General features: G+C 47.2%; 2 protein-coding genes across 2 annotated transcripts; both read right to left on the reverse strand.

The window, feature by feature from the left end:
- Window positions 1-5,787: 5,787 nt before the first annotated feature.
- ARHGAP30 (Rho GTPase activating protein 30) lies at window positions 5,788-38,680 on the reverse strand. The gene is made up of 12 exons (XM_075261808.1): window positions 38,458-38,680; window positions 22,493-22,595; window positions 22,262-22,406; window positions 20,145-20,227; window positions 18,574-18,681; window positions 17,815-17,942; window positions 17,242-17,407; window positions 16,343-16,443; window positions 15,894-15,971; window positions 14,526-15,044; window positions 12,287-12,456; window positions 5,788-8,131 (listed from the first exon to the last, which is right to left on the reverse strand). The coding sequence occupies exons 1-12, from the start codon at window positions 38,561-38,563 to the stop codon at window positions 5,834-5,836; spliced, it is 4,005 nt and encodes a 1,334-aa protein (XP_075117909.1). The 5' UTR covers window positions 38,564-38,680; the 3' UTR covers window positions 5,788-5,833.
- A 1,167-nt stretch (window positions 38,681-39,847) lies between these two features.
- Window positions 39,848-60,515, reverse strand: NECTIN4 (nectin cell adhesion molecule 4). Its single transcript, XM_075261807.1, has 9 exons — window positions 60,470-60,515; window positions 60,051-60,404; window positions 59,365-59,655; window positions 59,162-59,273; window positions 55,618-55,769; window positions 44,847-44,994; window positions 41,049-41,130; window positions 40,778-40,849; window positions 39,848-40,398 (listed from the first exon to the last, which is right to left on the reverse strand). The coding sequence occupies exons 1-9, from the start codon at window positions 60,513-60,515 to the stop codon at window positions 40,099-40,101; spliced, it is 1,557 nt and encodes a 518-aa protein (XP_075117908.1). The 3' UTR covers window positions 39,848-40,098.
- Window positions 60,516-61,706: the final 1,191 nt, after the last annotated feature.

Raw genomic sequence — 61,706 nt, forward strand, 5'->3', positions numbered from 1 at the left:
CCCCCCTCCATCTCTGTCCCCAGTTTCATGCCGTTCTCTCCCCACCCCCTTCATCTTCCCCAGTGTCATGCCGTTCCCCCCCTCCCCTTCATTTGCCCCGCAGTTTCATGGGCCCCCTTCATTATGTTCCATCTTAATATTTAATACAAAACAAACACACTCACCTTCCATCGCTCCCACGACGCTCCTCTCTCCGCTCTCTCACTCCATTCACATAGTTGTAGGCACATTGACGTCATCACATCGCGCCTACACACGAAAGCCGGGCCGCAGCGTTAAAGCAGGAGCTGAGCTCACAGCTCCTGCTTTAATCGCCTATATCGGGACAGTCAAGTGCTGGGGCGGGCAAGTGCCGGGGGGCCCCCAGAGGCTCTGTGAGCCCCGACACTTGCCCGACTATGCCGTGCGCTGGCGCCGGCCCTGCCTGGTAGGTCATGGCGCCATCTGTGGTGTGACTTCATTGTGTTGTGACCTCCTCTAATGCGACATCACCACCTGTACCTGGTAGGTCATGGCGCCATCTGTGGTGTGACGTTATTGTGTTGTGACCTCCTCTAATACGATGTCACCACCTGTACCTGGTAGGTCATGGCGCCATCTGTGGTGTGACGTCATTGTGTTGTGACCTCCTCTAATACGATGTCACCACCTGTACCTGGTAGGTCATGGCGCCATCTGTGGTGTGACGTTATTGTGTTGTGACCTCCTCTAATACGATGTCACCACCTGTACCTGGTAGGTCATGGCGCCATCTGTGGTGTGACGTCATTGTGTTGTGACCTCCTCTAATACGATGTCACCACCTGTACCTGGTAGGTCATGGCGCCATCTGTGGTGTGACGTCATTGTGTTGTGACCTCCTCTAATACGACGTCACCACCTATACCTGGTAGGTCATGGCGCCATCTGTGGTGTGACGTTATTGTGTTGTGACCTCCTCTAATACAACGTCACCACCTGTACCTGGTAGGTCATGGCGCCATCTGTGGTGTGACGTCATTGTGTTGTGACCTCCTCTAATACGACATCACCACCTGTACCTGGTAGGTCATGGCGCCATCTGTGCTGTGACGTCATTGTGTTGTGACCTCCTCTAATACGATGTCACCACCTGTACCTGGTAGGTCATGGCGCCATCTGTGGTGTGACGTCATTGTGTTGTGACCTCCTCTAATACGATGTCACCACCTGTACCTTGTAGGTCATGGCGCCATCTGTGGTGTGACGTCATTGTGTTGTGACCTCCTCTAATACGATGTCACCACCTGTACCTGGTAGGTCATGGCGCCATCTGTGGTGTGACGTCATTGTGTTGTGACCTCCTCTAATACGACTTCACCACCTGTACCTGGTAGGTCATGGCGCCATCTGTGGTGTGACGTCATTGTGTTGTGACCTCCTCTAATACGATGTCACCACCTGTACCTGGTAGGTCATGGCGCCATCTGTGGTGTGACGTCATTGTGGTGTGACCTCCTCTAATACGATGTCACCACCTGTACCTGGTAGGTCATGGCGCCATCTGTGGTGTGACGTCATTGTGTTGTGACCTCCTCTAATACGATGTCACCACCTGTACCTTGTAGGTCATGGCGCCATCTGTGGTGTGACGTCATTGTGTTGTGACCTCCTCTAATACGATGTCACCACCTGTACCTGGTAGGTCATGGCGCCATCTGTGGTGTGACGTCATTGTGTTGTGACCTCCTCTAATACGACTTCACCACCTGTACCTGGTAGGTCATGGCGCCATCTGTGGTGTGACGTCATTGTGTTGTGACCTCCTCTAATACAATGTCACCACTTGTACCTGGTAGGTCATGGCGCCATCTGTGGTGTGACTTCATTGTGTTTTGACCTCCTCTAATACGACATCACCACCTGTACCTGGTAGGTCATGGCGCCATCTGTGGTGTGACGTCATTGTGTTGTGACCTCCTCTAATACGATGTCACCACCTGTACCTGGTAGGTCATGGCGCCATCTGTGGTGTGACGTCATTGTGTTGTGACCTCCTCTAATACGACATCACCACCTGTACCTGGTAGGTCATGGCGCCATCTGTGGTGTGACGTCATTGTGTTGTGACCTCCTCTAATACGATGTCACCACCTGTACCTGGTAGGTCATGGCGCCATCTGTGGTGTGACGTCATTGTGTTGTGACCTCCTCTAATACGATGTCACCACCTGTACCTGGTAGGTCATGGCGCCATCTGTGGTGTGACGTTATTGTGTTGTGACCTCCTCTAATACGACATCACCACCTGTACCTGGTAGGTCATGGCGCCATCTGTGGTGTGACGTCATTGTGTTGTGACCTCCTCTAATATAACATCACCACCTGTACCTGGTAGGTCATGGCGCCATCTGTGGTGTGACGTCATTGTGTTGTGACCTCCTCTAATACGATGTCACCACCTGTACCTGGTAGGTCATGGCGCCATCTGTGGTGTGACGTCATTGTGTTGGGACCTCCTCTAATACGATGTCACCACCTGTACCTGGTAGGTCATGGCGCCATCTGTGGTGTGACGTTATTGTGTTGTGACCTCCTCTAATACGACATCACCACCTGTACCTGGTAGGTCATGGCGCCATCTGTGGTGTGACGTCATTGTGTTGTGACCTCCTCTAATATAACATCACCACCTGTACCTGGTAGGTCATGGCGCCATCTGTGGTGTGACGTCATTGTGTTGTGACCTCCTCTAATACGATGTCACCACCTGTACCTGGTAGGTCATGGCGCCATCTGTGGTGTGACGTCATTGTGTTGTGACCTCCTCTAATACGATGTCACCACCTGTACCTGGTAGGTCATGGCGCCATCTGTGGTGTGACGTCATTGTGTTGTGACCTCCTCTAATACGATGTCACCACCTGTACCTGGTAGGTCATGGCGCCATCTGTGGTGTGACGTCATTGTGTTGTGACCTCCTCTAATACGACATCACCACCTGTACCTGGTAGGTCATGGCGCCATCTGTGGTGTGACGTCATTGTGTTGTGACCTCCTCTAATACGACATCACCACCTGTACCTGGTAGGTCATGGCGCCATCTGTGGTGTGACGTCATTGTGTTGTGTCCTCCTCTAATACGATGTCACCACTTGTACCTGGTAGGTCATGGCGCCATCTGTGGTGTGACGTTATTGTGTTGTGACCTCCTCTAATACGACATCACCACCTGTACCTGGTAGGTCATGGCGCCATCTGTGGTGTGACGTCATTGTGTTGTGACCTCCTCTAATACGATGTCACCACCTGTACCTGGTAGGTCATGGCGCCATCTGTGGTGTGACATCATTGTGTTGTGACCTCCTCTAATACAACGTCACCACCTGTACCTGGTAGGTCATGGCGCCATCTGTGGTGTGACGTCATTGTGTTGTGACCTCCTCTAATACGATGTCACCACCTGTACCTGGTAGGTCATGGCGCCATCTGTGGTGTGACGTCATTGTGTTGTGACCTCCTCTAATATAACATCACCACCTGTACCTGGTAGGTCATGGCGCCATCTGTGGTGTGACGTCATTGTGTTGTGACCTCCTCTAATACGATGTCACCACCTGTACCTGGTAGGTCATGGCGCCATCTGTGGTGTGACATCATTGTGTTGTGACCTCCTCTAATACAACGTCACCACCTGTACCTGGTAGGTCATGGCGCCATCTGTGGTGTGACATCATTGTGTTGTGACCTCCTCTAATATAACATCACCACCTGTACCTGGTAGGTCATGGCGCCATCTGTGGTGTGACGTCATTGTGTTGTGACCTCCTCTAATACGACATCACCACCTGTACCTGGTAGGTCATGGCGCCATCTGTGGTGTGACTTCATTGTGTTGTGACCTCCTCTAATATAACATCACCACCTGTACCTGGTAGGTCATGGCGCCATCTGTGGTGTGACGTCATTGTGTTGTGACCTCCTCTAATACGACATCACCACCTGTACCTGGTAGGTCATGGCGCCATCTGTGGTGTGACATCATTGTGTTGTGACCTCCTCTAATACAACGTCACCACCTGTACCTGGTAGGTCATGGCGCCATCTGTGGTGTGACATCATTGTGTTGTGATCTCCTCTAATACGATGTCACCACCTGTACCTGGTAGGTCATGGCGCCATCTGTGGTGTGACGTCATTGTGTTGTGACCTCCTCTAATACAACGTCACCACCTGTACCTGGTAGGTCATGGCGCCATCTGTGGTGTGACGTCATTGTGTTGTGACCTCCTCTAATACGATGTCACCACCTGTACCTGGTAGGTCATGGCGCCATCTGTGGTGTGACTTCATTGTGTTGTGACCTACTCTAATACGACATCACCACCTGTACCTGGTAGGTCATGGCGCCATCTGTGGTGTGACATCATTGTGTTGTGACCTACTCTAATACGACATCACCACCTGTACCTGGTAGGTCATGGCGCCATCTGTGGTGTGACGTCATTGTGTTGTGACCTCCTCTAATATGACATCACCACCTGTACCTGGTAGGTCATGGCGCCATCTGTGGTGTGACGTCATTGTTTTGTGACTTCCTCTAATACGATGTCACCACCTGTACCTGGTAGGTCATGGCGCCATCTGTGGTGTGACGTCATTGTGTTGTGACCTCCTCTAATACAATGTCACCACCTGTACCTGATAGGTCATGGCGCCATCTGTGGTGTGACGTCATTGTGTTGTGACCTCCTCTAATACGACATCACCACCTGTACCTGGTAGGTCATGGCGCCATCTGTGGTGTGACGTCATTGTGTTGTGACCTCCTCTAATACAACGTCACCACCTGTACCTGGTAGGTCATGGCGCCATCTGTGGTGTGACGTCATTGTGTTGTGACTTCCTCTAATACGACGTCACCACCTGTACCTGGTAGGTCATGGCGCCATCTGTGGTGTGACGTCATTGTGTTGTGTCCTCCTCTAATACGATGTCACCACTTGTACCTGATAGGTCATGGCGCCATCTGTGGTGTGACGTCATTGTGTTGTGACCTCCTCTAATACAACGTCACCACCTGTACCTGGTAGGTCATGGCGCCATCTGTGGTGTGACGTCATTGTGTTGTGACCTCCTCTAATACGACATCACCACCTGTACCTGGTAGGTCATGGCGCCATCTGTGGTGTGACGTTATTGTGTTGTGACCTCCTCTAATACGATGTCACCACCTGTACCTGGTAGGTCATGGCGCCATCTGTGGTGTGACGTCATTGTGTTGTGACCTCCTCTAATACGATGTCACCACCTGTACCTGGTAGGTCATGGCGCCATCTGTGGTGTGACGTTATTGTGTTGTGACCTCCTCTAATACGATGTCACCACCTGTACCTGGTAGGTCATGGCGCCATCTGTGGTGTGACGTCATTGTGTTGTGACCTCCTCTAATACAACGTCACCACCTGTACCTGGTAGGTCATGGCGCCATCTGTGGTGTGACGTCATTGTGTTGTGACCTCCTCTAATACGACATCACCACCTGTACCTGGTAGGTCATGGCGCCATCTGTGGTGTGACGTCATTGTGTTGTGACCTCCTCTAATATGACATCACCACCTGTACCTGGTAGGTCATGGCGCCATCTGTGGTGTGACGTCATTGTGTTGTGACCTCCTCTAATACGACATCACCACCTGTACCTGGTAGGTCATGGCGCCATCTGTGGTATAACAGTAACATTGTCTCACATTATGATTTGCCGTTACCTTTTATAAAACACTATATAACACTGTTGCTCCTATGAAATACATCCGTAATACATGTGGAGGGGGAGTGGGGGGCTTCTGTAAGTGAGGTCGGTGGAGGGGGCGTCCTAAAGCAGTGAGCGTCGCTGTTGATGACACTTGCTCTGGTCATGCCCCATAGACGGTTGGCCTAGCCGTGGCATGCTCAGTCTGTTCCTGTTCGGCACTTCTTTTGAGTAAGCGTCGGATTCGTGACCGATTGTGGATTGAAGACCATGTAGGGAGTCTTTCTGTAAAACATTGGGTCCATGCAGTTCTCTGTCTCCACACGATAGAGACATACAGCTGAAAGGTCGGTGTGTTCTATTACTGGCTGATTGTACTGTGAACCTCGGAGCATGGGCAGTGATGTCCGCCTTCGGTGTGTCCAGAACATCATAGAAATCTCCGATACAGTATGTCTGCATACGTCTAACTGGGGTTTGAGACTGTCGTTCCTTGGCCAGGGCCATAGCTGTATCAAAGGAAATACTGGTGGCGTTCTTCCAGCTGGTTCGTCTCTTTGGTGCGCCGTCAGTAGATGTCTCCGTCGTCTCCATTTGGCTGCTGGACTCTGATTTCGGTGGCTTTATGTCCTTGCTTGCAGACAATGAGCAGCTGCCATGTAACTTGTTCTTTAGAGATGGAGGCAGTTTGGCGAACTGTGGTTTTGGTGGCACAACAGGTACAGATTTGGCTTGTTGGATTTTATTGGTTGTGGACATCAGCTTCATGCCTACACTTCCACCAAGGTGCGTCCTGCCAGGCACAATGATATCCAACTCAACAGGAGTCTGTGAGACTTGTGCAGGCCTCAGCTCTGTCACGTAGGCTTCCTTGCCCTCATTGAGATCCATTTGATGGGCTTCTTCCTGTAGTGAATCCTTTGACTTTTCCTCCAGGATTCTCGTGTTTATCTGGTCACATAGTTGATCATCTCCTGTAGGTTCTTCAGCTGGTAAGCAGAGACACGAATCAGGTTCTTCATTGGAGGAGCATTCAAGATCTTCTGCAGGTTGTCCTTTGGTGAAGTTCTTCTGCTGCCACCCTGAAGGAGGAATCGGCCCAGTGACGTTCTCTCTTCTGGAGAGACAGTTCTCTGATTTGTCACCCACGTCATGTGGATCAGCAATTTGTACATTTGAGTCTTCCTCCTCTTTACAATTGTCATTCTCCAGCGTGGCCCCAGACAGCAGAATGTGAAGATGTTGGACATGAGTCATTGGTTGTTGGGATGTTTCTTCATCCTGCCTGTGACATCTGTGATGTTTCTCTACTGTACAGTCCACTTGTTCCCCAGATGGTTCACGCACAGGAGATACAGAACCATCTCCTGATTCTTTACATTTTACAGTTTCAAACTCATCTTCTTGGTTAACTTCTTCACGTGGTGTTTCTTCAGAAGCTGTCATGGCAGATCTGTTCTCTGCGTTGGGAAGGCCCATGTTCTGTTCTTCTCTGGTTTTTAGATCTACTATGGTTGCGTCCTTTTGTAGATCATTGTAAGGATCACTTGGCCCGATATGTTCTGCCGCTTCTCCATGTCCTGGATCTACTATGGATGTTTCCTCCTGTAGATCATTGTAAGTATCACTTGGCTCGATATGTTCTGCCGCTTCTCCAGGATCTGGATCTACTATGGTTGAGTCCTTTTGTAGATCATTGTCAGGATCACTTGGCCTGATATGTTCTGCCGCTTCTCCAGGATCTGGATCTACTATGGTTGAGTTCTTTTGTAGATCATTGTCAGGATCACTTGGCCTGATATGTTCTGCTGCTTCTCCAGGATCTGGATCTACTATGGTTGAGTCCTTTTGAAGATCATTGTCAGTATCAATTGGCCTGATATGTTCTGCTGCTTCTCCAGGATCTGGATCTACTATGGTGGCGTTCTTTTGTAGATCATTGTGAGGAACATATGGCTCAATATGTTCGGCCTTTTCTCTGCTGGCCACATACACTTTTGTACCTCCGTCATCTGTGCTGCATTGTTGACCATCCACCTCTGTATCGTAGATCTCATTACATGGTATTTCTGAAGATGTCAGTGACTGTGGACCTTCCTGGACATTGGACACACCATAAATCCTGAGATGATTCTCCTCCAGAGTCCCTTCACTCATGACTGTATCTGTGGGCAGATTCTCCTGTAATATGTCTAGCTGCTCCTCTGAAGATGGATCCTGGTTCTCCAGAGTCTTCTCTAGAGCCCGTCGTATCGGACTGAGGTCATCATGAGCACTGAGATAAATGTCTTCTAGACTCTCCTGCATCTCCCTCCAATGTCCAACCTCATCCACAAAACCAGTAGGCATGAAATACATCTGCTCGGCCTCATCCTCATTGCACGGGTAATCTGGTGGAGGTTCCACGGAAAACTCCTCCATCTGAAATACAACAACAAATAGAAGATCGTGACCCAAGATGTGGTTTTTGTAGTGCAGTCATATGGATTGTAATTTGTATAGAATGGTCACCAGGTGACTGATATTATATTATCTTACACGTGGACAAAATTATAGGCCCCCTCGTTTAATGACAGAAAACCCCACAACGGTCCCAGAAATATCCGGAATCTGACACAAGTACGAAATAAAACTTCTGTGAAAATGAAGAAATGAAGGTCAGACTTTGCATTTTGCTCCTGACACGGCCTGGACAGAGATGACGGTTCCCGTAATATTTTGTTCCACCTTTTGGGGCAGTCGCTGCGATCAGACAATTCCTGTAACTGTCCATGAGACTTCTGCTCCTCTCAGCAGAGATTTTGGGCCCCTCCTCTGCTCCAGTTGTCTCGGGGGTGAAGGGGCCTTCTCCAGACGACATGTTTCAGCTCCTTCCAAAGGTGCTCCATCAGATTTAAGTGCAGACCCATCATTTCTATCCAGGCCAAGGTCAATTATTTCTGTGACCATTGTGGGGTTTCCTTTCATTAAATGAAGGGACCAACAATTTTGTCCACGTGTGTGTATAGAGATTGCGCCTCAGCAGGTAATAAGAGGAGAAGACTTGGTCTGACCACAAGATGTCAGCACGTCACTGCACTCCCAAGGTGGAGGAAGCTCTGTACTTATTGTATCTCCAGGACTAAGCCAAGCTTCCCCCAATATCAGATGAGGAGGAAAAGATGACAGAGAGATAGCAGAGCTGACTGTGTGACCGGACTGCATGAAGATCTGGTGGAAGCCTCATCTGCACCATAATTGTATGGATCATGTTCTCCACTTGTTTACCTGTCTATACCTTGTCACCTGGCTATACTTTATCACCTGGCTATACCTTCTCACCTAGTCACCTGGCTATACCTTGTCACCTGGCTATACCTCGTCACCTGGTCACCTGGCTATACCTGGTCACCTGGCTATACCTTGTCACCTGGCTATACCTTCTCTCCTAGTCACCTGGCTATACCTTGTCACCTGGCTATACCTTGTCACCTGGCTATACCTTCTCTCCTAGTCACCTGGCTATACCTTGTCACCTGACTATACCTCGTCACCTGGCTATACCTTGTCACCTGGCTATGCCTTGTCACCTGGTCACCTGGCTATACCTCGTCACCTGGCTATACCTTGTCACCTGGCTATACCTGGTCACCTGGCTATAACTTGTCACCTGGCTATACCTTGTCACCTGGTCACCTGGCTATAGCTTGTCACCTGGCTATACCTCGTCACCTGGTCACCTGGCTATACCTTGTCACCTGGCTATACCTTGTCACCTGGTCACCTGGCTATAGCTTGTCACCTGGTCACCTGGCTATACCTTGTCACCTGGCTATACCTGGTCACCTGGCTATAGCTTGTCACCTCGTCACCTGGCTATGCCTGGTCAACTGGCTATACCTTGTCACCTGGCTATAACTTGTCACCTGGTCAACTGGCTATACCTTGTCACCTGGCTATAACTTGTCACCTGGTCAACTGGCTATACCTTGTCACCTGGCTATAACTTGTCACCTGGTCACCTGGCTATACCTTGTCACCTGGCTATACCTTGTCACCTGGCTATACCTTGTCACCTAGCTATACCTTATCACCTGGTCACCTGGCTATACCTTGTCACCTGGCTATACCTTGTCACCTGGTCACCTGGCTATACCTTGTCACCTGGTCACATGGCTATACTTGGACACCTGGCTATATCTTGTCACCTGGTCACCTGGCTATACCTTGTCACCTAGCTATACCTGGTCACCTGGCTATACCTTGTCACCTGGTCACATGGCTATACCTGGACACCTGGCTATATCTGGTCACCTGGCTATACCTTGTCACCTAGCTATACCTTGTCACCTGGTCACCTGGCTATACTTCGTCACCTGGCTATACCTTGTCACCTGGCTATACCTTCTCACCTAGTCACCTAGCTATACCTTGTCACCTGGTCACCTGGCTATACCTTCTCACCTAGTCACCTGGCTATATCTTGTCACCTAGCTATAACTTGTCACCTTTCACCTGGCTATACTTCGTCACCTGGCTATACCTGGTCACCTGGCTATACCTTCTAACCTAGTCACCTGGCTATACCTTGTCACCTGGCTATACCTTGTCACCTGGCTATACCTTCTCACCTTGTCATTTGGCTATACCTTGTCACCTGGCTATACCTTCTCTCCTAGTCACCTGGCTATACCTTGTCACCTGGCTATACCTTGTCACCTGGTCACCTGGCTATACCTTGTCACCTGGTCACCTGGCTATACCTTGTCACCTGGCTATACCTCGTCACCTGGTCACCTGGCTATACCTCGTCACCTGACTATACCTTGTCACCTGGCTATGCCTTGTCACCTGGTCACCTGGCTATACCTCGTCACCTGGCTATACCTTGTCACCTGGATATACCTCGTCACCTGGCTATACCTTGTCACCTGGTCACCTGGCTATACCTCGTCACCTGGCTATACCTCGTCACATGGCTATACCTCGTCACCTGGCTATACCTTGTCACCTGGCTATACCTGGTCACCTGGCTATAGCTTGTCACCTGGCTATACCTTGTCACCTGGTCACCTGGCTATAGCTTGTCACCTGGTCACCTGGCTATACCTTGTCACCTGGCTATACCTGGTCACCTGGCTATAGCTTGTCACCTCGTCACCTGGCTATGCCTGGTCAACTGGCTATACCTTGTCACCTGGCTATAACTTGTCACCTGGTCACCTGGCTATACCTTGTCACCTAGCTATACCTTGTCACCTGGTCACCTGGCTATACTTCGTCACCTGGCTATACCTTCTCACCTAGTCACCTGGCTATACCTTGTCACCTTGTCACCTGGCTATACCTTGTCACCTAGCTATACCTTGTCACCTGGTCACCTGGCTATACCTTGTCACCTGGCTATACCTTGTCACCTGGTCACCTGGCTATACCTTGTCACCTGGTCACATGGCTATACTTGGACACCTGGCTATATCTTGTCACCTGGTCACCTGGCTATACCTTGTCACCTAGCTATACCTGGTCACCTGGCTATACCTTGTCACCTGGTCACATGGCTATACCTGGACACCTGGCTATATCTGGTCACCTGGCTGTACCTTGTCACCTAGCTATACCTTGTCACCTGGTCACCTGGCTATACTTCGTCACCTGGCTATACCTTGTCACCTGGCTATACCTTCTCACCTAGTCACCTGGCTATACCTTGTCACCTGGTCACCTGGCTATACCTTCTCACCTAGTCACCTGGCTATATCTTGTCACCTAGCTATAACTTGTCACCTTTCACCTGGCTATACTTCGTCACCTGGCTATACCTGGTCACCTGGCTATACCTTCTAACCTAGTCACCTGGCTATACCTTGTCACCTGGCTATACCTTGTCACCTGGCTATACCTTCTCACCTTGTCACTTGGCTATACCTTGTCACCTGGCTATACCTTCTCACCTAGTCACCTGGCTATACCTTGTCACCTGGCTATACCTGGACACCTGGCTATACCTTCTAACCTAGTCACCTGGCTATACCTTCTCACCTTGTCACTTGGCTATACCTTGTCACCTGGCTATACCTTCTCACCTAGTCACCTGGCTATACCTTGTCACCTGGCTATACCTTCTCACCTAGTCACCTGGCTATACCTGGTCACCTGGCTATACTTTGTCACCTGGCTATACCTTGTCACCTGGTCACCTGGCTATGCCTTGTCACCTGGTCACCTGGCTATACCTTCTCACCTAGTCACCTGGCTATATCTTGTCACCTGGCTATACCTTCTCACCTAGTCACCTGGCTATACCTGGTCACCTGGCTATACTTTGTCACCTGGCTATACCTTGTCACCTGGTCACCTGGCTATACCTTGTCACCTGGTCACCTGGCTATACTTTGTCACCTAGCTATACCTTGTCACCTGGCTATACCTGGTCACCTGATTTCTCTGTGTGGTCACCCCGTTACATTGCAGTTGTCTTGCTCCACTCAAACAGGAGCAGGCCACCATGTTCAGGTCAGGATTATGCAGAGACTGCATCTCCTGGACTGTCGCTATTATTTTGCATACAGGTCGGTGGAGGGTCGGAGGACTTGCCTTGTTCTCAGCGTGTAGGCCAAACTCCAGCATCTCACTGTCGACTGTGTTTTCTGGGATCTTCTCACTGCTGGTGTCCTGGATGTCCAGAAAGGAGAAGGTGTCTTGGACCTCTAATGAGATGCGGACATTGTCGGTTCCTGGATCCTCCGCTATGGTGCCTTCTATTCCTGAAATGACAGATGTGACATTTCAAGAACCTGCTGAATATTTGTCACTAGGAGTGGCCTTCTGATCAGAAAAGGCTTCTGGGGATGAGTCCTGATGGAACCAATGACTTGGTGGCTTCTTGATGGCGACTCTTCTAAACCACTAACCATTTACATAACTACAAAGGGACAAAGCGCGCGAATATTGGAGTGGTCATTAGACACAAGTAGCAAGAAGCCCCCCATCATGTGACCCTGTAATGTCATCCACATCTACATGAGAGGACCTGGAGGCGGCACCTCTATTCCATGGATCATGGGGACCAAGGCGGTGGAGTCTTAGCCCAAACCACCGACTCTGACACCTCTATTGTTGTACAGGCCAACTTTAAATCATTGATAAATGGCTGAAACAATGGCCAGGAGGAAATCCGGTGATCGATCCCTATAAATAGGTAACGGACTAATCATCTAATTCTATACTCCTAAATAATCCCGATAATAATGAAGCCTGTTATTTTTGGGAATTGGAGTTGGTGTCTTTAGCCAATACCCCTGGTGTCCACCTCTGACCCCTTAGCCCTGATGGGACCCCTGCGTTGCTTGGCTTGGGTCACACCAGTACCATCCCTATTGGTGCTTATTGAGTGGGATTTTCTGGATTTGATTGATGGGGTCTTTCTCGGATGGCCGCCCCTAAGAGTCCAGTAATGTAATAGATGTTTGTAAAGCCTTTCCCTCTGTATTTCTGTCCCATGATGCATCATTCTCACCTATTGCCCCCTGATTGTGTACGGTTGGACCATCAGTTTCCCACATACGTCAGTCCACCCCTCACCTTTCTGTAATAATGTTATGTCCATGTGACAACCCTGAAGATCTGACACTTTGATATCATGTAAAGTTGTCGGTCGCCGCTTGTATAACCGGGTAAATTTGTTGTGCCCTAAAAAAATCACTCAACACCCATTAATGCCTAAACCTCTGGCAACAACATTGCCCCTCCTCCATGATGACATCACAGAGCTGGTAGAGGTTAGAGATCTTGCGCTCCACCTTCCATTTGAGGATACTCCACAGAGGCTCAATAGGGTTTAGGTCTGGGGACCCTCCGTGTCTTTAGCAGGGCAGTGGTGGTCTAGAAGGTGTGTTTGGGATGGAATATTGTGACCCAGAAGGGAGGGGATCCCGCTTCGCTGTTGTATGTGACAGTATGTAGGTATTCATGGTTCCCTGTACAATGACACTCCCACCACCATGATTGACCATAGGCAGGACACACTTGTCTTTGTGCTCCTCACCTTGTTGCCCCCATACATGATTGACACCATCTGACCCCAATGTTTTTCTTGTTCTCCTCAGACCACAGGACCAGTAATCCATGATCTTAGTCTTCTTGTCTTTAGCAAACTGTGGACTTTCTTGTGCTCCTGGGATGACATCCATGCAGACGAGTGTGCGGTATGGTATGGTCGGAGCACTGACAGATTGACCCCCCGCACCCCTTTAACCTTGGCTCATACCTCTGATATGATGCTGAGCAGGAGCCCTCCACTTCTTTGGTGGACCATGGCGAGGCCTGTTACACTGCCACTGTCTTAGCCACCATGCTGCAACTCCGTTTCAGGGTGTTGCCAATCTTATAGCCTAGACCATCATTATTTTCTTTTGTTCTTTGCCATGGGGTGCCATGTTGAGAGAGTGTGAGGGCGATGACACCAAATTTAAGACATCTGCTCCCCATTCACACCTGAGACCTTGTAACACTAACTAGTCACATGACACTGGGGAGGGAATATGGCTAATTGGGCCCAATCTGTCCATTGTCACTTATGGGTGCGCTGAAGTTTGTTACCAGGGTGTTGGGTGATATTACGTTCCTATACAAGCTGGACACTGACTACTGGACATTGGGTGAGATCTGCAGGGTTGTCGCATGAAAATATGGAATGATGTCATTACACAAATGTGAGGGGTGGACTGACGTCTGAGACAATCCTAGACAATTAGTAGACAATTCCTGACTGGTCTGCAGTCTGTAACCCCACGAAGCTGTCATTGGCCTTTCCATATGTTAGGGCGATATTTACCTGCATTGCTGTGGTTGTCGCTTTCTTTGTCCACCACCTGGTTTGCTGTAACTTTGTCGGTATCGTCAGACTCTGCAGACAGATTTCCTTCTATTGAGAAGAGCTTGTCGGAGCCTTTGTGTGTCGGTAAAATACTCAGCCCTGGACATTCCATCCCTCTGGTCAAACGAGATAAATTGGATGTAATATGGAAGGGCAGAGTAACAGAAAAGGGTCCAGAGATGTGGACTCCCACACACTTCTCCGCCCGACTTTGGTTCGATTTGGGTGAGCGTCCTGGTGGATTCCCTATTATTGAAGACCTTGCAGGTTTTGGTGTTGTGGGCTCTGACTTGGCCTGGTGTTCTTCTTCTTCATACTCGGCATCATTTGTGTCCAGCGAACGCGGCTGTTCTTCAGGATCTGTGAATATAAACTCCCCATGCTCTTCTTTGGATGGAGACCCAAGACTTTCCCTTCGAAGAGAGAGTTGGTTTCTGGGAGATCGTAGTACCAAGCCGTTGTGCTCCAAATCACTGTCTGTGGAAGAAAGAGAACAATGGTTTCGGTGTTACGTGTAGGAAGTGCAGATGAAAAGCAAACTCCTCAATGGAAGAAAAAGATATTTAGAGATGACCACAAGTCCTGGACAGAAGAGTAGACCTTGGTGGCTCCAACACTGCCCTCACAGTGGTAAAGCTACAGCAGACGCAGGGGCCGTCCTCTCATGGCACTTTTTTGTTGAAGTTCGGCCATATTGGACATAATGTCTTCCACCACCGCATCTACTCCTCTTTACATTTGTTCTAGATGGACATTTTTAGATCCTGCCACCACTAAGTAGATCTCTGAGCTATATACTCTTCTCAGTAGGAGTGGAGTAAGCTTCTGAGCTCCACAGATGGTGGCTGCAGATAAGTAGAAGTTTATTTTGCAGTTATCAAAAGTGGCCTCCGAAATCAGCTCAAAAATTTGGATTTCAAATGACCTTATAAGAAAAAGAGCAAATTCACTTTAGGAGGTGTCCACAAGGAACGTACATAGAGTGGGTGAGCCTTTGGTGGGGTCACTGGTAGCTATCATGTTGTGTTGTGCAGTACCACGTCTCGACCACATGCCAAGACTAAAACTTGTAATGGAAATTCATCAGCAGAGTCATCGTGTTTGGACACACATCTAAGGTCTCGCCGCTCGCTAGCTACCTCCAGATGGAGAAGCCAGTTGGACTTGTGAGAGGCAGTGGAATGGACCTACACCTACTAAGCCGTTTACACCATCTTTTAGCTGTCTCTGAATGGTTTGTATCAGCCAAGGTGCTACAAAACCTGGGATCCCTCAATGTTCCTGCACATCTCCCATATTAACAATGTGAAACCTTCTTCATCTCACCGTGTGATGCCTGAGTGACTGAGCTTAGAGAGTCCATGCTCTTGGCTGGACGAAGACTCATTTTCATTGACTTTCCATCTGCAAAAGAAATATTGATGTAAAGATAAGATTCTGCCTAAGCTTAAGCTCCTGAGAAGACACACACAGACCCGCGGAGGAGTCATGGGACATCAAACATGACTCCTTCAGGACAGAGACATGGACACTGACAGTCCCATTGTTTTGTGACTTTTTCTGTGTTTACTTCAATGGAGACCTCAGTAAAAGTTCAGGTTTTTGTAGTAAATGATGAATTCTCACATATTGGTCATCTGGGAAGGTCACGGACAATTTCTCATGGAGTGATCAATGGAAGAATATTTATACTATACAAGAGAGGAGATGGGGTGAGAAGGTCCAGGCTTGATCTGTGATTTGACCCTGTTGAGGAACGGACCCTTATCTCTTACCTTTGTCATCGTGTTTTTGAGACTTGCGCTTGGATTCTTGATTGGTCTTTCCAAGGTTGAAGATTGATTTCCATTTCTTGCCTTTCAAAGAGCCTTTTCTCCTGTGGGAAACACCACCGTTATAAGGTTTTCCTCCATCTTGTGTTCATACATGGCTTAATAGTGTGACGTTCCTACATCTGGTTCTCCTCAATAGGTGCCACACAAAATTCTAAAGTACCACATGGGTTATTAAAGGGATCCTATCATTTAAAGACTTTTTTTTTCTAGTTGACATGATGGAATAGCCATAAGAAAGGCTATTCTTCTCCTACCTTTATCAGTCGCCTCCGGCCCGTCGTTCGGTAGAAATACCGGTTTTTACCGGTATGCAAATGAGTTTTTACCGGTATGCACAGGCTAGCTGGCGGCCATTTTTGTTGGAGCCTGCTTATGCGCGCATGCACAGTACGCTCCTGTTCTCCATAGAACTACAGGAGTGTACTGCGCATGCGTGCGTGAGCGGCCTCCAATAAAACAAACGCCGGCCTGCTTGTGCACTTGGCTCTTGCCTCCGTCCTGATGGCAGAGCTGACTGCGCAGGTGCCAGAGTGTGACCCCAGCTGGAAGAAGACGGCAGACGAGGCGGTTGCTGTTTAAGATGGAGGCGTCGCTGGAGAGAGCTCTCTGGTAGCATTGGGGACGCCCCCAGTGCTGTCTGAGCGCTGGGGCCCGCCCCCAGTGCTGTGAGTGAACTCATGTGCATACCAGTATTTCTACCGAACGGCAGGCCGGACGCGACTGATAAAGGTAGGAGACGAATAGCCTTTCTTAAGGCTATTCCATTGTGTCAACTAGAAAGTGTTTCAATGATAGGATCCCTTTAATTTAAGTGGTCAGTGTGGTCGGATAGGACTTACTTGTGGTCTGAGAACTCGATGATGGTGTGGTAAGGGCGAATCTGTGGTGGACCATCGCCATGGTTCAGCATGTTTGGTAGGTTGTAGGACAATGAGCGGTAATAGTCCTCGGGGACGCAGGTTGGCCAGTTCATTGGGGCAGAAGTGCCGCCTTCATTCTCTTTTCCTAGTGGTATAACACAAAGTGAACATGAGAAGAACAACTTTACATCTTCAATAGTTTGGCCTTATTATTACCATGTAAAGAACACAGGGTTAGTAATCGTAATGTATACGGAGATGCAACGGTGGAGCAATATGATGCAATCACGTGACCATTGCGTGACCCATGTAATGGGACCGGTCAGTTAACCCTTTCATAATTAGGAATAACTCTTATTCATGGCAATGTATGGCCACCATACAGAATATAGACTTCTACGTGAAGACTACGGGCTATCTTGGGGCTAGCTCTGAGATTTTTGGAGGAATGTTATTGGAGTGTGGCCTTGCCATTCTCATTCGAAGCTTAAGTATAAGGCCTTTGCAGCTTGTTCACAATCTTCTGTGTATGGAAATTTGGTGAACGCTTACCACAATTTTTCCAGTCTCCAAACAGCTGCTCCACATGGGTCAGGATGAATTCCACCACAATGGACTGGACTCTGACTTCCATGAATGCGGCCGTGCCATTAAACCCCGTAGATTCAATGTCTTTGGATCTGTAGAAGAAGCCGTTAGGGGAGATCACTTAGAGTTGTGGGTTATAGGAATAACAGATAGAATACAGTGCAGGACTTCTCTGGGAGCTATCGGACCATATATAGGGGTCTCCAGTGTTATCTCTATAGTGATTGCAGGACTTCTCTGGGAGCTATCGGACCATATATATAAGGTCTTCAGTGTTATCTCTATAGTGATTGCAGGACTTCTCTGGGAGCTATCGGGAGCTATATGACATATGATGTCATATACACTATATAAGGGGACATTACAGTAATGGTGGAGATATTGACTCCTTCATCCTCAGTCTAAACTTTATCCAACGTCACATAGAAGAAGAAACACATGAAGTGTCCACAGAGGTGACTGAATATGGACTTGTCTGGAGAAGACCATGATGACTACCAGCCTGAGGCCAGATGGTTCGGAGTGCTACCATGTTAGAGCTATACTACTAATGGTAATGATGGGGTCTTGTCATTGGTTTAGGATTAGAAGGGTATATTTACATGTCAGAAGATATTCCATGGCTATAGGTGTCAGACCTCCTCTCTATATCCCGCATATGATATATAAGTGATAGTCAGGGCTGGGGAAGGAGAATGAGCGTGAACAAACACTGTAACCTACCTCAGCAGATTAGGGGCCCACACGATGGCCAGGTTCCTCGCGTGCATATTGGTTTGTGAGCTGTACGAGGCCATTCTGACCAAGTGTCTCATGAGATATTCCAAGGTTCTAGAAGGACACAAGCAGAAAGTCAGTTCATTCCTCCTGAATAGTCCTACATGATACTGCTAAACAATGAATCTTCCCTCGTTTCCTAAATTGAAAACTTGGTTCCCACCTTAGCCCACACAGTCTGGCTGGAGATGTGAAGCGGTGAGGTCATGTTACTCAGATGGTGGGGATCGGCCAATCATTTAGGTAACCAGAACATTGGTGCACATGGTTCTTACGTGTCTCATTGACACTAATGATCCAGGAGATATCTGCTAGTCCTTAGATATAGACAAGGCTGCAGCCATTAAAGGGATTTTCCAGGCAAAAAAATATTATTATTTTTTTAAAAAGGTGTGTTTGTGCTATTAATGGGTTAATAAGTGCGCCCATATACCTTTCGCAGTGATTGGAGTGATTTCTGAGGGTCTGTGGGAGCTCCGGGCATCCCCTGCATTTGTTTACTGGTGGAACTTCCTGCTGTACACCTTCCACACTAGTTCCCTCTCACTCAGCCCCTTCCTCTCTTACTCCATTACACTCCCCTCCCTGTCTCTCTAACTAGGCAATCCAGCTCACTACTAGCCCCTCCCCCTGGCTAAGCTATCCAGCTCACTACTAGCCCCTCCTCCTGTCTCACTAGCGAAGCTATCCTGTGCAGTACTAATCCCTCCACCTAGCTAAGCTATTCTGCCTACTACTAACCCCTCTCTTTGATAAGCTATCCTACCCATTACTAGCCCCTCCTCCTAGCTAAGCTATCCCACCCACCTCTAGCCCCTCCCCCTTGCTAAGCTATCCTACCCACTACTAGCTCCTCCCCTAGCTAAACTATCCCACCCACTACTTGCCCCTCCCACTAACTAAGCTATCCCGCCCACTACTAGCCCCTCCCACTAACTAAGCTATCCTGCCCACTACTAGCCCCTCCCCTAGCTATGCTATCCTGCCCACTACTAGCCCCTCCCGTAGCTAAGCTATCCTGCCCACTACTAGCCCCTCCCCTAGCTAAGCTATCCTGCCCACTACTAGCCCCTCCCCCTTGCTAAGCTACCCTACCCACTACTTGCCCCTCCCACTAACTAAGCTATCCCGCCCACTACTAGCCCCTCCTCTAGCTAAGCTATCCCGCCCACTACTAGCCCCTCCTCTAGCTAAGCTATCCCGCCCACTACTAGCCCCTCCCCTAGCTAAGCTATCCCGCCCACTACTAGCCCCTCGCTTAGCTAAGCTATGCCGCCAGCTACTAGCTCCTCCCGTAGCTAAGCTATCCTATCGACTACTAGCTCCTCCCCGAGCTAAGCTATGCCGCCACCTACTAGCTCCTCCCCTAGCTAAGCTATCCCACCCACTACTAGCAGAGAAGTAGAGAGGAGGAGCTGTGCCAGGCCACATGTAAGGCTGGTGAGTATTAATGGGGATTTGTGGGGGGGGAGGGGGGGAGTATTGGTGACGTTCCGTTTCAGGAGCAGAGTTTCTACCTGTAATGTGGAGGTGGAAGCTCTGCCAGGACGCCTCGAATCTTTATTAGTCTCTGCTCCTCCAGTTGTATGGCCACAGCATCCTGAAGAAGACAAAATTCAAACAAATTTCAGGAACACAATTTTCTACGACTGTCAGAAAGAGACTTGTGAGGATAAGACGGAGACGTTGCCGTATTGTCTTACAGGAGTTCTTCTGTATTACCATATGGGCAATGATTTGGTTTTGTGACATGTGTTAGGGCCAGGACATTGAATTGGTCTACTCCAATGATGGAGATGTCAGGGATGTTTAGTAGGAAACACGTGGGTTGTGTTTGGCTGGATGGTGGGATACTCTGATGAGTATTGGGATGGAGGGGACTTCTGCTAAGTGTTGGTGAACTTGGAACATCTGATGGCTTTATGGTGTTAGTAGAAACCTTTGCTGAATGGCTGGGGATGGTGGGGGCATCTGATGACTTCGGTGATGAGCATCTGATGAATGTGGTAGGACATAGCTGAGTGTCCGGGGATGCAGGTAACATCTAATGATTATCTGGAGGTGTTGGACACATCTGATGAGAGTCTTGGCAGAGAATGACTCTCTCTGATTGATGATAGGAATATCTGATGCCTGAGAATGGTGATTGATTTTTTTATGAGTGCCTGCAGTTGTATGGATTGGTTGATGAATGAAGGATTGATGGAGACATCTGATGAGTTTGGAACATCTAAATAGTGCGTGGAGATAGTGGACAATTCTGACAAATATCTTAGTATCATGGGAATTTCTTATGAGTGGTGAGAATATCTGCTTAGTGTCTGATAATGGTGGTTAAATCTGATGAGTATCTATGGATGTTGGGACTGATGGAAAACATCTGTTGGTTACTTGGTGATAGAGCGAATATATGATGAGTGTAGAGATGGTGGAAATATCTGATGATCGGAGATGGTGGACACATCTAATTAGCATCTTTAGCTAATGGGCACCTCTGACAAGTGTCTTACAATCTTGAGAATATCTGATGAGTGTCTGAGAATGGTGGTAAAATCTGGGAGGGAACTTCTAAAGAGTGTCTGGATGTTGGGGATGTCCCATGAGTGTCTGGGTATGACGGGAACATCTGATGTCTGGTTGGTGATGATGGAGATATATGATGCACTACTGACAAGTGTCTTAGGACCTTGGTAATATCTAATGAGTAACTGGGGATTGGAGGCTGGGAATATCTTCTGAATGTCGGAGAATGGGAGGAACATCTGATGAGTGTCTGTCAATGGTGGGAACATCTGATGAGTGTCTGTCAATGGTGGGAACATCTGATGGGTGTCTGTCAATGGTGGTGACATCTGATGAGTGTTTGTCAATGGTGGGAACATCTAATGAGTGTCTGTCAATGGTGGGAACATCTGATGAGTGTCTGTCAATGGTGGGAACATCTGATGAGTGTCTGTCAATGGTGGGAACATCTGATGAGTGTCTGTCAATGGTGGGAACATCTAATGGGTGTCTGCCAATGGTGGGAATATCTTCTGAATGTCAGAGAATGGGAGGAACATCTGATGAGTGTCTGTCAATGGTGGGAATATCTTCTGAATGTCGGAGAATGGGAGGAACATCTGATGAGTGTCTGTCAATGGTGGGAACATCTGATGGGTGTCTGTCAATGGTGGGAATATCTTCTGAATGTCGGAGAATGGGAGGAACATCTGATGAGTGTCTGTCAATGGTGGGGACATCTGATGAGTGTCTGTCAATGGTGGGAACATCTTATGGGTGTCTGTCATTGGTGGGAACATCTGATGAGTGTCTGTCAATGGTGGAACATCTGATGGGTGTCTGTCAATGGTGGGAACATCTTATGGGTGTCTGTCAATGGTGGGAACATCTGATGATTGTTTGTCAATTGTGGGAACATCTGATGAGTGTCAATGGTGAGGACAATTGATGAGTGTCTGTCAATGGGGGGATATTGGATGAGTGTGTGGATAAGGTGGAGAATGCGATTGGGTTTTAATAGGGGTCGGGGGCTTCTGTTGAGTGGAGGTAAAAGAGATAAAAACTAGGTCTTTAGTGAAGGTGGGACCATCTGAGGGATAGCAAGGCCTTCTGGAATGGGCCTTATACATACAGCAAACTTGTCATAGAGCTGATAGGTTAAGAGCGGATTGGGTAGTTCTCGAAAATATGCTTTGCAGAGGGAGCTGACACAGTGGACATCTTGCAGGTAGGTATTCTTTTTCAAGTCTGGAGGCTTTTCTAGGCCAAACTCTTGTCTGGATTGGAAAGACAATGGCAGAGGATTAGAAGGTATTATAGCAATCACATTGTCCATTCATGAAGCACATTAAAGGCCACAAACCTCAATTTCTGTACATTTGAAGCAATGCCACATAACCTGTAAATGCCGTCCACGATTCCATGCTCTTCCACAAACTCTGCGCAGCTTCTCAGAACCTGAGGAACTGACCATACAGTCGATTAATTGGCTGTCACATTACGTTGTCCATTATACTATTGTCAGGGTCTCGGGTCATCTTATGCAAAGCTCTTTGCACAGCCCGCTTCTCATCTCTGTGCTCCACAGGTCTCTGCAGGCCAGTGACACCAGTCTCTTTAATAAGCGTAATCTGCTCCAACAGCAAACGGTTGGTCTCCTGTTGCTGCACATTGGACTGCACGAGATGCTTCAGTATCTCCTCCATAGCCTAGGTTTGTAGTCCTGTCTGCTGCTGGAGCTTCTTAATCCTCCTTGATGAGGAGACTCTCTACAGCTGAGTCACTGCCGGAACATCGCCAAAGTGTGGACTGGAGGGGGGTGGAATGACAGGTCCCACTACCAACCTACCTGCCATTCCTAAAAATCCAGCCAAGTAACTAGAACTCTGAAATAACCCTCAGCAGACAATAGTTATCTGCTGAGAAATGTTCTTTCAGGAGTTTTCTCATCTCACCCACCTTAGTAGTCTGTATGAGATGTACACCCCCTCCATTACCTGACCGGTCATCCGCTTACACCCCCTCCATTACCTGACCGGCCATCCGCTTACACCCCCTCCATTACCTGACCGGCCATCCGCTTACACCCCTCCATTACCTGACCGGCCATCGGCTTACACCCCCTCCATTACCTGGCCGGCCATCGGCTTACACCCCCTCCATTACCTGGCCGGCCATCGGCTTACACCCCCTCCATTACCTGACCGGCCATCGGCTTACACCCCCTCCATTACCTGGCCGGCCATCGGCTTACACCCCCTCCATTACCTGACCGGCCATCGGCTTACGCCCCCTCCATTACCTGACCGGCCATCGGCTTACGCCCCCTCCATTACCTGGCCGGCCATCGGCTTACGCCCCCTCCATTACCTGGCCGGCCATCGGCTTACGCCCCCTCCATTACCTGGCCGGCCATCGGCTTACGCCCCCTCCATTACCTGGCCGGCCATCGGCTTACGCCCCCTCCATTACCTGGCCGGCCATCGGCTTACGCCCCCTCCACTACCTGACCGGCCATCAGCTTAAACTATCCATAAGTGCTATGAAATGACTAGTGATAGGAACAAAAGAGTGCAGGTAACATAAGTGACCTATAATCCAACACTGCTCCGGTTACCCCAATCTGAGGCTACCAATAGGTTGTCACCAGCCGTCACTGCAAGGGAAGACTTATCTGCCGGGGCTCAGGTGTGTCTACATGTGTCATGCATGTGAAGGTTATGGACCAACCCAGGAAACCTCCAGCAGGCAGAATAGTCCAATAGCTGGGTCAGAAACCAGGAGAGTAAATACTAGTAGTGAAAGCCAAGATCAAGTAAAGGGGGGTGGGGATAGGTAACCCCAATTGAGCAGGGGTAACCAAAGAGAGATACCAAAATGAGTAAAGCAGGAGATACATGAAGTAATCACGGGGACCTGAGAAGAGTCAGTGGCAGGTTAGGATTCCTTATTTCAGCTGCCCTTGATTAGATTATGAACTAGATCCCTGATCACCTCTGTGCCCCAGGAAGAGAACAAAATAAATCTATGTTATTGAGACCAGGGAGTAGTAGTGTCCAGACCAGTGGTGAACCCTGATAAATCCATAGTCCTGACCAGTGGTGAACCCTGATGAATCCATAGTCCTGACCATTGGTGAACCCTGATGAATCCATAGTCCTGGCCAGTGGTGAACCCTGATGAATCCATAGTCCTGGCCAGTGGTGAACTGTGATAAATCCATAGTCCTGGCCAGAGGTGAACTGTGATAAATCCATAGTCCTGGCCAGAGGTGAACTGTGATAAATATATAGTCCTGGCCAGTGGTGAACCCTGATAAATCCATAGTCCTGGTCAGTGGTGAACTGTGATAAATCCATAGTCCTGGCCAGAGGTGAACTGTGATAAATATATAGTCCTGGCCAGTGGTGAACCCTGATAAATCCATAGTCCTGACCAGTGGTGAACCCTGATGAATCCATAGTCCTGGTCAGTGGTGAACTGTGATAAATCCATAGTCCTGGCCAGAGGTGAACTGTGATAAATCCATAGTCCTGGCCAGTGGTGAACCCTGATAAATCCATAGTCCTGACCAGTGGTGAACCCTGATGAATCCATAGTCTTGGCCAGTGGTGAACTGTGATATATCCATAGTCCTGGCCAGTGGTGAACCCTGATGAATCCATAGTCCTGGCCAGTGGTGAACCCTGATGAATCCATAGTCCTGACCAGTGGTGAACCCTGATGAATCCATAGTCCTGACCAGTGATGAACCCTGATAAGTCTATAGTCCTGGCCAGTGGTGAACCCTGATGAATCCATAGTCTGGCCAGTGGTGAACTGGGATATATCCATAGTCCTGACCAGTGATGAACCCTGATAAATCTATAGTCCTGGCCAGTGGTGAACCCTGATGAATCCATAGTCCTGGCCAGTGGTGAACTGTGATAAATCCATAGTCCTGGCCAGTGGTGAACTGTGATAAATCCTGATAAATCCATAGTCCTGGCCAGTGGTGAACCCTGATGAATCCATAGCCCTGTCCAGTGGTGAACCCTGAATAAATCCATAGTCCTGACCAGTGGTGAACGCTGATGAATCCATAGTCCTGACCAGTGGTGAACTGTGATATATCCATAGTCCTGGCCAGTGGTGAACTGTGATAAATCCATAGTCCTGGCGAGTGGTGAACTGTGATAAATCCATAGTCCTGGCCAGTGGTGAACCCTGATGAATCCATAGTCCTGGCCAGTGGTGAACTGTGATAAATCCATAGTCCTGGCCAGTGGTAAACTGGGATATATCCATAGTCCTGGCCAGTGGTGAACCCTGATGAATCCATAGTCCTGGCCAGTGGTGAACCCTGATGAATCCATAGTCCTGACCAGTGATGAACCCTGATAAGTCTATAGTCCTGGCCAGTGGTGAACCCTGATGAATCCATAGTCTGGCCAGTGGTGAACTGGGATATATCCATAGTCCTGACCAGTGATGAACCCTGATAAATCTATAGTCCTGGCCAGTGGTGAACCCTGATGAATCCATAGTCCTGGCCAGTGGTGAACTGAGATATATATAAGAATGTGGATGGCAACAGCAACACCACTTTTGGTCTTGACAGCCCCTTGTTGTCGAACCTCCTAAGAATAAAGTTATTTCTGAAAGCAAGGACTCACAAATAGATTGAAGGTTCTGTGTGCTCCTCCTCCTCTATGACACAGAATTTACCGCACTGTGTCATCCATGTCTTCTTCTCTATCTTCACTGACAGATCCCATGCCCTAGTAGTCGTCTGGCATCTGCCGAGATATTCCTCATCCTTCTCCACATGATGAGTTGGATGAGAACAGTCAGTGGATGTAGAGGAGGTGGGAGACGTGAGAGTTGGTGGGGGTAGTAGTGGTGGGGGCGGTGCTACTGGTGGTAGAGCTGGTAGGGAAGCCATTACTGAATCCGATGATTGTCCTATTCTAGATAACGCCTGGTGAAAGGATCAGAGTGACATCATATAGGAAGAATCTTCTCCGACATACAGGTCCACCATCCCAGAGATGTGCCTGGGGTAAATGTAAGGTAAGCTTGGGTGGTGGTGGCATTGGCAGACATGTCCCCACTGCTGCTGATTCTGGGGCACGCAGTCATCTACCGTATGTAAGTGTAAGATCTGCAAACAAATAAGTGAAGAATCCCCTGCGAGTCGCCAGCTGATGGCAGCGCACAGTCTCCATGGAAAACATCTAGCCGTTATTTCTCAAGGCCTTCTGGGGAAAAGTGTAGGACACCCGCAATTCGTGGAGCACAATTATGGGCACATGAAATACTTCCCTGCCACGGCCCACTGGACCACAGTCTGGAAACCCAGTGAGACCCAATGTTTTCCAGTACATGTTCTCACAGATGCAGGGCAGCCACAGTCTCTACACCAGGTACGACCCACTCACCTCATCCAGTACCAACTCACTGGACCATTTCACCCCCCCCCCCCAACTTCACCAGGACAATCCGTTACTCACCGCCACTTGCACTGCCATAATGAATAGAAAACAAATAAGCCCACCAATGTAGCTGTGGCATTCCGCTCCCATAAGGGGATAACTTTTCAGCTAGCCACAGCTCGTAGCCACACGTTTGTCTCCCATACAGTAACAGTAGCCCTATGGCAATTACATCATCAAACTCCGATTTTCTTAAAGAAAAAAAAACATGCTTATTGCATTATGTCAATGTAACTGTCATATAACCGCCATATAACCAACATATAACCACCACATAGCCACCATATAACCAACATATAACCGCAATAAAACTGTTATTTAACCGCCATATAACCACCATATAACCAACATATAACCGCCATATAACCAACATATAACCGCCATATAACCAACATATAACCCCCATATAACCGCCATATAACCACCATACAGCACCACCAAACACAGCACATGGACTTAACATAATAATGTACAGCACCATGGCATTAATGTACTATGTCTTATAGATATTGTGAGAGAGTGAAGGGTGTGGTCTGGGAACACAGGTATATTCCAGCCAGGCAGCTAAAGGGTGTTTGGTAAAGATTCACACCAGGGAGGTCAGCTGATTAATCAGGCCCTAATAAGTCTGAGGGAGCCTTCACATGGAGTAACGCCGAACTCAATGTGTGCTTATTTTTACTGCCGTAGAAATGCGAGGGTAGCATTTATGTCGCGTTTACGCGGCGTTATTATACTATGAGCATATCCGCAGCATATGCGGGTGGCACCACATTGACAGAGTTGACCTGTCCATACCAAACCTACAGAGCAGGTACTGTGCCACCCGTTGTTGTTGCCAAGGTGGGAGACCGGTAGCCAGTCTCCTGTATAGTCAGGGAAAAGTTTCCTTACATTTAAGTTAGATTTCTCAGCCGAGAAGGAGTTTGTTTTTTGTTTGTCCTGTGGCTTTGCAAAAGCAGTGTATGTGCTACATGTGAATAAAGCCTGAACGTATGTGCAATCCAGTGTCTGTGTCCGGCCCGGCTACAGTCATCTACCTGAGCAATTCCCCACAATATATATAGTCCTAGGAGTCCTGACAGTGTCATACACTATGTATTATAGATATATGTAGTCCTAGGAGTCCTGACAGTGTCATACACTATGTATTATAGTTATATATAGTCCTAGGAGCCCTGACAGTGTCATACACTATGTATTATAGATATATATAGTCCTAGGAGCCCTGACAGTGTCACACACTATGTATTATAGATATATATAGTCCTAGGAGTCCTGACAGTGTCATACACTATGTATTATATATATATATATATAGTCCTAGGAGCCCTGACAGTGTCATACACTATGTATTATAGATATATATAGTCCTAGGAGCCCTGACAGTGTCATACACTATGTATTATAGATATATATAGTCCTAGGAGCCCTAACAGTGTCATACACTATGTATTATAGATATATATATATATAGTCCTAGGAGTCCTGACAGTGTCATACACTATGTATTATAGATATATATAGTCCTAGGAGTCCTGACAGTGTCATACACTATGTATTATAGATATATATAGTCCTAGGAGTCCTGACAGTGTCATACACTATGTATTATAGATATATATAGTCCTAGGAGTCCTGACAGTGTCATGCACTATGTATTATAGATATATATAGTCCTAGGAGCCCTGACAGTGTCATACACTATGTATTATAGAGATATATATAGTCCTAGGAGCCCTGACAGTGTCATACACTATGTATTATGGATATATATAGTCCTAGGAGCCCTGACAGTGTCATCCACTATGTATTATAGATATATATAGTCCTAGGAGCCCTGACAGTGTCATCCACTATGTATTATAGATATATATAGTCCTAGGAGCCCTGACAGTGTCATCCACTATGTATTATAGATATATATAGTCCTAGGAGCCCTGACAGTGTCATCCACTATGTATTATAGATATATATAGTCCTAGGAGTCCTGACAGTGTCATACACTATGTATTATAGATATATATAGTCCTAGGAGTCCTGACAGTGTCATACACTATGTATTATAGATATATATATAGTCCTAGGAGCCCTGACAGTGTCATACACTATGTATTATAGATATATATAGTCCTAGGAACCCTGACAGTGTCATACACTATGTATTATAGATATATATAGTCCTAGGGGCCCTGACAGTGTCATACACTGTGTATTATAGATATATATAGTCCTAGGAGCCCTGACAGTGTCATACACTATGTATTATAGATATAAATATATATATAGTCCTAGGAGCCCTGACAGTGTCATCCACTATGTATTATGGATATATATAGTCCTAGGAGTCCTGACAGTGTCATACACTATGTATTATAGATATATATAGTCCTAGGAGCCCTGACAGTGTCATACACTATGTATTATAGATATATATAGTCCTAGGAGCCCTGACAGTGTCATACACTATGTATTATAGATATATATAGTCCTAGGAGCCCTGACAGTGTCATACACTATGTATTATAGATATATATAGTCCTAGGAGCCCTGACAGTGTCATACACTATGCATTATAGATATATATAGTCCTAGGAGCCCTGACAGTGTCCTACACTATGTATTATAGATATACACTCACTGGCCACTTTATTAGGTACACCTGTCCAACTGCTCGTTAACACTTAATTTCTAATCAGCCAATCACATGGCGGCAACTCAGTGCATTTAGGCATGTAGACATGGTCAAGACAATCTCCTGCAGTTCAAACCGAGCATCAGTATGGGGGGGAAGAAAGGTGATGTGAGTGCCTTTGAACGTGGCATGGTTGTTGGTGCCAGAAGGGCTGGTCTGAGTATTTCAGAAACTGCTGATCTACTGGGATTTTCACGCACAACCATCTCTAGGGTTTACAGAGAATGGTTCGAAAAAGAAAAAACATCCAGTGAGCGGCAGTTCTGTGGGGGGCGGAAATGCGTTGTTGATGCCAGAGGTCAGAGGAGAATGGCCAGACTGGTTCCAGCTGATAGAAAGGCAACAGTGACTCAAATAGCCACCCGTTACAACCAAGGTAGCCAGAAGAGCATCTCTGAACGCCGCACAGTACGTCCAACTTTGAGGCTACAGATGGGCTACAGCAGCAGAAGACCACACCGGGGGCCACTCCTTTCAGCTAAGAACAGGAAACTGAGGCTACAATTTGCACAAGCTCATCGAAATTGGACAATTGAAGATTGGAAAAACGTTGCCTGGTCTGATGAGTCTCGATTTCTGCTGCAACATTCGGATGGTAGGGTCAGAATTTGGCGTCAACAACATGAAAGCATGGATCCATCCTGCCTTGTATCGGTAACGGTTCAGGCTGGTGGTGGTGGTGTCATGGTGTGGGGAATATTTTCTTGGCACTCTTTGGGCCCCCCCTTGGTACCAATTGAGCATCGTTGCAACGCCAAAGCCTACCTGAGTATTGTTGCTGACCATGTCCATCCCTTTATGAGCACAATGTACCCAACATCTGATGGCTACTTTCAGCAGGATAATGCAATGCCATGTCATAAAGCTGGAATCATCTCAGACTGGTTTCTTGAACATGACAATGAGTTCACTGTACTCCAATGGCCTCCACAGTCACCAGATCTCAATCCAATAGAGGAGCATCTTTGGGATGTGGTGGAACGGGAGAGTCGCATCATGGATGTGCAGCCGACAAATCTGCGACTGCAACTGTGTGATGTCATCATGTCAATATGGACCAAAATCTCTGAGGAATGCTTCCAGCACCTTGTTGTATCTATGCCACGAAGAATTGAGGCAGTTCTGAAGGCAAAAGGGGGTCCAACCCGTTACTAGCATGGTGGACCTAATAAAGTGGCCGGTGAGTGTATATATAGTCCTAGGAGCCCTGACAGCGTCATACACTATGTATTATAGATATATATAGTCCTAGGAGCCCTGACAGTGTCATACACTATGTATTATAGATATATAGTCCTAGGAGCCCTGACAGTGTCATACACTATGTATTATATATATATATATATATATATATATATATATATATATATATATATATATATATATATAGTCCTAGGAGCCCTGACAGCGTCATACACTATGTATTATAGATATATATAGTCCTAGGGGCCCTGACAGTGTCATACACTATGTATTATAGATATATAGTCCTAGAAGTCCTGACAGTGTCATACACTATGTATTATATATATATATATATAGTCCTAGAAGCCCTGACAGTGTCATACACTATGTATTATAGATACATATAGTCCTAGGAGTCCTGGCAGTGTCATACACTATGTATTATAGATATATATAGTCCTAGGAGCCCTGACAGTGTCATACACTATGTATTATGGATATATATAGTCCTAGGAGCCCTGACAGTGTCATACACTATGTATTATAGATATATATAGTCCTAGGAGCCCTGACAGTGTCATACACTATGTATTATAGATATATATAGTCCTAGGAGCCCTGACAGTGTCATACACTATGTAATATAGATATATATAGTCCTAGGAGCCCTGACAGTGTCATACACTATGTATTATGGATATATATAGTCCTAGGAGCCCTGACAGTGTCATACACTATGTATTATAGATATATATAGTCCTAGGAGCCCTGACAGTGTCGTCCACTATGTATTATAGATATATATAGTCCTAGGAGCCCTGACAGTGTCATACACTATGTATTATAGATATATATAGTCCTAGGAGCCCTGACAGTGTCGTCCACTATGTATTATAGATATATATAGTCCTAGGAGCCCTGACAGTGTCATACACTATGTATTATAGATATATATAGTCCTAGGAGCCCTGACAGTGTCATCCACTATGTAATATAGATATATATTGTCCTAGGAGCCCTGACAGTGTCATCCACTATGTATTATAGATATATATAGTCCTAGGAGTCCTGACAGTGTCATCCACTATGTATTATAGATATATATAGTCCTAGGAGCCCTGACAGTGTCATACACTATGTATTATAGATATATATATAGTCCTAGGAGCCCTGACAGTGTCATACACTATGTATTATAGATATATATAGTCCTAGGAGCCCTGACAGTGTCATACACTATGTATTATAGATATATATATAGTCCTAGGAGCCCTGACAGTGTCATACACTATGTATTATAGATATATATAGTCCTAGGAGCCCTGACAGTGTCATCCACTATATATTATAGATATATATAGTCCTAGGAGCCCTGACAGTGTCATCCACTATATATTATAGATATATATAGTCCTAGGAGTCCTGACAGTGTCATACACTATGTATTATAGATATATATATATAGTCCTAGGAGCCCTGACAGTGTCATACACTATGTATTATAGATATATATATAGTACTAGGAACCCTGACAGTGTCATACACTATGTATTATAGATATACTGTATATAGTCCTAGGAGCCGTGACAGTGTCATCCACTATGTATTATAGATATATATATAGTCCTAAGAGCCCTGACAGTGTCATACACTATGTATTATAGATATACTGTATATAGTCCTAGGAGCCCTGACAGTGTCATACACTATGTATTATAGATATATATAGTCCTAGGAGCCCTGACAGCGTCATACACTATGTATTATAGATATATATAGTCCTAGGGGCCCTGACAGTGTCATACACTATGTATTATAGATATATATAGTCCTAGGAGTCCTGACAGTGTCATACACTATGTATTATAGATATATAGTCCTAGAAGTCCTGACAGTGTCATACACTATGTAATATATATATATATATATATATATATATATATATATATATATATATATATATATATATATAGTCCTAGGAGCCCTGACAGTGTCATACACTATGTATTATAGATATATATAGTCCTAGGAGCCCTGACAGTGTCATACACTATGTATTATAGATATATATAGTCCTAGGAGCCCTGACAGTGTCATACACTATGTATTATATATATATATATATATATATATATATATATATATATATATATATATATATATATATAGTCCTAGGAGTCCTGACAGTGTCATCCACTATGTATTATAGATATATATAGTCCTAGGAGCCCTGACAGTGTCATACACTATGTATTATAGATATATATATAGTCCTAGGAGCCCTGACAGTGTCATCCACTATGTAATATAGATATATATAGTCCTAGGAGTCCTGACAGTGTCATACACTATGTATTATAGATATATATAGTCCTAGGAGCCCTGACAGTGTCATACACTATGTATTATAGATATATATAGTCCTAGGAGCCCTGACAGTGTCATACACTATGTATTATAGATATATATAGTCCTAGGAGCCCTGACAGTGTCATACACTATGTATTATAGATATATATAGTCCTAGGAGTCCTGACAGTGTCATCCACTATGTATTATAGATAAATATATTCCTAGGAGCCCTGACAGTGTCATACACTATGTATTATAGATATATATATATAGTCCTAGGAGCCCGGACAGTGTCATACACTATGTATTATAGATATATATAGTCCTAGGAGCCCTGACAGTGTCATACACTATGTATTATAGATATATATAGTCCTAGGAGCCCTGACAGTGTCATACACTATGTATTATATATATATATATATATATATATATATATATATATATATATATATAGTCCTAGGAGTCCTGACAGTGTCATCCACTATGTATTATAGATATATATAGTCCTAGGAGCCCTGACAGTGTCATACACTATGTATTATAGATATATATATAGTCCTAGGAGCCCTGACAGTGTCATCCACTATGTAATATAGATATATATAGTCCTAGGAGTCCTTACAGTGTCATACACTATGTATTATAGATATATATAGTCCTAGGAGCCCTGACAGTGTCATACACTATGTATTATAGATATATATAGTCCTAGGAGCCCTGACAGTGTCATACACTATGTATTATAGATATATATAGTCCTAGGAGCCCTGACAGTGTCATACACTATGTATTATAGATATATATAGTCCTAGGAGTCCTGACAGTGTCATCCACTATGTATTATAGATAAATATATTCCTAGGAGCCCTGACAGTGTCATACACTATGTATTATAGATATATATATATAGTCCTAGGAGCCCGGACAGTGTCATACACTATGTATTATAGATATATATAGTCCTAGGAGCCCTGACAGTGTCATACACTATGTATTATAGATATATATATAGTCCTAGGAGCCCTGACAGTGTCATACACTATGTATTATAGATATATATAGTCCTAGGAGCCCTGACAGTGTCATACACTATGTATTATAGATATATATAGTCCTAGGAGCCCTGACAGTGTCATCCACTATATATTATAGATATATATAGTCCTAGGAGCCCTGACAGTGTCATCCACTATATATTATAGATATATATATTCCTAGGAGTCCTGACAGTGTCATACACTATGTATTTATAGATATATATAGTCCTAGAAGCCCTGACAGTGTCATACACTATGTATTATAGATATATATATATATATATATAGTCCTAGGAGCCCTGACAGTGTCATACACTATGTATTATAGATATATATAGTACTAGGAACCCTGACAGTGTCATACACTATGTATTATAGATATACTGTATATAGTCCTAGGAGCCGTGACAGTGTCATCCACTATGTATTATAGATATATATATAGTCCTAGGAGCCCTGACAGTGTCATACACTATGTATTATAGATATACTGTATATAGTCCTAGGAGCCCTGACAGTGTCATACACTATGTATTATAGATATATATAGTCCTAGGAGCCCTGACAGTGTCATACACTATTTATTATAGATATATATAGTCCTAGGAGTCCTGACAGTGTCATACACTATGTATTATAGATATATATAGTCCTAGGAGCCCTGACAGTGTCATACACTATGTATTATAGATATATATAGTCCTAGGAGCCCTGACAGCGTCATACACTATGTATTATAGATATATATAGTCCTAGGGGCCCTGACAGTGTCATACACTATGTATTATAGATATATAGTCCTAGAAGTCCTGACAGTGTCATACACTATGTATTATATATATATATATATATATAGTCCTAGGAGCCCTGACAGTGTCATACACTATGTATTATAGATATATATAGTCCTAGGAGCACTGACAGTGTCATACACTATGTATTATAGATATATATAGTCCTAGGAGCCCTGACAGTGTCATACACTATGTATTATAGATATATATAGTCCTAGGAGCCCTGACAGTGTCATACACTATGTATTATAGATATATATAGTCCTAGGAGCCCTGACAGTGTCATACGCTATGTATTATATATATATATAGTCCTAGGAGCCCTGACAGTGTCATACACTATGTATTATAGATATATATAGTCCTAGGAGCCCTGACAGTGTCATACACTATATATTATAGATATATATAGTCCTAGGAGCCCTGACAGTGTCATCCACTATATATTATAGATATATATAGTCCTAGGAGCCCTGACAGTGTCATACACTATGTATTATAGATATATATAGTCCTTGGAGCCCTGACAGTGTCATCCACTATGTAATATAGATATATATAGTCCTAGGAGCCCTGACAGTGTCATACACTATGTATTATGGATATATATAGTCCTAGGAGCCCTGACAGTGTCATACACTATGTATTATAGATATATATATAGTCCTAGGAGCCCTGACAGTGTCATACACTATGTATTATAGATATATATAGTCCTAGGAGCCCTGACAGTGTCATACACTATATATTATAGATATATATAGTCCTAGGAGCCCTGACAGTGTCATCCACTATATATTATAGATATATATAGTCCTAGGAGTCCTGACAGTGTCATACACTATGTATTATAGATATATATAGTCCTAGGAGCCCTGACAGTGTCATACACTATGTATTATAGATATATATAGTCCTAGGAGCCCTGACAGTGTCATACACTATGTATTATAGATATATATAGTCCTAGGAGCCCTGACAGTGTCATACACTATGTATTATAGATATATATATATATATAGTCCTAGAAGCCCTGACAGTGTCATTCACTATGCATTATAGATATATATAGTCCTAGGAGCCCTGACAGTGTCCTACACTATGTATTATAGATATACACTCACTGGCCACTTTATTAGGTACACCTGTCCAACTGCTCGTTAACACTTAAATTCTAATCAGCCAATCACGTGGCGGCAACTCAGTGCATTTAGGCATGTAGACATGGTCAAGACAATCTCCTGCAGTTCAAACCGAGCATCAGTATGGGGAAGAAAGGTGATGTGAGTGCCTTTGAACGTGGCATGGTTGTTGGTGCCAGAAGGGCTGGTCTGAGTATTTCAGAAACTGCTGATCTACTGGGATTTTCACGCACAACCATCTCTAGGGTTTACAGAGAATGGTTCGAAAAAGAAAAAACATCCAGTGAGCGGCAGTTCTGTGGGGGGCGGAAATGCGTTGTTGATGCCAGAGGTCAGAGGAGAATGGCCAGACTGGTTCCAGCTGATAGAAAGGCAACAGTGACTCAAATAGCCACCCGTTACAACCAAGGTAGCCAGAAGAGCATCTCTGAACGCCGCACAGTACGTCCAACTTTGAGGCTACAGATGGGCTACAGCAGCAGAAGACCACACCGGGTGCCACTCCTTTCAGCTAAGAACAGGAAACTGAGGCTACAATTTGCACAAGCTCATCGAAATTGGACAATTGAAGATTGGAAAAACGTTGCCTGGTCTGATGAGTCTCGATTTCTGCTGCGACATTCGGATGGTAGGGTCAGAATTTGGCGTCAACAACATGAAAGCATGGATCCATCCTACCTTGTATCGGTAACGGTTCAGGCTGGTGGTGGTGGTGTCATGGTGTGGGGAATATTTTCTTGGCACTCTTTGGGCCCCCCCTTGGTACCAATTGAGCATCGTTGCAACGACAAAGCCTACCTGAGTATTGTTGCTGACCATGTCCATCCCTTTATGACCACAATGTACCCAACATCTGATGGCTACTTTCAGCAGGATAATGCAATGCCATGTCATAAAGCTGGAATCATCTCAGACTGGTTTCTTGACCATGACAATGAGTTCACTGTACTCCAATGGCCTCCACAGTCACCAGATCTCAATCCAATAGAGGAGCATCTTTGGGATGTGGTGGAACGGGAGATTCGCATCATGGATGTGCAGCCGACAAATCTGCGACTGCAACTGTGTGATGTCATCATGTCAATATGGAGCAAAATCTCTGAGGAATGCTTCCAGCACCTTGTTGTATCTATGCCACGAAGAATTGAGGCAGTTCTGAAGGCAAAAGGGGGTCCAACCCGTTACTAGCATGGTGTACCTAATAAAGTGGCCGGTGAGTGTATATATAGTCCTAGGAGCCCTGACAGTGTCATACACTATGTATTATAGATATATATAGTCCTAGGAGTCCTGACAGTGTCATACACTATGTATTATAGATATATATAGTCCTAGGAGCCCTGACAGTGTCATACACTATGTATTATAGATATATATATAGTCCTAGGAGCCCTGACAGTGTCATACACTATGTATTATAGATATATATAGTCCTAGGAGCCCTGACAGTGTCATACACTATGTATTATAGATATATATATAGTCCTAGGAGCCCTGACAGTGTCATACACTATGTATTATAGATATATATATAGTCCTAGGAGCCCTGACAGTGTCATACACTATGTATTATAGATATATATATAGTCCTAGGAGCCCTGACAGTGTCATACACTATGTATTATAGATATATATATAGTCCTAGGAGCCCTGACAGTGTCATACACTATGTATTATAGATATATATAGTCCTAGGAGCCCTGACAGTGTCATACACTATGTATTATAGATATATATAGTCCTAGGAGCCCTGACAGTGTCATACACTATGTATTATAGATATATATAGTCCTAGGAGCCCTGACAGTGTCATACACTATGTATTATAGATATATATAGTCCTAGGAGCCCTGACAGTGTCATTCACTATGATTTTCATTATGGTCTGTATCACACTTGCTCAACCCACAAGTAATCTGTACCTAAAATCTGAATCAATACAGATGTAGAAAAATTTGCTACACTACACAGCAGAGGTCCTCTATATACCACACCACACAGGACAGGTCCTCTATATACCACACCACACAGGACAGGTCCTCTATATACCACACCACACAGGACAGGTCCTCTATATACTACACCGCACAGGACAGGTCCTCTATATACTACACCGCACAGGACAGGTCCTCTATATACTACACCACACAGGACAGGTCCTCTATATACTACACCGCTTGGGATAGCGGACATTTCCTCTTTATACTACACCTCACAGGAGAGCTGACTGATCTGTATACTGTGCAGGTGGGTGACACTACACCACATAGCTGAGCTGACAAGTCTTCTGCCAGTCTTTCTTAGCACTTCTGATTAGGATTGATCTCCTCATAGATTCCAGTCCAGTTCGTGGTGAGTCCTCCACCATTAGTGATCTTATGCCGCTTTGCTCGGGCACCTTGTGGGCCACACGGACTTCCATTATCTGACGGTTCCATTATGATTCGGACCCTGCATGAAATGATCCATTTTTTGCTTTTATGTTCTGGTCATTTGTCGCTGTTGAGATAATGGATCATCCATGATGCTCTGATGGCCGGTCAATGGCCATGTTTTTACTGGGCAGTACACCATGTCCCTGACATCTTTCTCATGGGCATTGGACATAAATGTGAAGAGCTGCATGGAAGACAGGTCAGCACTTACCTTCTTGCCCAGATGCTTGGAGATGTTCCAGCAAGTCACACCCAAAAATTTTGTCCTTGACGGTCTTCTTCTTCACTCTCTGCCTGGCCTTCATAGCTAACGACATGATGGTAGATGTCCTTTGATGGCTTCTATGATGTGTTGACCTCTCATGGACTTAGTAGATCTCCTGACACCTGCCGTTGCGATTGTCTCCACTTACTTAGTTGCAAATACTTAATAATGCACAGGAAGTGGTTATGGTAAAGGAAGCAGCCGTGTTACAGAGGCCATCACCACCCTGACGTGACGAGCGTTGCACCATGTCCCAGCCCCTTTGTAGCAGTGAATGTAATGATCTGAATTTAGAGGAAGCCTGAGTTACTGTCTGAGAACCACATCCTGTTCATAGCAGAACCCAAACCGCAGAACGTAGAAGAGAGAAGCTTGGAGCAGGTTCTTCTGCAGGACACGTTATGACCCAAAGCCATTGGGTGAGACCATGGAGGTCCGTCCTGGAAGAACCTGAATGGTGGTTATTCTGTCTTGGGTCTAGAACTGTGTCGGGTGCGTGAACCTTAATGAATGTGAGATGGGACCGAGGAGTAGACACTCTGGTGATGGCTCCCCCATGTGTGGACTGTCAGTGGACGTAAGATCCACATCATGGGGGTTGGCACCGTATAGAGGAAATAAAGACATTGACAAATAATCTCTTCACATCCCAATTTTTTGTGATTTACAACATTGAACTTCAAGTATTAATCATCTTTGTACAAGAATTTCCCGGCAATGAAGGTAAAAACACCCCGGCCCTGACATAAATACCGTATGTAGAAAATCTATACAGTACATATAAATACCCGAGACTTGCCTCTCGTCTTACACATCTATACAAGGAATGGAGAAGAAATTTACATCAATATATACAAATCCTAGCGAGTCCCTGGATTCCAGAAGAAGTCTACAGCCTGGTGCCCCATTCCCCAGGACGGCCCTAATAAGGCTCCTCACCTACACAGTCATCCCATCCCATTGTCTTCACTGGGGCCACAGACTGTGTAATAAAGGTGTCGGGGGAAGGGGTGGGGTACTGTCCGAGCCAGATAAACAATTAGCTGAAGTTTCACAAGAGTCCTGTTGTGAGTCAGTCTGATGAAGACTTGGTTCCTCTTCTTGGATGTAACAGAAAGACAAAACCGATTCAGCCATTGCAACGGTACGAGATCCGGCCAATATTCCAGCATGATAAGCTTCACAAGTACCAGGCATTTGTCCAAACTATACAAAGGTCTACACTGGGATATCCAGCAAGGCCCAGTCTGTTCCGGACCCAGAGGAGCAAAATTCAGAATTGTCAAGGGATTGTAGAGGTCAAGCATTCAGTCCTGGGGACATGTCAATGCGTTGGGATCATTGGGGGTAATACCTGACATCACCAACACCCCACATTGTGATGTGCACAATTCAACAAAGAATTATTGGAGGTAACAAATGGATCAGGATCTTCAGATGGCAGGAATGGCTTGGAACAATCCAGTCTAACAATTGGCCACATCTGTCCTGCAGCTGAAAAATCTCCCAACGCCACCACAAAACAAGTCTGTTATCATATAGTGTCATTGCTCCTCAACTACAATGGAAGAGTCTTCTATGTCACAGTTATACGAGGTGTCCTCGGCCATTTATGTAGATCCCATTAGTAGATGGTTTGGCTCGTAGAGTCCCATTCTCCTGATAAAAATGGGTCATTCCCTGCTTAATGAATGGTTGGGTGGACAAGACTCCAGTGCTCCCTAGCTCGCTTAGCTCCAGTTCTTTCTCTTCCATAGGTTCCTCCTGTGTTCCCTCATCTTCCTCCTTTACATCCTCGTCTGGAACGGTGGCCAGCAGCTCCGTCTGAGTCTCGATTTCCCGCACAGTTGTCAGTGTGGAGTAGCTGCGCCTGTCCGCCTCTTCTCCCTGGTGGAAAGCATTACATTGTCATCAGGACTATATCATGTCCAGCTAAGTACGTAGTAACATAGGTCCCATAGGACAGAGCTCACTCCAGTGTCTGACTGGCCCAACAGTAGATGGAAGTGACATCTCAAGGGCCTACATGAAAGTGACGCCTATCCATCTACTTCCATCAGGAAACAGAAGCTGTTGGAGAAGCCAAGGCTTCATGGTCCTCTGCATCCCCCTATATGATGTGAGGAACATCTCTAGGGCCCGATGTTTAACCTAAACCCATGTCCTATAAGGACCGGGTGAGCACTGGTCTAACCGTCCCATTGTGGTGGATGAGGGTACATGCCGTCTACGACTTCAAGGGCCTGTAATTACAAGACATGCTTACCAACATGGAGCTGATACTGGGGTCCCTCAGGCTGTCGGAGTGATGTCCTCTCAGATGCATGGTCTCTTCTAACTAAGAACACACAGAAATACCAATTGTTATCACTCGGTCTGTACGTATATGGTGACCACTGGCCTCGTCCTGTCCTGAGACATCCCCATCCTCTACTACGTACCCCCAAATCAACCACTTCTAAACCCCTAATGTAGCAGCGAGGAATGAGACTTCCCTCATCCTCAGGACAGCATTGAGATATTCGGAAATGTCTTACCTGCATCCTTGTGTCTGTGCTGGCCGTGTTAGAGTTCAGTCTCCTCCGCGATGTCTGTCTGGACAGCGTTGAAAGCTCCTCACTGAAATATAAGACCCAAAACATACCGCAAAGGATGAGGTCTGACCGCTCAAGTATCACATGGATGCAGCACTGACCACTCTACCGTCACATGGACACAGCACTGACCGCTCTACCGTCACATGGACATCACACTGACAGCTCTACCATCACATGGATGCAGCACTGACCACTCTACCATCACATGGACACAGCACTGACCGCTCTACCGTCACACGGACACAGCACTGACCGCTCAAGTATCACATGGATGCAGCACTGACCACTCTACCGTCACATGGACACAGCACTGACCGCTCTACCGTCACATGGACATCACACTGACAGCTCTACCATCACATGGATGCAGCACTGACCACTCTACCGTCACACGGACACAGCACTGACCGCTCAAGTATCACATGGATGCAGCACTGACCACTCTACCATCACATGGACACAGCACTGACCGCTCTACCGTCACACGGACACAGCACTGACCGCTCAAGTATCACATGGATGCAGCACTGACCACTCTACCGTCACATGGACACAGCACTGACCGCTCTACCGTCACATGGACATCACACTGACAGCTCTACCATCACATGGATGCAGCACTGACCACTCTACCGTCACACGGACACAGCACTGACCGCTCAAGTATCACATGGATGCAGCACTGACCACTCTACCATCACATGGACACAGCACTGACCGCTCTACCGTCACACGGACACAGCACTGACCGCTCAAGTATCACATGGATGCAGCACTGACCACTCTACCGTCACATGGACACAGCACTGACCGCTCTACCGTCACATGGACATCACACTGACAGCTCTACCATCACATGGATGCAGCACTGACCACTCTACCATCACATGGACACAGCACTGACCGCTCTACCGTCACACGGACACAGCACTGACCGCTCAAGTATCACATGGATGCAGCACTGACCACTCTACCATCACATGGACACAGCACTGACCGCTCTACCATCACATGGACACAGGACTGACCACTCTACTATCACACGGACACAGGACTGACCGCTCAAGTATCACATGGATGCAGCACTGACCACTCTACCATCACATGGACATCACACTGACCGCTCTACCATCACATGGACATCACACTGACAGCTCTACCATCACATGGACACAGGACTGACCACTCTACCATCACACGGACACAGGACTGACCGCTCAAGTATCACATGGATGCAGCACTGACCACTCTACCATCACACGGACACAGGACTGACCGCTCAAGCATCACATGGACACCGCACTGACCGCTCTACCATCACATGGACATCACACTGACCGCTCTACCATCACATGAACATCGCTCTGACCACTCTACCGTCACATGGACACAGCACTGACCACTCTACCATCACACAGACACAGGACTGACCTCTCAAGTATCACATGGATGCAGCACTGACCACTCTACCGTCACATGGACATCACACTGACAGCTCTACCATCACATGGATGCAGCACTGACCACTCTACCATCACATGGACACAGCACTGACCGCTCTACCGTCACACGGACACAGCACTGACCGCTCAAGTATCACATGGATGCAGCACTGACCACTCTACCGTCACATGGACACAGCACTGACCGCTCTACCATCACATGGACATCACACTGACAGCTCTACCATCACACGGACACAGGACTGACCGCTCAAGTATCACATGGATGCAGCACTGACCACTCTACCATCACACGGACACAGGACTGACCGCTCAAGTATCACATGGATGCAGCACTGACCACTCTACCGTCACATGGACATCACACTGACAGCTCTACCATCACATGGATGCAGCACTGACCACTCTACCATCACATGGACACAGCACTGACCGCTCTACCGTCACACGGACACAGCACTGACCGCTCAAGTATCACATGGATGCAGCACTGACCACTCTACCGTCACATGGACACAGCACTGACCGCTCTACCATCACATGGACATCACACTGACAGCTCTACCATCACACGGACACAGGACTGACCGCTCAAGTATCACATGGATGCAGCACTGACCACTCTACCATCACACGGACACAGGACTGACCGCTCAAGTATCACATGGATGCAGCACTGACCACTCTACCGTCACATGGACATCACACTGACAGCTCTACCATCACATGGATGCAGCACTGACCACTCTACCATCACATGGACACAGCACTGACCGCTCTACCATCACATGGACATCACACTGACAGCTCTACCATCACATGGACACAGGACTGACCACTCTACCATCACACGGACACAGGACTGACCGCTCAAGTATCACATGGATGCAGCACTGACCACTCTACCATCACACGGACACAGGACTGACCGCTCAAGTATCACATGGATGCAGCACTGACCGCTCTACCATCACACGGACACAGGACTGACCGCTCAAGTATCACATGGATGCAGCACTGACCACTCTACCATCACACGGACACAGGACTGACCGCTCAAGCATCACATGGACACCGCACTGACCGCTCTACCATCACATGGACATCACACTGACCGCTCTACCATCACATGAACATCGCTCTGACCACTCTACCATCACATGGACATCACACTGACCACTCTACCATCACACAGACACAGGACTGACCGCTCAAGTATCACATGGATGCAGCACTGACTGCTCCACCATCACATGGACATCACACTGACCACTCTACCGTCACATGGACATCACACTGACCACTCTACCATCACATGGACACAGCACTGACCACTCTACCATCACACAGACACAGGACTGACCGCTCAAGTATCACATGGATGCAGCACTGACTGCTCCACCATCACATGGACATCACACTGACCACTCTACCGTCACATGGACATCACACTGACCACTCTACCATCACATGGACATCACACTGACCACTCTACCATCACATGGACATCACACTGACCACTCTACCGTCACATGGACATCACACTGACCACTCTACCATCACATGGACATCACACTGACCACTCTACCATCACATGGACATCACACTGACCACTCTACCGTCACACGGACACAGGACTGACCGCTCAAGTATCACATGGATGCAGCACTGACCACTTTACCATCACACAGACACAGGACTGACCGCTCAAGTATCACATGGATGCAGCACTGACCACTCTACCGTCACATGGACATCACACTGACCACTCTACCATCACATGGACATCACACTGACCACTCTACGGTCACACGGACACAGGACTGACCACTCTACCGTCACATGGACACAGCACTGACCACTCTACCATCACATGGACACAGCACTGACCACTCTACCATCACATGGACACAGCACTGACCACTCTACCATCACATGGACACAGCACTGACCGCTCTACCATCACATGGACACAGCACTGACTGCTCCACCATCACATGGACACAGCACTAACTGCTCCTCCATCACATGGACACAGCACTGACTGCCCCACCATCACATGGACACAGCAATGATCGCTCTACCATCACATGGACACAGCACTAACTGCTCCTCCATCACATGGACACAGCACTGACCGCTCTACCATCACATGGACACAGCACTGACCGCCCCACCATCACATGGACACTGCACTGACGCTCTACAATCACACGGACACCGCACTGACCGCTGCTTGGTCCAGTCACATATTGTCACCCTCTCCAAGACTCACATTTTCTCTGACAGTCTCTTTGTCTTCCTCTTGTGATGTCGGTTCACTAGGATCACAATTATCACCAGTATGAGCACCAGGAGTGCAGTCACTATCGCCACAGATACCAAGGAGACTGACATGAGGTCCACGTTACGGGGTTCACTGACTGGAGAAGAAAAGAATGTTAGAAGGTTTTCTGTAGTTACCTCCTCACAGCTGGGCTCTACAATGAAGGGCACCGGATCTTCAGATGACATCCCTAACCTCCAGAATGTCAGACTGATCCCATGAGATCACCACAATCCCCAGAATGTCAGGTCTGATCCAAAAGATTACTACAACTGCTAGAATGTCAGGCTGATCCCCAAGGTCACCACAACCACCAAAATGTCAGGTCTGATCCCTGAGGTCACCACAACCACCAGAATGTCAGGCTGATCCCCAAGGTCACCACAACCACCAAAATGTCAGGCTGATCCCCAAGGTCACCACAACCACCAAAATGTCAGGTCTGATCCCTGAGGTCACTACAACCACCAGAATGTCAGGCTGATCCCTGAGGTCACCACAATCCCCAGAATGTCAGGCTGATCCCTGAGGTCACCACAATCCCCAGAATGTCAGGCTGATCCCTGAGGTCACCACAATCCCCAGAATGTCAGGCTGATCCCTGAGGTCACCACAATCCCCAGAATGTCAGGCTGATCCCTGAGGTCACCACAATCCCCAGAATGTCAGGCTGATCCCTGAGGTCACCACAATCCCCAGAATGTCAGGCTGATCCCTGAGGTCACCACAATCCCCAGAATGTCAGGCTGATCCCTGAGGTCACCACAATCCCCAGAATGTCAGGCTGATCCCTGAGGTCACCACAACAACCAAAATGTCAGGCTGATCCCTGAGGTCACCACAACCACCAAAATGTCAGGCTGATCCCTGAGGTCACCACAATCCCCAGAATGTCAGGCTGATCCCTGAGGTCACCACAATCCCCAGAATGTCAGGCTGATCCCCGAGGTCACCACAATCCCCAGAATGTCAGGTCTGATCCCTGAGGTCACCACAATCCCCAGAATGTCAGGTCTGATCCAAAAGATTACTACAACCGCTAGAATGTCAGGCTGATCCCCAAGGTCACCACAACCACCAGAATGTCAGGCTAATCCCTGAGGTCACCACAATCCCCAGAATGTCAGGCTGATCCCTGAGGTCACCACAATCCCCAGAATGTCAGGTCTGATCCCTGAGGTCACCACAATCCCCAGAATGTCAGGCTGATCCCTGAGGTCACCACAATCCCCAGAATGTCAGGCTGATCCCTGAGGTCACCACAATCCCCAGAATGTCAGGTCTGATCCCTGAGGTCACCACAATCCCCAGAATGTCAGGCTGATCCCTAAGGTCACCACAATCCCCAGAATGTCAGGTCTGATCCCTGAGGTCACCACAATCCCCAGAATGTCAGGTCTGATCCCTGAGGTCACCACAATCCCCAGAATGTCAGGTCTGATCCAAAAGATTACTACAACCGCTAGAATGTCGGGCTGATCCCCAAGGTCACCACAACGACCAGAATGTCAGGCTGATCCCTGAGGTCACCACAATCCCCAGAATGTCAGGCTGATCCCAGAGGTCACCACAATCCCCAGAATGTCAGGCTGATCCCTGAGGTCACCACAATCCCCAGAATGTCAGGCTGATCCCTGAGGTCACCACAACAACCAAAATGTCAGGCTGATCCCTGAGGTCACCACAACCACCAAAATGTCAGGCTGATCCCTGAGGTCACCACGATCCCCAGAATGTCAGGCTGATCCCCGAGGTCACCACAATCCCCAGAATGTCAGGTCTGATCCCTGAGGTCACCACAATCCCCAGAATGTCAGGTCTGATCCAAAAGATTACTACAACCGCTAGAATGTCAGGCTGATCCCCAAGGTCACCACAACCACCAGAATGTCAGGCTGATCCCTGAGGTCACCACAATCCCCAGAATGTCAGGCTGATCCCTGAGGTCACCACAATCCCCAGAATGTCAGGCTGATCCCTGAGGTCACCACAATCCCCAGAATGTCAGGTCTGATCCCTGAGGTCACCACAATCCCCAGAATGTCAGGTCTGATCCCTGAGGTCACCACAATCCCCAGAATGTCAGGTCTGATCCAAAAGATTACTACAACCGCTAGAATGTCAGGCTGATCCCCAAGGTCACCACAATCCCCAGAATGTCAGACTGATCCCTGAGGTCACCACAATCCCCAGAATGTCAGGCTGATCCCTGAGGTCACCACAATCCCCAGAATGTGAGGCTGATCCCGAGGTCACCACAATCCCCAGAATGTCAGGTCTGATCCCTGAGGTCACCACAATCCCCAGAATGTCAGGCTGATCCCTGAGGTCACCACAATCCCCAGAATGTCAGGCTGATCCCCGAGGTCACCACAATCCCCAGAATGTCAGGCTGATCCCTGAGGTCACCACAATCCCCAGAATGTCAGGCTGATCGAAAAGATTACTACAACCGCTAGAATGTCAGGCTGATCCCCAAGGTCACCACAACCACCAAAATATCAGGTCTGATCCCCGAGGTCACCACAACCCCCAGAATGTCAGGCTGATCCCCGAGGTCACCACAATCCCCAGAATGTCAGGCTGATCCTTGAGGTCACCACAATCCCCTGAATGTCAGGCTGATCCCTGAGGTCACCACAATCCCCAGAATGTCAGGTCTTATCCCCGAGGTCACCACAACCCCCAGAATGTCAGGCTGATCCCCGAGGTCACCACAATCCCCAGAATGTCAGGTCTGATCCCTGAGGTCACCACAATCCCCAGAATGTCAGGTCTGATCCAAAAGATTACTACAACCGCTAGAATGTCAGGCTGATCCCCAAGGTCACCACAACCACCAGAATGTCAGGCTAATCCCTAAGGTCACCACAATCCCCAGAATGTCAGGCTGATCCCTGAGGTCACCACAATCCCCAGAATGTCAGGCTGATCCCTGAGGTCACCACAATCCCCAGAATGTCAGGTCTGATCCCTGAGGTCACCACAATCCCCAGAATGTCAGGCTGATCCCTGAGGTCACCACAATCCCAGAATGTCAGGCTGATCCCCGAGGTCACCACAATCCCCAGAATGTCAGGTCTTATCCCTGAGGTCACCACAACCCCCAGAATGTCAGGCTGATCCCTGAGGTCACCGCAATCCCCAGAATGTCAGGTCTGATCCCTGAGGTCACCACAATCCCCAGAATGTCAGGTCTGATCCCTGAGGTCACCGCAATCCCCAGAATGTCAGGTCTGATCCCTGAGGTCACCACAATCCCCAGAATGTCAGGTCTTATCCCCGAGGTCACCACAACCCCCAGAATGTCAGGCTGATCCCTGAGGTCACCGCAATCCCCAGAATGTCAGGTCTGATCCCTGAGGTCACCACAATCCCCAGATTGTCAGGTCTGATCCCTGAGGTCACCACAATCCCCAGAATGTCAGGTCTGATCCAAAAGATTACTACAACCGCTAGAATGTCAGGCTGATCCCCAAGGTCACCACAACCACCAGAATGTCAGGCTAATCCCTAAGGTCACCACAATCCCCAGAATGTCAGGCTGATCCCTGAGGTCACCACAATCCCCAGAATGTCAGGTCTGATCCCTGAGGTCACCACAATCCCCAGAATGTCAGGCTGATCCCCGAGGTCACCACAATCCCCAGAATGTCAGGCTGATCCCCGAGGTCACCACAACCCCCAGAATGTCAGGCTGATCCCTGAGGTCACCACAATCCCCAGAATGTCAGGCTGATCCCTGAGGTCACCACAATCCCCAGAATGTCAGGCTGATCCCTGAGGTCACTGCAATCCCCAGAATGTCAGGCTGATCCCCGAGGTCACCACAATCCCCAGAATGTCAGGTCTGATCCCTGAGGTCACCACAATCCCCAGAATGTCAGGTCTGATCCCTGGGGTCACCACAATCCCCAGAATGTCAGGTCTGATCCAAAAGATTACAACAACCGCTAGAATGTCAGGCTGATCCCCAAGGTCACCACAATCCCCAGAATGTCAAACTGATCCCTGAGGTCACCACAATCCCCAGAATGTCAGGCTGATCCCTGAGGTCACCACAATCCCCAGAATGTCAGGCTGATCCCGAGGTCACCACAATCCCCAGAATGTCAGGTCTGATCCCTGAGGTCACCACAATCCCCAGAATGTCAGGCTGATCCCCGAGGTCACCACAATCCCCAGAATGTCAGGCTGATCCCCGAGGTCACCACAATCCCCAGAATGTCAGGCTGATCGAAAAGATTACTACAACCGCTAGAATGTCAGGCTGATCCCCAAGGTCACCACAACCACCAAAATATCAGGTCTGATCCCCGAGGTCACCACAACCCCCAGAATGTCAGGCTGATCCCCGAGGTCACCACAATCCCCTGAATGTCAGGATGATCCCTGAGGTCACCACAATCCCCTGAATGTCAGGCTGATCCCTGAGGTCACCACAATCCCCAGAATGTCAGGTCTTATCCCCGAGGTCACCACAACCACCAGAATGTCAGGCTGATCCCCGAGGTCACCACAATCCCCAGAATGTCAGGCTGATCCCTGAGGTCACCACAATCCCCAGAATGTCAGGTCTGATCCAAAAGATTACTACAACCGCTAGAATGTCAGGCTGATCCCCAAGGTCACCACAACCCCCAGAATGTCAGGCTGATCCCCGAGGTCACCACAATCCCCAGAATGTCAGGTCTGATCCCTGAGGTCACCACAATCCCCAGAATATCAGGTCTGATCCAAAAGATTACTACAACCGCTAGAATGTCAGGCTGATCCCCAAGGTCACCACAACCACCAGAATGTCAGGCTGATCCCTGAGGTCACCACAATCCCCAGAATGTCAGGCTGATCCCTGAGGTCACCACAATCCCCAGAATGTCAGGCTGATCCCTGAGGTCACTGCAATCCCCAGAATGTCAGGCTGATCCCCGAGGTCACCACAATCCCCAGAATGTCAGGTCTGATCCCTGAGGTCACCACAATCCCCAGAATGTCAGGTCTGATCCCTGAGGTCACCACAATCCCCAGAATGTCAGGTCTGATCCAAAAGATTACTACAACCGCTAGAATGTCAGGCTGATCCCCAAGGTCACCACAACCCCCAGAATGTCAGGCTGATCCCCGAGGTCACCACAATCCCCAGAATGTCAGGTCTGATCCCTGAGGTCACCACAATCCCCAGAATATCAGGTCTGATCCAAAAGATTACTACAACCGCTAGAATGTCAGGCTGATCCCCAAGGTCACCACAACCACCAGAATGTCAGGCTGATCCCTGAGGTCACCACAATCCCCAGAATGTCAGGCTGATCCCTGAGGTCACCACAATCCCCAGAATGTCAGGCTGATCCCTGAGGTCACTGCAATCCCCAGAATGTCAGGCTGATCCCCGAGGTCACCACAATCCCCAGAATGTCAGGTCTGATCCCTGAGGTCACCACAATCCCCAGAATGTCAGGTCTGATCCCTGAGGTCACCACAATCCCCAGAATGTCAGGTCTGATCCAAAAGATTACTACAACCGCTAGAATGTCAGGCTGATCCCCAAGGTCACCACAATCCCCAGAATGTCAAACTGATCCCTGAGGTCACCACAATCCCCAGAATGTCAGGCTGATCCCTGAGGTCACCACAATCCCCAGAATGTCAGGCTGATCCCGAGGTCACCACAATCCCCAGAATGTCAGGTCTGATCCCTGAGGTCACCACAATCCCCAGAATGTCAGGCTGATCCCCGAGGTCACCACAATCCCCAGAATGTCAGGCTGATCCCCGAGGTCACCACAATCCCCAGAATGTCAGGCTGATCGAAAAGATTACTACAACCGCTAGAATGTCAGGCTGATCCCCAAGGTCACCACAACCACCAAAATATCAGGTCTGATCCCCGAGGTCACCACAACCCCCAGAATGTCAGGCTGATCCCCGAGGTCACCACAATCCCCTGAATGTCAGGATGATCCCTGAGGTCACCACAATCCCCTGAATGTCAGGCTGATCCCTGAGGTCACCACAATCCCCAGAATGTCAGGTCTTATCCCCGAGGTCACCACAACCACCAGAATGTCAGGCTGATCCCCGAGGTCACCACAATCCCCAGAATGTCAGGCTGATCCCTGAGGTCACCACAATCCCCAGAATGTCAGGTCTGATCCAAAAGATTACTACAACCGCTAGAATGTCAGGCTGATCCCCAAGGTCACCACAACCCCCAGAATGTCAGGCTGATCCCCGAGGTCACCACAATCCCCAGAATGTCAGGTCTGATCCCTGAGGTCACCACAATCCCCAGAATATCAGGTCTGATCCAAAAGATTACTACAACCGCTAGAATGTCAGGCTGATCCCCAAGGTCACCACAACCACCAGAATGTCAGGCTGATCCCTGAGGTCACCACAATCCCCAGAATGTCAGGCTGATCCCTGAGGTCACCACAATCCCCAGAATGTCAGGTCTGATCCCTGAGGTCACCACAATCCCCAGAATGTCAGGCTGATCCCTGAGGTCACCACAATCCCCAGAATGTCAGGCTGATCCCTGAGGTCACCACAATCCCCAGAATGTCAGGCTGATCCCTGAGGTCACCGCAATCCCCAGAATGTCAGGTCTGATACCCGAGGTCACCACAATCCCCAGAATGTCAGGTCTGATCCCTGAGGTCACCGCAATCCCCAGAATGTCAGGTCTGATCCCTGAGGTCACCACAATCCCCAGAATGTCAGGCTGATCCCTGAGGTCACCACAATCCCCAGAATGTCAGGCTGATCCCTGAAGTCACCACAATCCCCAGAATGTCAGGTCTGATCCCTGAGGTCACCACAATCCCCAGAATGTCAGGCTGATCCCTGAGGTCACCACAATCCCCAGAATGTCAGGCTGATCCCTGAGGTCACCACAATCCCCAGAATGTCAGGTCTGATCCCTTAGGTCACCACAATCCCCAGAATGTCAGGCTGATCCCTGAGGTCACCACAATCCCCAGAATGTCAGGTCTGATCCCTGAGGTCACCACAATCCCCAGAATGTCAGGTCTGATTCAAAAGATTACTACAACCGCTAGAATGTCGGGCTGATCCCCAAGGTCACCACAACCACCAGAATGTCAGGCTGATCCTTGAGGTCACCACATTCCCCAGAATGTCAGGTCTGATCCCTGAGGTCACCACAATCCCCAGAATGTCAGGTCTGATCCAAAAGATTACTACAACCGCTAGAATGTCAGGCTGATCCCCAAGGTCACCACAACCACCAAAATATCAGGTCTGATCCCCGAGGTCACCACAACCCCCAGAATGTCAGGCTGATCCCCGAGGTCACCACAATCCCCAGAATGTCAGGCTGATCCTGAGGTCACCACAATCCCCAGAATGTCAGGTCTGATCCCTGAGGTCACCACAATCCCCAGAATGTCAGGCTGATCCCTGAGGTCACCACAATCCCCAGAATGTCAGGCTGATCCCTGAGGTCACCACAATCCCCAGAATGTCAGGCTGATCCCTGAGGTCACCACAATCCCCAGATTGTCAGGCTGATCGAAAAGATTACTACAACCGCTAGAATGTCAGGCTGATCCCCAAGGTCACCACAACCACCAAAATATCAGGTCTGATCCCCGAGGTCACCACAACCCCCAGAATGTCAAGCTGATCCCCGAGGTCACCACAATCCCCAGAATGTCAGGCTGATCCCTGAGGTCACCACAATCCCCTGAATGTCAGGCTGATCCCTGAGGTCACCACAATCCCAAGAATGTCAGGTCTTATCCCCGAGGTCACCACAACCCCCAGAATGTCAGGCTGATCCCGAGGTCACCACAATCCCCAGAATGTCAGGTCTGATCCCTGAGGTCACCACAATCCCCAGAACGTCAGGTCTGATCCAAAAGATTACTACAACCGCTAGAATGTCAGGCTGATCCCCAAGGTCACCACAACCACCAGAATGTCAGGCTGATCCCTGAGGTCACCACAATCCCCAGAATGTCAGGCTGATCCCTGAGGTCACCACAATCCCCAGAATGTCAGGTCTGATCCCTGAGGTCACCACAATCCCCAGAATGTCAGGCTGATCCCTGAGGTCACCACAATCCCCAGAATGTCAGGTCTGATCCCTGAGGTCACCACAATCCCCAGAATGTCAGGTCTGATCCAAAAGATTACTACAACCGCTAGAATGTCGGGCTGATCCCCAAGGTCACCACAATCCCCAGAATGTCAGGCTGATCCCTGAGGTCACCACAATCCCCAGAATGTCAGGTCTGATCCCTGAGGTCACCACAATCCCCAGAATGTCAGGCTGATCCCTGAGGTCACCACAATCCCCAGAATGTCAGGCTGATCCCCAAGGTCACCACAATCCCCAGAATGTCAGGCTGATCCCTGAGGTCACCACAATCCCCAGAATGTCAGGTCTGATCGAAAAGATTACTACAACCGCTAGAATGTCAGGCTGATCCCCAAGGTCACCACAACCACCAAAATATCAGGTCTGATCCCCGAGGTCACCACAACCACCAGAATGTCAGGCTGATCCCTGAGGTCACCACAATCCCCTGAATGTCAGGCTGATCCCTGAGGTCACCACAATCCCCAGAATGTCAGGCTGATCCCTGAGGTCACCACAATCCCCAGAATGTCAGGCTGATCCCCGAGGTCACCACAATCCCCAGAATGTCAGGTCTGATCCTTGAGGTCCCCACATACCACCAGAATGTCAGGCTGATCCCCAAGGTCACCAAAACCCCCAGAATGTCAGGCTGATCCCTGAGGTCACCACAATACACTGAATGTCAGGCTGATCCCTGAGGTCACCACAATCCCCAGAATGTGTCAGGTCTGATCCCTGAGGTCACCACAATCCCCTGAATGTCAGGATGATCCCCGAGGTCACCACAACCCCCAGAATGTCAGGCTGATCCCCAAGGTCACCACAACCACCAGAATGTCAGGCTGATCCCTGAGGTCACCACAATCCCCAGAATGTCAGGCTGATCCCTGAGGTCACCACAATCCCCAGAATGTCAGGTCTGATCCCTGAGGTCACCACAATCCCCAGAATGTCAGGCTGATCCCTGAGGTCACCACAATCCCCAGAATGTCAGGCTGATCCCCAAGGTCACCACAATCCCCAAAATGTCAGGTTGATCCCTGAGGTCACCACAATCCCCAGAATGTCAGGTCTGATCCCTGAGGTCACCACAATCCCCAGAATGTCAGGCTGATCCCTGAGGTCACCACAATCCCCAGAATGTGTCAGGTCTGATCCCTGAGGTCACCACAATCCCCTGAATGTCAGGATGATCCCCGAGGTCACCACAACCCCCAGAATGTCAGGCTGATCCCCAAGGTCACCACAATCCCCAGAATGTCAGGTTGATCCCTGAGGTCACCACATTCCCCAGAATGTCAGGCTGATCCTCAAGGTCACCACAACCCCCAGAATGTCAGGTCTGATCCCCGAGGTCACCACAATCCCCAGAATGTCAGGTCTGATCCCCGAGGTCACCACAATCCCCAGAATGTCAGGTCTGATCCCTGAGGTCACCACAACCCCCAGAATGTCAGGCTGATCCCCGAGGTCACCACAATCCCCAGAATGTCAGGCTGATCCCCGAGGTCACCACAATCCCCAGAATGTCAGGCTGATCCCTGAGGTCACCACAATCCCCAGAATGTCAGGTCTGATGACTATCGGTGTCCTGTGGTTTAGAATAATCCATCTGTTCAGCCATCTTACATCTGCTGTCCCATTCCATATATTTTGGTGGTGGGGTGTGTAGTGTGACTGCTGGATTCATGTTGGGGAAGGTGTTGGTGACATCTTTGGCTGTGGGACAGGAGAAGGTGACATTTTTGCTTTGCATAAACTGTTCTTTGAAGTGGCGGCTCCGCCCTGACACTGAATGGATGACTCCATGGGAGGTCACGGTTAATTCTGTGTGACACTAGGTGCCATCTATAAAGCCCTATTCCAGGTAGTATACAATAGCAGCCACATATCCCTGAGCCCCTATGTGCCCACATTGCAGCCCTACCGCCATTCATAAGAGACTTCTGATTAGACCAGAAGATGTAGACGCTCACACAATCCTTGTCCTAGGAATGGAGGGAGCCACCAGTCACCCACCTCCCCATAATACGTACGATAGGTCTGATCATTGTAGTAGGGACGTAAAGGTCCATCTTTGCATCATCACATCTTTAGGGAAGGTTTATCATAGGTTCCAACATAGATCAAAAGCATCAAAGAGATGGAAGAGACCTCCACTGAGATATGGAAGACACCAAAATACATGGACAGCCCAAGAAGACAGAGACAAGCTTACCAAAGTGTGGACAGAGAGAGTCATCCCAAGAGGTGGACAGAGAGAGGCTTACCAAAGGGTGGACAGAGAGAGTCATCCCAAGAGGTGGACAGAGAGAGGCTTACCAAAGGGTGGACAGAGAGAGTTATCGCAAGAGGTGGACAGAGAAAAGCTTACCAAAGGGTGGACAGAGAGAGGCTTACCAAGGGATGGACAGAGAGAGGAATCCCAAGAGGTGGACAGAGAGAGGAATCCCAAGAGGTGGACAGAGAGAGGAATCCCAAGAGGTGGACAGAGAAAAGCTTACCAAAGTGTGGACAGAGAGAGGAATCTCAAGAGGTGAACAGAGGACAGCCTAGTTATCCCAACTTGTGGTACTGCCCCCCCCCCCCCCCCACCTATGATATTTACTCTACCTGTGATGGTAACGGTGGCACTGGCTCGTCTAATGGTGTGACCATTGGTAGCCTCACAGATGTAGACGCCAGCGTCCTCGGCACGGATCGGTTCTGTAAAGCTCAGCTGGTTTCCTTCTGTCCTCACATCTTTGGGGAGTGAACCATTGACCCTGGAAATAAGGGAAGGAGACCCGTTATTATTACATGGGGCTGCTGTGGAATCCCTGTAGTCCTATGTAACATCACACATAAGACATCAATGAGGTAGTGCCCTGGTATGAGCACATGTGAGGGGCCCCGGGGGTGATACTCTATAACACTAGGTCTAGGCCAGTACCCCCAGTGTCTGGCAGTGAAGGAGTTACCCCAGAGGAACAGGATTTGTCTTCATGGACACAAGTAGCAGCTCGCATGGAGAGGAGTGGCCGATGACATCATCATGAACTGGTCCAGCCAGAATCTCAAGGCTCAACTTTCCCACAGACTTGCTGGTTTGGCAGAAAACAGGGGTTTGTTTGGACCTGACATCAGGTGTTGTGAGATCGTAGGTGACCCCGGCGTGGACGATTATAGGGAGCCGCGGGCCTATAGATTCCTGTTCACATGCACTCGAGCATTACACAAAAAGCTGGAAATTGTGGCTCACACAAACAACAAGCACATCTTCTCTATACAGTGACTGTCCGTGATCTAACCTGCGGAAGGGAGGGGTGATGGCGTGTGCGTGTGTGTATGTGTAATGTGTATATATAATGTGTATGTGTGTGTGTAATATCATTGTAGAGGATATATAGTCCTAGGAGCCCTGACAGTGTCATACACTATGTATTATATATATATATAGTCCTAGGAGCCCTGACAGAGTCATACACTATGTATTATAGATATATATAGTCCTAGGAGCCCTGACAGTGTCATACACTATGTATTATAGATATATATAGTCCTAGGAGCCCTGACAGTGTCATACACTATGTATTATAGATATATATAGTCCTGGGAGCCCTGACAGTGTCATACACTATGTATTATAGATATATATATATATAGTCCTAGGAGCCCTGACAGTGTCATACACTATGTATTATAGATATATATAGTCCTAGGAGCCCTGACAGTGTCATACACTATGTATTATAGATATATATAGTCCTAGGAGTCCTGACAGTGTCATACACTATGTATTATAGATATATATAGTCCTAGGAGCCCTGACAGTGTCATACACTATGTATTATAGATATATATAGTCCTAGGAGCCCTGACAGTGTCATACACTATGTATTATAGATATATATAGTCCTAGGAGCCCTGACAGTGTCATACACTATGTATTATAGATATATATATAGTCCTAGGAGCCCTGACAGTGTCATACACTATGTATTATAGATATATATAGTCCTAGGAGCCCTGACAGTGTCATACACTATGTATTATAGATATATATAGTCCTAGGAGCCCTGACAGTGTCATACACTATGTATTATAGATATATATAGTCCTAGGAGCCCTGACAGTGTCACACACTATGTATTATAGATATATATAGTCCTAGGAGCCCTGACAGTGTCATATACTATGTATTATAAATATATATAGTCCTAGGAGTCCTGACAGTGTCATACACTATGTATTATAGATATATATAGTCCTAGGAGCCCTGACAGTGTCATACACTATGTATTATAGATATATATATACTCCTAGGAGTCCTGACAGTGTCATACACTATATATTATAGATATATATAGTCCTAGGAGTCCTGACAGAGTCATACACTATGTATTATAGATATATATAGTCCTAGGAGCCCTGACAGTGTCATACACTATGTATTATAGATATATATAGTCCTAGGAGCCCTGACAGTGTCATACACTATGTATTATAGATATATATAGTCCTAGGAGTCCTGACAGTGTCATACACTATGTATTATAGATATATATAGTCCTAGGAGCCCTGACAGTGTCATACACTATGTATTATAGATATATATAGTCCTAGGAGTCCTGACAGTGTCATACACTATGTATTATAGATATATATAGTCCTAGGAGCCCTGACAGTGTCATACACTATGTATTATAGATATATATATATAGTCCTAGGAGCCCTGACAGTGTCATACACTATGTATTATAGATATATATAGTCCTAGGAGCCCTGACAGTGTCATACACTATGTATTATAGATATATATAGTCCTAGGAGTCCTGACAGTGTCATCCACTATGTATTATAGATATATATAGTCCTACGAGTCCTGACAGTGTCATACACTATGTATTATAGATATATATAGTACTAGGAGTCCTGACAGTGTCATACACTATGTATTATAGATATATATATAGTACTAGGAGTCCTGACAGTGTCATACACTATGTATTATAGATATATATAGTCCTAGGAGCCCTGACAGTGTCATACATTATGTATTATAGATATATATAGTCCTAGGAGCCCTGACAGTGTCATACACTATGTATTTTAGATATATATAGTCCTAGGAGCCCTGACAGTGTCATACACTATGTATTATAGATATATATAGTACTAGGAGTCCTGACAGTGTCATACACTATGTATTATAGATATATATAGTCCTAGGAGCCCTGACAGTGTCATACACTATGTATTATAGATATATATATAGTCCTAGGAGCCCTGACAGTGTCATACACTATGTATTATAGATATATATAGTCCTAGGAGCCCTGACAGTGTCATACACTATGTATTATAGATATATATAGTCCTAGGAGCCCTGACAGTGTCATACACTATGTATTATACATATATATAGTCCTAGGAGTCCTGACAGTGTCATACACTATGTATTATAGATATATATAGTCCTAGGAGTCCTGACAGTGTCATACACTATGTATTATAGATATATATATAGTCCTAGGAGCCCTGACAGTGTCATACACTATGTATTATAGATATATATAGTCCTAGGAGCCCTGACAGTGTCATACACTATGTATTATAGATATATATAGTCCTAGGAGCCCTGACAGTGTCATACACTATGTATTATAGATATATATAGTCCTAGGAGCCCTGACAGTGTCATACACTATGTATTATAGATATATATAGTCCTAGGAGTCCTGACAGTGTCATACACTATGTATTATAGATATATATAGTCCTAGGAGCCCTGACAGTGTCATACACTATGTATTATAGATATATATAGTCCTAGGAGCCCTGACAGTGTCATACACTATGTATTATAGATATATATAGTCCTAGGAGCCCTGACAGTGTCATACACTATGTATTATAGATATATATAGTCCTAGGAGCCCTGACAGTGTCATACACTATGTATTTTTTATAGATGAGTGTCTACAGTGGAGACATTTGGACGCGGACTTAGCTTTTGTAGGGCACAGAGAAGTATTATTTTGGACAGACGGTTCAGGAGGAAGACAGAGGTGTCTGCAGGAGGTCGTTGCGGTCATACTGAGGAGTTTGCAGTGGCCAGACTGTACTGCAAATCTGTGCCAGGCTTATTGATAAGTCCTGTCCTTTGATCTGTTACCTGGTCCAGGTGTATCGGAGTGTTGGGTGTCCGTCACAGACGCATTTCAGAACGGCATCACTTTTTCCCACAAACCAGTGCTCATGACCTTGTATGTTGACATCAGCCAGGTCTGTTGGTAAATGGAGAAGACATGTTAGTATGTTCTGTACTACACGGCACTGGTATGTATTCCAGGAACACCTGGACATGTATGTACTCACATTCCACCTCCAGCACATGTGTGATCCTCTTCTCCTGCTGGAACACGGGGTGCGACACCACACAGGTCAGCAGCTTCTTGTGCATACTACGCGTTGGAACAACGAAAAATTCACTGGTCACTGAGGCAGATCGAGTGTGAGAATATGTCTTAGATGTGTTGGTCCCAGACACTTCGGTCTCCCAGGTCAGGCTGGGTGCAGGGTTCCCTTCAGCTGTACAGGATGCAGCCAAGGTCAGTCCTACACCCTCCACCAGAGGAGGACCAGGGTTCAACGTTGGCAGAGGTGGAACTAGACAGCAAAAGAAAAGAAATTGATGAGAACCATGAGAGAAACCCACTGCCCCTATACCGAGAGATGTGGGGGTGTCCATTATACAATAAACCTAGAACCCACCCACGTGTGGAAAATGTAACTTAGACAGCCTAGGACATGGAGGATTGAGACTAATGCCGATAAAGGTGGAGAAGATGTCTACACAACCCATTTAGCACCCCCATGTATATCCCACCCACTCCACTCTGCACTCCCCTACATGAATCTTCCCCACACCACTGTGTGCCCCTCCTCTGTATCCTACGCGTTCCCACCCACCCACACACTGGACTTTCTCGAGTCATTATATACCTATATGTACAATTCCTGCCCACCTCACATGGTGCACGTTACCCAAAGTCTGTCCTTACCCAGCACCTTCAGCACCATTTCAGTTTCAAAGGTTCCTTTTGGGAAGGTGTAGACTCGACACTGGTAGACTCCTTCATCTGCCTGGACCACGTTCTTCAGAATTATTGTCCCATCTTCTGGACTTAGGGGAGATTTTTCCTTCACTCGTCCTTCATATTCTTCAGTTACATGAGCCCCAAACTCCGTGTTCAGGATGGCAATCTGCAGGTTCTGACCAGTTATGGATTTCTTTGACCAGATAACTTGAGTAACCTTCTCTTTTTCTTGGGCTTCATAATAACATGTAAGAGAGACATCTAATCCCAGGACTGCTGAGACACCTTTCTCTGTCGTCACAATGCCTGCCAAACACACTGTGAAGGATGAGAGAAGAAAGAAGTCAATAAGTCAATAATACAAGACATGGTCACCATCTTACACCATCTGATCCTGCTCAGTGCTCTAAACCAAGACCTGGGCACCATCTTATAACGTCTAATCCTGCTCAGTGCTCTAAACCAAGACATGGACACCATCTTACACCATCTAATCCTGCTCAGTGCTCTAAACCAAGACATGGACACCATCTTACACCATCTGATCCTGCTCAGTGCTCTAAACCAAGACCTGGGCACCATCTTACACCATCTAATCCTGCTCAGTGCTCTAAACCAAGACATGGGCACCATCTTACACCATCTAATCCTGCTCAGTGCTCTAAACCAAGACGTGGGCACCATCTTATAACGTCTAATCCTGCTCAGTGCTCTAAACCAAGACATGGACACCATCTTACACCATCTGATTCTGCTCAGTGCTCTAAACCAAGACGTGGGCACCATCTTACACCATCTAATCCTTCTTTCTGTTCTAACCCAAGACGTGGGCACCATCTTATAACGTCAAATCCTGCTCAGTGCTCTAAACCAAGATGTAGGCACCATCTTACACCATCTAATCCTGCACAGTGCTCTAAACCAAGACCTGGGCACCATCTTACACCATCTAATCCTGCTCAGTGCTCTAAACCAAGACATGGACACCATATAATTCTGCTCAGTGCTCTAAACCAAGACATGGACACCATCTTACACCATCTGATTCTGCTCAGTGCTCTAAACCAAGACGTGGGCACCATCTTACACCATCTAATCCTTCTTTCTGTTCTAACCCAAGACGTGGGCACCATCTTATAACGTCAAATCCTGCTCAGTGCTCTAAACCAAGATGTAGGCACCATCTTACACCATCTAATCCTGCACAGTGCTCTAAACCAAGACCTGGGCACCATCTTACACCATCTAATCCTGCTCAGTGCTCTAAACCAAGACGTGGGCACCATCTTACACCATCTAATCCTTCTTTCTGTTCTAGCCCAAGACTTGGGCACCATCTTACACCATCTAATCCTACTTTCTGTTCTAACCCAAGACGTGGGCACCATCTTATAACATCTAATCCTGCTCAGTGCTCTAAACCAAGACGTGGGCACCATCTTACACCATCTAATCCTACTTTCTGTTCTAACCCAAGATGTGGACACCATCTTATAATGTCTAATCCTGCTCAGTGCTCTAAACCAAGACATGGACACCATCTTATACCATCTAATCCTACTCATTGCTCTAACTCAAGACATGGACACCATCTTACACCATCTACTCCTTCTCATTGTT

This window comes from Leptodactylus fuscus, unplaced genomic scaffold, assembly GCF_031893055.1.
Source record: "Leptodactylus fuscus isolate aLepFus1 unplaced genomic scaffold, aLepFus1.hap2 HAP2_SCAFFOLD_412, whole genome shotgun sequence".
NCBI classification, from domain to species: domain Eukaryota; kingdom Metazoa; phylum Chordata; class Amphibia; order Anura; family Leptodactylidae; genus Leptodactylus; species Leptodactylus fuscus.

Bases quoted from the DNA above. Each gene is read 5' to 3' on its own strand.
- NECTIN4 (XM_075261807.1), bottom strand. From the start codon at position 60,515: ATGGTGCCCAGGTCTTGGTTTAGAGCACTGAGCAGGATCAGATGGT. The intron at 59,274-59,364 runs GTGAGTACATAC...ATTTACCAACAG, and splicing joins ACATGTGCTGGAGGTGGAAT to ACCTGGCTGATGTCAACATA. The intron at 44,995-55,617 runs GTAGAGTAAATA...TTTCTTCTCCAG, and splicing joins TGCCACCGTTACCATCACAG to TCAGTGAACCCCGTAACGTG.
- ARHGAP30 (XM_075261808.1), bottom strand. From the start codon at position 38,563: ATGTCGTTAGCTATGAAGGCCAGGCAGAGAGTGAAGAAGAAGACCGTC. The intron at 12,457-14,525 runs GTAAATATCGCC...CTGTCATTTCAG, and splicing joins CGACAACCACAGCAATGCAG to GAATAGAAGGCACCATAGCG. The intron at 8,132-12,286 runs GCAAGTCCTCCG...GTTGTATTTCAG, and splicing joins GCCTACACGCTGAGAACAAG to ATGGAGGAGTTTTCCGTGGA.